This window comes from Phycodurus eques, chromosome 8 (assembly GCF_024500275.1).
Source record: "Phycodurus eques isolate BA_2022a chromosome 8, UOR_Pequ_1.1, whole genome shotgun sequence".
Taxonomy (NCBI): Eukaryota; Metazoa; Chordata; class Actinopteri; order Syngnathiformes; family Syngnathidae; genus Phycodurus; species Phycodurus eques.
In genome coordinates, this window is record NC_084532.1 from 3,811,443 (window position 1) to 3,883,531 (window position 72,089).

Sequence of the window (72,089 nt, forward strand, 5' to 3'; positions counted from 1 at the left end):
GGCAGGCCCAAAACACATAATATTTTGAGAGAGAGCGAAAGCAATGGATAGCAAAAATATTGTACAAATAGTATCAAAGATAGAGTAACAACTGTCATAAAAAAATTGCAAAAAAGCGGGACTGCCAAAGCACAACCGTGACGTAGCGCTGGATTACTGTACGGTATTCCGCGATGACAAGTTGCAGGGACTCATTGTTCCAGGGCTGGGACTATTTTTTTCCATAACATCTGCATCCCGTGACTCATAATCTCAAGTCTTAATATGATCTATTATATGTTTTCCCCTTCAGTGTGGGAGATCAACCAACACATCCACAAAGAAATCCTTTGGTGGTTGCTTCATTCAGAGTGTGAGATGGGCAAGTGTTGTGACAGGACAACTCATGGATACTTGATCATGACAATGTACCTGCTCACAATGCCTTGAGCATCTGACAGTTCCTAGCCACGAAGAACATCTCTGTGCTACAGCAACCTTCCTACTCACCTCACTTTCCTCAAGTCAAGCGGGTCATCAACAAAACCCATTTTGAAGATATGAACTATATCAAGATTGCTGTGACGACACGGCTGCGGAGGATCCTGGAAGAATCCTTCCAGGTGTGCATGAGGGCACGGCAGAGAGGGCAGGGTGTTCGTTAAATTAATTTTATGTTCAGAAACTGTATAAAATGTTACAAAAATAGGTATCCTTTATTACGCAGTGGCAGTAATGAAATAATAAGAATAATGTAAAAAAAAAAAAAAAAAAAAAAAAACCTTCAGGCTCAGTAAAAGAATTTGACATAATGCACTGTGTCTGCTTTATTGCAGCTGGCCATGCAGGCCGTTTCTGTTGAGCCCAGCAAATTAAAAATAGAAGAGAAATTATTTTCGGGCCACTGTGGCTGTACTGTGTGCAGTGCTACAGTAGCACACTTAGCATGAGCTTTAAAATAGCTTAACACACATAAAGTAAGAGGAGGCCAAGGATCAGAGGCTGAGAGGGACTCTGTGAGAGAGGCATTCCTAAACGGAAGCCGGCATTTGGATTTACAAATACCATTCTGTGTGACTGCAATTCCAGGAATGTGATCTTGCCGACGGCAGCTAGCGGCGGCTGCTGTGAAAAGTGAGCCGCCAGGTGCCATTGAGCGACTCAACAGAAAATGTAAGAGGAAGTTCAAGCAGAGGTCCAGCAAACGGACAAAATGGTGGCAGCTGAGGGAGTAGAAAGTGGACATGAGGCCAAGCAGCTTTTATTGCTGCCATCTGATTCTCCCTCAAGCCTTTTGCTGCAATAGTCTCTACTACTTCTATCCTCCCTGAAAGTCTCAGAAGCCCAAAAAAGGGAAGAGGTGTCCTCCTCGAAAGCATCTCTCTAATCAGTCGCTTTTCCATACTTTGCTTCCTTGTTACAAAGTGTGTTGAATTTCTATTCTTTCTCATCCTTTTTACTTTTTGACGGCCCTTCTTTGTGTGCAGGCTGTGGGAAAGTTTCCTGAAATGGTGAGGTCATCCACCACAGACACCCGCCCCCCGACATATTCTCACACCATCACATCTCCCCCAACCCAACATCACATGCTGTTCCCCTTTTTCCTGACCTGGCTGGACTGACGTATCCCCCACGTCTCTGCCCTATTTCCAGTTCCACAGCAATCCGCATGGAGGATGTTGAATAGACCCCAATTCAAAGCCTGTATCGGATTATCTCTCCCCTAAAAATCTAAAAAGTAAATAAAAAGATAAGAGACAGTCACCTATGTGCTACCAGGAGGCCAATTTTTCCACACAAAGATGATTATTTTTCTACATCTAGTTTACATCATTGAAGCTCTTCGGTTAGTTTTGCTTATTCTATCCATAAACTAAGTTTGTGACATACACGTGCCATAAAATGTTGCAATGTATTGAATCGAGTCATCCACGTTTCACTCCATTGCTGTTAGAAAAGGTGGCGAATTACTGCCATCTAATGGCCACCAAGCTGTACAGCACATAGGAAAGGGTCAGCCCAATGAAGACGGGAACACAACGTGGTTTATTTTTGCCAAGTTTTAAGGTTTTTTTTTTTTGTAGTTTTTTTTTGTTTGTTTAAGGAGTGCATGCGGAAAGTTCGAATGGCTGACTAACGTCACTGCCATCAAAGTAAAGTTAGGATAGAGTCAAAATAAACTAAACAGAACGTTTTTGGACATTGGGCTTCTATCGCTTTTTCCTCTATTTATTTGTTTGTGCACTGTACAATCCAGTAGCTGGCGTCGACTAATTTAAACTAGAGGCCCTCGGCACACAAACCAAACAGGGAAAGTGGAGGTTATTAGATTTCCTTTATGTCATAATGTTACAAGCCAGAAAGCAAATGCTATTTTGTTGGCTTACAGTGTTGAAACGTGTGTATGGTAGGAAAGCATTTCGACAATTTCTACAATGTAATGCATTTCACTAAAAACTGTGCTATGACAACTGTACAAAAATAATAATAACAATAATAACAAATAAAGATTGTATTTTTAATCAGCTACAGAGTACATCAGATTACATTAAAAACACGTAGCATAATAGCACGAATCCTGAGGTACATTATTTGTCATAATGTACAGCATATGTTTATGTACAAAAATACAGTTTGTGACATATAAAGCAGAGGAAAACTATTTTAATACATTTAGATAAATAGTTTTAGAAGAGTAAACACAAAGGAAAAACATGTCTGACACACAAGGTTAAAAAAAATCAGTCTTTACAGTTGCTCTCTTTTCTGCATTAAATAAGCCTTTTAAATCTTAAAACACATCTTTTTACCAATCAAATAATAAGCATGTTTTTCATCTAATTATGTTGTTCGTTACTGTTGCTCGCTGAAACTGTCAACAAGAAAAGTAACGCACTGTAAATTGTGTCCACCATAGATCTTCAGTGCTAAATTGTCCCCATAATATCCGACAAGCCTTTGCCAGCAGCGCCACGGTTTCACGATGAGCGATGATGAGTTCGCAGCATACACAATAGCGTTGGCTCCCTCTAACGGCAACATCCTGCAGCACACTCAGTATTAGCATATGAAGGATATGCTGGAGTGTTTTGAGTTCTGCTCTGAAATTCTTGTTAGCTGCTCGTGTTATTGTTCCGGTTTTGACTTGTGCATCCCACCATCACAATGTGCGACGTGGGAATCTGTCCGTTTCATTGGCTTTTACACGTTTGCGATGCTTGTTCCTCACTTCTTGTGTGACCCGATCATAACCTTTGCGACAAAGTTGACGATAGCGCTCGCTGGCTGCTCCGGGTCGTGTTCAGCGAACAGATGGCAAATATTTTCTGTCTCACTCTGCGATTTCCGTGCGACGAACCCAAATATCCTGGAAGAAAGACAAAAGGCGTACAGTGCAATATGAGAATGGATTCTTTGAATCAGTTGAAATGAATGACTCTGACACGTTGAGGAAGTCGTACTGTATGTCCAAACATGTGACAGGGACATCATATACAGCAGTCGCTTTTGATGGCAAAATATGAGTAGAATTTTCCTCCGGGTTCCTGGAATCTGATTTGTGATGTCATGATCACACATGGTAAAGGGGAAAATACTGCTTCCTGAAGAAAATACTTACTTTGCAGTCGAACCACTGCCTCTCGTCCATCTGTGTGGAACGAAATGTTTATTAGGCACAGCCATTCCCAAATAGCAAGGACAAATTCAAATGCATACAAGATCTTAGATCTAAGGATGTTACCGGAGACAAATTCCTTGTGTGTTTTTTGGACATGCTTGGCAAAGAAAGATGATTCTGATTCTGAGCCAATTACAAATCTACGCAGTCATAGGCAAAAGCACTGGGAGTGACTCAACTTTTGCGTTTCATTTTTGGGATTCATACAATATGGCTTCGACATTATGGAATGAACAATTGGAAGCAATCAAACGTATATGAACCGAGAACATGGCTACAGAATTCATTCAGAATCAAATTGATGCAAATTCAAATATATTATTATTAATATTTGAAAATGTTGAAACAGCAAAGTAAATAAAACATAATACTTGACTCACCACCAAAATCTATAGCTAATTATTCGCTGAGTTAATTCTGTATTCATTTTTATACTGTTGGATTCCCCCCATAGATACTCGTGTTTGTAACTCTTGAGACCAGTCTTGGTCTCGAGACCACATTTTGAAGGTCTCGTCTCGGAAACGGGATTTTCTGTCAAGGACGGTCGAGACCAGCACTGATCAGCTATTCTTCAACTTCATTGAGGGTGGGGACAACGTCAAACTTTAGTCGGTATCTCCAAAGAAAATAACCAGGTAAGCTAACTTTAACTGTTAGTAACACCAGCAAATCGAATTTTGTCTTTCGTCAATGAATATTAAAGGAAAAACGGTTTAATTCCACCTTATTTTGGCATTATTATGACGCCCCACCGTGCATGTTTTGGTCACACAATGCTGCAATCTTTTAAGTTTCTTAAACGTGACCAAGCTCCTCTTTAAATCTTCATTTTTAAATGCATCGAAGTATTTTTTCCCCAAGAATTTAGTAAAGAATTTTTTGGGGGGAGACTTGCATGTTATTCTTTGAAAAAGTTGCAGAGAGTTGTGTTTTTGACTGTCAAAAGTATCTAAAAGAACATTTGCAAAGAGAATGCTCTGTAACTACTCAACCTTGTCGTGGTTTTTAAATTAGATTTTTATGGTCCTGTCACGATCTCGTTTTATCTCGGTCTTGGTATTGTCTTGGTCTCGGTGAGTTCTGGTCTCGGGCAAGTCTCGGTCTCGGATAGTGTGGTCTCCAGCACTCACACTAATAAATACTACGTTACCTATTGCCATACTGACTCCGATCTAGGAACTACACTTAAATGTTGAATGATATTGCTAAATATCAGTCATCAGAGTAACACAGATGACTTGATAATTAGTCATGTGTTTGACAAAATATGACTACATTCTTTCTTATTTGTCAAGACCATACCTCACCGAGAATGGTGAGCATGTTATGGCTTGTTGTACTGTAAATGCCACATTACTCACCTCCTTCCTTGTGGGTCCAAGGAACAGAAAATGACTGTATTGACTGCATAGTGTCTTCTGAAAAAAAGCCTGGAGAGACAACACATACATTGATTTTTTTTTTAGGTTAAAGGTGATAGTAAGAATTCTGAGCCAACCGCATGTTGGATTAGTAGGAATACTCACTTCCTCTGGTTGTCAGTGAGTGTGATGCCCTGCGCCGACACCTTAAAGTGGACAACAGTCGAGGCCGATGGAGGATCCATGCTGAGTGTCACCGTGGTAGCTTTCTGCACTGCCTGGTGTCCCGTTAAAGACTCCAATTCCACAGAGCCAAGGTACCACACATTACATGCTACCAAAAAGTAAAAGAACATCAAATAAATAAAAAGATAGAAGCTGGCGATCATGCCTGAGAGGTTTTTCGAATATTTTGTAAGATCAGGGTACGGCAATTACATCGAGTGCCACGCCAATAGGCTAACCTAGGCTGTGTACCATCATTTTATTTTGTATTTATTTTATCCAACCCCACCCTGGACTGGTCACCAGCCAATTGTAGTGTACTTATAGAGAAACAACTATTCACACTCACAACCACACCTACGGGCAATTTAGAGTCCTCAATTAACCTACCGTGCATGTTTTGGGGATGTGGGAGGAAACCGGAGTACCCGGCGAAAACCCACGCAGGCACGGGGAGAACATGCAAACTCCACATAGGCGGGGCCGGGATTAGAACCCCGGTCCTCAGAACTGTGACGTAGATGTGCTAACTAGTCGTCCACCGTGCCCCCTCAAACAACATTATAAACATAAATACAATTAAATAGCCACACATAATGACTGTATAATAAACACAAGAAAAACATATATGCAGTGTTTTTAATTTTGTTTCTTAAATTTTTTTTTTGCTGCAAGTGTGAAGTGTGTGCTAAAAAACAATTAACTCATATAGGTCCTAAGGACAAATCTCCATCTTCTCTAACATGGACACCAGTTGTCACTTTTGGACATACTGCTCTTTCTCGTGCTTGCTATACTGCTCACACAACAGTACACAAAAATAACCCTTGCATTACTCCCTATGGCAGTGTTTCCTTTATTAAGCCAAGGCACCCATTTTACATCACAGAAATCCCATGGGGCACCACCAAACAAAAATGTCCCAAAAAGTAAGAAAATGATGATCTTGCCTCAATTTTAATTTACTTCGTGTGAAATTTGGGCCTGTTTAATTGAATACAAAGCTGGTTTTCCCGCAGAAAGCCATGACTTATTCTGCTGTATAGGTTGTTTGTACCTTCTTCTATCTAGTGGAAGAGCATTTACTTGTTCTGCCTGTCACTATGCGTCACTGGCATAGATAGATGACCAAAGATATTTCCGAATGAATGTGGACAAATTAAAGTGAAATTGGATCATTTCTAGCGGCGCTCTCGATGATCTCAGCACACAAGATCAAAGTACCCTGGTTGAGAATCACTGCTTACTGTATAATGCAGTCAAAACGGAGAGTGTCAATCAAAACTGACCGGCCAGAATATTTGAAACAGATCTTGTACTAGCTCTTAAGTATCAGCTAAACCACGAAACTCGTTAAACCACAATTACAGTCGGTGAGAATCTAAGTAAAACACGTTTAGTTTGGGAATTTATTTTATTTATTTATTTATTTATTTTTTTGGTACCTGCTCCTTGCTTTAGAAGTTCAGCTGCTGAGTTTGTTGCTGTCTTTGCAGGAGAGTCACTCATATCCTCAAACGGGTCTGGCGGGCACAGAAAGACACAAGTCGTCAATGACTAAGAAATAAACGAGTTACGCTCTCTCGCAGATCAATGATGAATGACACTCGGCACAGTTAAAACTTCGGTATTGGTCTTAAATAATGCACATTTGGTGGCAAATGGCCGTGTATGAACATGCTCTATTTAGCTCACTGGGGTTATTGATCATCCAGATAAAGTTGTTCATTGATTCTTCTATGACCGATTTCACATTCCGTTCATGTTCATCCTACCTCTGTTAGGCAGAATGAGTTTGCAGGGCAGAGCCAGAGGTGTGATGGAGTGCTGACACACCAGAGCAGTGAGGCTCCCTGGCAGAAAAATCCAACATAAATCTATGATGAACATTCGACAACAGAACAAGCAGAAAGACCAACAGAAGAAATGTTTCAATAAGTCAAAAATTTAAAAAAATTGTTGTTTTTTTTAAAGTAGAGCCGCGCCTCATAGCAGAAACCAGTAGGGGGAACCAGTAAGCCACATTAAACTCCTGACATAGAAACCTAAATAGAGTCCGGCAGTGTAAAGTTTGGAACAGTGCTCACTCACCATCAGAGTAAAATTTTGAGGTTAAATTCAATTGAAATTTCATCATTCCTTGTGATTTAAGCGACCCACCCCATATGTCCAAAAAAGTCATTATGTGTAAGGTGCCAAAATTGACAATTAAAATTTGGATTTCTTATTGTCTAATTTATCGTACTATTTTGTACGTATCAGTTCAGTACAATCACTGCAAGTGTAGTGGTTCAGTCCACTGACTTCTCTGCAGCTGACGAGGGTTTAGTTCTCCCTCAGTGACAACGTGAGTGTGAATGGTTTTCTGTCTCCGTACTGAATGGGCCCTATGACTGACTGGTGACCAGTCTGGGGAGTGGTCTGCCCTTTGTCCAAAGCTGGGATGCCTACAAGCTCCCCGTGACTCTGAACAGGATAAGTGCTATAGAAACTGCATAGATGATGGGAAGCAAATGTATGTATTAATAATCAGTGAGTTTTAATTGGCGTTCCAATGATATTCAAAAGACACAGTATGTGATTTCAGGTCATTATTTTTCCGCATGATGAAGGCTTCTCTCATCAGTTTGGTGGCATCTTTCTTTAAATGACCAGACAAAATGTTTCTGTGCACTTCTGAGTTCATTTCGCTGGCTGCCATCAACGTGTTAGATCGATGAAGATTAAAACTAAGTGTTAACATAGAGTACATTTAAATATTCAATGTAAAAGGACAAACCAGGGCAACAAAATACACTTGACAGTCACGTGTTCCAGTACTTTTGCTCACATGAACAATGGGTGGATTCAAACAAAAGTTGTGGATCAGATGCAGATGTAAATAATCGACAGAGAAATAAAAGTTGAAATGTTGCTCTCATATACATCTTTTGTCACTGATGGTGTAGTGGTGCATGTGTGCGTATGAGTGTGTGTGCGTGCGTGTTGCTATAACCTCACACCACAAACCTGAGGTAGGGTCCACTGCATTGGTTCAAATACCGCACACACACAAAAAAAATGTTTTTATTGGCGCTAACTCTTTTAATGTTTCATTGTATACCTTTTGGGACCATTTGGGATTTCTTAGTTATAGTCGCCAGTCAATGTCTGATAACAGCTGGGGGTTTCTCACCAAAGAATGGCTCATCGGGGCAGCCTTTAAGACGGACTCCTTTCTGTGTACACTCGATCAGGAAATGTCTCACCAGCTCATTGGACGGAACTCCGACTGTAAAGACAAAAAAAAAAAAAAAAGTTCCTATTACATATTTACATTCATTCACAGATAAGGCCTTGACAAATACCGTTTCAAGCATCTTCCAGAATCCAGACAATCAGCAACTTTAAGTGAAACCCAATTCAACTTTCATCAAACTTACAAGACTTTGCATTTATTATGCACATACTGTACATCACGATCCCCCTTGATTAATACTGTTACAGATAGTACATTAACCAAGGCAACTGTGTATACTCAGAAGACCAAATCCAGAAAAATTGACGACTATATAGCATTGTTTTCATTTTGAACCTACCTTTTTTACTCTGATGCAGCACAGATGGAGGGGGAGTGGCCACTTTCATAGCCAGTCCATAAGCCCCGCGAAATGAATGGCTGTCTCTGACAATAAAAGAGCCTGGTTCTTTATCCTTTAACACTGAAATAGCTAGCAGGAGGTCAACCGAACAGGGCCAGAAAGATAAAGCAGTGGTTAGAATGGTAAGGTCCATGCTGCACATGGTAGAACACTTTGTATCAGGACCTACTATCGGTTCGGATGTGACTGTGAAAAGACCAATATTTACCTTGATCTCTGGAAATGTCAGGCTTGTACCAGAACTTGGAAGTGTCCTGAACAAACTTCACAGTGTCCTGCTTACTGCCAAACTCTAAAACAAAATAGAAGTGAAACAAAAGGGTCACTAAACCCAAACAACAAAAGGAGATGCTGTTTCATGTGGTGGCAGTCAGCATGGCAACAATATACTTTTGCTCTGTTCTTTCTGGAAAAAAACACACTTGCAATATTCTCATCAGTCACTAATGATGCAATTCAACCAATCTTATCATTTACAAAAATCCATAAATTGACATCATTATGGATGGTGTCTAGTCTGTAGGTGTGGAGACAATGTTAGGTTTCAGCATGTTTGTTGTTGTTGTTGGAAGAAATAATCACTTGTGTATTATAGCTGAAATATAAAACGCATCCATGAAAACATACTGCCAAAGTAGGCACCCTAGATTGTATATGTACCTGCTCCAGGTGATGTGCTCCCACTTAAATCTTTGAAAGGGTCAGGGGTCAGTGATGAGAAAGAAAGGCTGAGACTGCTTTCGCTGTGAGGACTGGAAAACCCACTCAAACAAGGCAAGCAGGAGCCAAGGTCCCCACCTTCACCCGCTCTCCTCTTTTCAGGCAACAGTGGCGGGAGGTCACCATCTCCACCAAGGTTCAGGTCCCTGAGGTCCCCCATTGCCTCCAGCAGGCTGTGCTCTAGGTTGCCATTTACCGTCAATAAGGAGGGCAAGTCTGTGCTATCTGTCTCCATGTGGATCCCTGGAGGCACACCAGGAGGCCCCCAAGGTGAACTGTGGGCATCATTAGGAGTGCTGCGCTTGATAGGAGTTGAGGGCTGTGAGGAGTTCAAAGTTGGCTGCTGCCACACAGGAGGCGGCGTGCAGCTGCACAGGAGATAGAGGAACGACTGGAATTAGAGGAAACCTTTAAAACAACCAGTACAGTTACAATCAGCACTTTAGCCTTTGAGCATTACTGTACAAGTTCAGCTCAAACCCCTGATCCAATTATCAATGCTTTAAGACTAATGTCTTTGATGTTTTGGGGATACAAATATGTTTCTTGGTAGGCAGGATTTTCATACTATTTACATATTAACGTACACAAAATCATAATAATAACCTAAATCTACAAAACTTTCAAGAGTGGTGGGACGGACTAAGAAAGATGGTGTGGACCCAGGATTTGAAGATTACAGGATTTTAATGACAATGCAGGCTTTTAAAAGAGATTGTGCTTGTCAACAGTATAAGGATATATTGGTTTAGCCTTGGTGAAGAGCTGTGCTGTACTGCACAAATGCACAAAGAGGAGAGATTCGCTCCTATGTATATACTACCCATCCATCCATTTTCCATAGCGCTTATCTTCTCTAGGGTCCTGGCCACACAAGCCAGGCCGGATTTGAACCTGTGTCCTCAGAACTGTGAGTGCTAACCAGTCGTCCACAATGCCGCCTTGTATGTATTATTTGTTTGATTAAGAAGAAAAAAACTATATATATATATATATATATATATATATATATACACGTGTGTCTGATATGTGCATACCTGTCTCTGTGTGGGAGGGGGCTGCTTGATGACACAGAACACATGGAACCAAATACCCGAGGACAGGAAGCAGTGCTCACAGACACGTCTGATCTGAACAGCTCTCCATCAATAGAGCTACCAGTATGGTTTGCACTATCGAGGAAACCCCGGGACTCTAGAAAAAAACAGAAAGATAGCCAGGGTCTTTTTTTGGGGGGGGGGGGGGGATCTGATACTGAAGTACTAACTGGATGTAACTACAATACTGTAGAATTGCAGAGGATGTGTCACTGTTGTGTGAACTAAAGCTACTTCATAATCCGACTTTATTAACAGCAGCAGATATCGTACGGTTATATTATTCCACTGCAACTAATCAATTCAGCACCTACATAAAATATCTAAAACTAAAACAGAAGTTCAATAGTAAAAAATAAATAAAAATACACATATTCTGGGTTACATTACATATACTGTACTTTCTATGACATAATACAAGCGATGCAGAAAAGTGCCATTTAGGCTCAAAACATCCCAACATCTTGACATTCAAACAATGTGTGTCATGCAGAAGACATGAACGCATGCCTCCTCAGGCCACAAGCAAGCCTGAAGTACCATGAGTCACTGCAGAGAGAGTCAAAGGGCTCCTTGTTCAGACACACTCAACCCCCCCCCCCCGCCCCAAACCACCACACCCACCAATCGTCCCCCGCCACTCTTTTTAGTCAAGGAATCTGAGATGGAGGAATTTGGTTTTGAGACCAGCCTTGTCTCAACTAACTTGAGAGCGACCAGCGACAATACATCGCCTTGAGTCGATTGGGCCTTTAATGGATTCCTCTCAAAGAGGAATCCATTAAAGGAGATTTCAAAGGTGCATCTTGTAAACCCGTCGCCGACTGTTTTCGGCGATTTTGGTCGCGACATTCTTTGGCGGAGTGTAACGGCGCTTGTTGGATGCACTTTCAACCAGCAGATTGTTTACAACAGCCCCGTTTTTATTGAGCGGAGAACATCAGCGCTATTAGACTATGTTCACACAAGTCACATTTTCTTGCACAATGTGACATGTTACTGATTTTTTTTTCATGTCAATGTGAACAGTATCCGATGCGAGTGCAGTATGGACATGCAAGCCATGTCATGTTCTTGTTTGTCCCTGATGGTACTGCTGGTTTCTGCATTTCCCCAGTCCTCATTATGACCATTGGTGGGCGGAGCCTATGGCACCACACCTGCTGCCCATTGTCATCAGCTGAGTACTTAGGATCTGAGGAAGCTGCAGGAAGGAGTTGGGTGAATGCTCACTACTCATTGCTTGCCATCACTGCGTTGATGTTCCTCGTTCAAGTATTTCTAGTCAGTAGTAGTTTTTGTGCCGGTGCACTTGCCGTTTTGTTCGACCCTTTGTTGAACGCAAGTGCATCTTTTTTCCTTTTGTGTTTTTTTGGGGGGTTTTATGGCTAGTATAGGGTAAATTCCGGAGTTTTGATTGTGGTTTGTAGTATTTAGTACTGTGGTTACACCACCACTTTGTGTTTATACTGTAGTTATTCTCGTGTACAAAGTCGTGTTGACCTTATGTCCTCTTCTATTTTTGTTTTATGAAGATGCAAACTAATAAATATAAGAAAATACTGGCTTCGGTTGCACAAACTTCTTGAAATTGCCACAAATGCGTCCTGACGAGACCTATGTGTGGGGCCATATTTATTTTCGTAAACACGGCGCCTTCAGTTTGTGTGCATATGCAATGTGACATCTTGTTTTGTGTGCATGTGTGTGACGTCAAGGACTCATTCTGTCCATGGTAGAAGTCTCATTTGTTCTTGTAATATGAACCACTACGTGTAAAGACCAACAATTCGAATTGGGCATCATGCCCTGCAGTGTGAATGTAGCTTTAGACTTTCGTTGCTTGTCTGCGATGCTAAAACTGCTCGGAGCTACAAACCGCAAGGAGATTGAACAAGCTAGTCAAAAACTGCACAGCCACCTTTCCTAAATGCTTCCATACCTCCACAGGAATGTCATCAGGACCAACTGGCTTTCCATTTTTCATCCTCTTCAGTGTCTTTCTGACTTGCCCCTTACCAACCATTGCTACTTCCTGGTCCACAACAATCACCTCTTCTACTCTTCGTTCTCTCTCATTTTCCTCATTCATCAATTCTCAAAGCATCCGTTCCATCTATCCAACACACTACTTAGACCAGTCAACACATTTCCATATGTATCCTTAATAATCCTATCCTGCTGCACATCCTTGTCATCTCTATCACTTTGCCTGGCCAACCTGTACAGATCCTTTTGTCACTAGTCATTATACACATCGTTTGGCCTGAACCGCCTGTACCTTACGTCACATCTTGCTGTATTTTTCTCTCATTTCCTCAGTGTGTTACTTCTTCTTAGCAAAACCTGTATGCGACCCTGCACTTCCTGGTTCCACCACCAAGTCTGCTTCTGCCCTTTCCTACCAGAAGACACACCGAGTACTCAGCTTGCCTGTCTCTTGGATCACCTTCACTGCAAAAACTCAAAATCTTACAAAGAATATCTGTCTTATTTCTCATCACAACTAATTCAAATAAGAGGCCTCACATAAAAAGTAACTTGTTTTTTGACCATTTTCAATTGTTTCAAGCAAACAAAATTGCCAGTGGAGTAAAAAAAAAAAAAAAAAAGACTCTACTGGCATTTTTTTCGACTTATTTCAAGTCACAATTAGTTTGAATGTAGTGAAGATTGTCCTTAAAAATACTTGTATAGGTGACAAATCTTATTTTAAGTGTAATCAGGTGAGTTTTGAGACTTTTGACTAGAAATAAAACAAATAGTCATGGCAAGAGTAGGTGTGGGAGTAGTGGTCCAGTCTTCCAGAAACTCCTCCTCCCCACCGAGAGCCTGTCTCACCTCTTCTGTAAAAGCCTCACAACAATCTTCCTTTCTTCCAGCTTCCAGTTCATGGTTTTCTGCTCTGATTTTCTCTTCTTCATCTTCCTCACGACCAGAGTCATCTAACATACCACCATCTTATGATGTCGAGTTACACTCTCCCCAACCATTACCTTAGTCACCAATCTCATTCAGGTGACATCGTCTACCTGTGTGCTTCTACTTCCACTCTTGTAGGTCACTCCTTACCCCTTCTGCAAGAAAGTGTTCACTACAGGCATCCTTTTGGCAAAGTCGACCGTCATTTGTCCCTCTCTGTTCTTTTCCTCAATGCAAGAACATGCCCTTCACTTCGTTTTCACCCATGTTGTCTCACCAACATGTGAATTAAAAGCTGCCCAAATCCCTATTCCCGCATCACTATTCACTATTGCCTGGGATACTCTTAACTACATCATTTACCCTACAGGTATCAAACTCAAGGCCCGGGGGCCAGATCCGGCCAGCCACATCATTTTATGTGGCCCGCGAAAGCAAATAATTTGCGTCAACTTCCATGATTCTTGCTCAAATTTGTACCAAAATTTGGTTTCGTCATATGTAATAAATAATAAATTTGAGACATTACAAGCATTGTTTTGTTACCAAACCACTTTTTACAGTCGCTTGAAGAATAGTTGAGAAAACGATTATCCTTGACTAATGATTTCAAAACTAGTTATCCATTAATTTGTTGTGTGAATGTAATATTATGATGAGGCAATGAACCATGTATATGGTTTCACAGTCATAACAGCCCTCTGAGGAAAATCCTACCGACAATCTGGCCCGAGACAAAAATGTTTGACCCCCATGATTTACCGCTTCCAGGATGTTTCTCTTCTATGTAGTTCGCATCCAACTCACGAATAACATCAAACATAACACCCCACTTGATTTCAAGCTTCAGCCTCATCACTCAATCTGATACTTTTTCAGCCCCAGGACATTCATAAACTCTTCCTTTAGGATAACCCCAACTCCATTTCTCTTTCCATCTTCACCATGGTAAAACAATTTGAACGCTGCTCCTAAGCTTCTAGTCCTACTGCATTTCCAACTGGTCTCCGGGACACACAGTGTATCTACGTACCTTTCTCATAATCATCATGTCAATAAACTCCCTAGCTTATCCTGTGATAGTCCCAAAATTCAATGTCCCTACTTTCAGTTTTAGGCTACGCACTTTCCTTTTGTCTTTCTGACTAGGCCCATGCTTTCCTCCTCTCTTTCGTATTCGACCCAGAGTAGCTGAATTTTTACCAGTGCCCTGTAGGTTAATGGCGCTGATGGCGGTCGTTGTTGTAACCCAGGTCGATGCCCTTCCTGATATAACCCTCTGCAGAGCTACAGGCCTGGGACCAGCCTACGGTTTGGATTGTTTTGTGCCCCCATCAATTAATTTCTGATCTTGCTTATTAGTATTCTGAATGCACCTTGTAAGTGTTGGAATGACTGTGTGTTTTTCAAAACACAGACATGTTTTTTATGCCAAGTTTGCTTGTCTTTTGTTTTCTGTTCTCTTGCCCAACTCTGAGTGAACAAAAAGCCTGTTTAGTTTGGGTCGAGCTCCACTAACCCACTTCCAGATGGCACATACCAATGTGTTCATGCCAACCTCCTTTAGTCAACAGCCACAGTACAACCTCCCCCTAACCCCAAATATACAGTACACACAGACATACGGTACCATCTGAAAAAAAGGAGAAACAATCAGATAGCTCAGACTTAAAAACTGTCAAGCAAAATCTACATATATAAAACAAAAACAGAAAAATATTTGCCCTCATATTGCTGTAGTTGCTGACCCCATCAGCTTTTGCTGAAGCAGGTGAGCATGAGAAAAGTGTGAAAAACATCACATGTTCAGTGCTGCTTAAGGCTTTCTGTTTGATCTGACGAAGAAGCATGTTCATTTCTGCTCCTGCAAAACAGCATGACAGCTGGCAGTGGTGAACCCACATAAACCCACGCACATACAGTACAGTATAAGCACACAATATGCCAAGAATTCATTTCGGATTGCAATTGGCAAAGTCCTATACTGTAATCGGATGATGTGATCAGTTGCAATTTCTCACACAGGGATATGGAATAAATGCCACAACAACATTATAGCTTGGACATTAACTAATTCAGTGTATACAAGAGGAATACCTTGTATCATAGCATTATATCAATTCACATTTTAGTGATGAAGGTAGCTACTTGCAGCAAAAACAGACTTCATATGACGTTTAAATAAAGTGAACACTGTGTGACAAACAACATCAGCATGGTAAACTGTGTATGTATGATTTACTATTTCCTCATGTTGCACATTGTAAGTACTAGTATCATGTGGATGATACACAACAACACTTGAAACAGTGTTGAAATATTTCAATACAGTAAATCCATTTTGCATACTGCTTTCCAACTAACTTTGAGAGAGAGACGGGCTCCACCCTGGACTGTTCACCAGCCAATCAAAGGAAACACACAAGTACACACTAACATGAAATTTAGTCTCCAATGATCCTAATATCTAGAGTACACAGAGAAAACCCACATAAACAACTGAAAAACATGCAAATGCCAAAAAGGAAAGATTCAACCAAGAAAGATACAAGCCAAGAAGCACTATTTATCCAAAATGGGACCAAAACATTACAGAATCCCACAACATACGTACAAACAACTTTAAACATTAATAAATATGCTATACACCTATTGAAATGAAACATTGAAAATAAAAGCTGCTTGAAGCTTTTTGGGCAAATTCCTTCTCCTAGGAGTTCGCACTGCAACAGAGTGCGATCAGTTTTTGGATGACCCAAATTCAGTAAAAGTCAATCAAGCTCAGTGCCTGCTGTGCCTTCCCTCCTGCTCCTATTCAAAACTGCCAAGTGATCCAACAGAGCACACTAGTAGGCATGTGTAAATCAGATTCCATTGTCCTCCCTTGGTGTTTGGACAGCCAGCTTTGTTGGCATGCCTGCGTGGCAGACAGGAGGCCAAGTTACAGGCAGCTGAGGAGAGAGTAAGGAATCATACCCATATGAGAGATGGGAAACATGGTGATGGGACACCAGCGGCCAGAAAAAAATATTTGTCAATAAAAATGGTACCATCACAAACATCTGAATTAGTGTCTTGCTGACAGATTTGTTTTGTTTGTTTTGTTTGAAAACATTCAGAGACAATAAATAACTCATGCTTATACTGATGACGTAGTAGAATGCCTTCAAGTTAAATCCATGAAAAGAGTCAATAAATTCCATGGAAAAAGGTTGCAGACGTTTGACCATGTTTTTCAGCAGATTAAAAATTCCTGAGTCTTTGCCCATCTGGTTAGGTAATCATGGAGGATGGGGCCTTACAATTTTAGTTTGCAGGCACTTCTTTATTCCATCTGGTTGAAGAAAGGAAAGTATGATAATAATAAAATACAATTGAAAGCTTTAATATATGTAGTTTTAATGCCGCAAAATAAATTTAAATCAAAGACGGTAAACGTGACTGTTCTTGAACACAGTTTGGATTCTATAACAACTGATATACAGGAAGTCCTCGATTTACGAATGAGTTCTGTTCCTACGCTAGCGACGTAACACGAATTTCCGCGCAAGTCGGATTTCACCGTTAAAGTCGAAATATACATTGAAATACGGGTATTGTCCCACGTGATTGTGACAGTCAGCTCAGTGTGTGTGGGCGTGTGCGTCAAGTGTGGTGACGGCGACTGGGGAAGAGTAGACGTTGACGTTGAATGTGCAGAGGAGCTAATAAAGCCATTAAAGCAGCAAATCGGTGCTTCGTGCCTCTATTGTTGCCGCCACCCAGCTCAGCTGTGCAACGAGAGAAGGGAGTAGACCCCTGCGTCTCCCGACCACGTTCAGGTGACCGTAGCAGGAAAGGTTAACACTTCGTATAAAGAAACTAAAATACATTAAAATTAAAAAAAACAAGATGCTGTAGTTACCATTACTGCTGAGAGTGTGAAAAAAAGGAGGGCGAAAAAGGCAAAGATACTCCCGGCGCACAAACAGACAAGCACTATGCACGAGCTAAGCAGAAACACTATGGTATTGGGGACAAAATGGCGGACGAGGCACTGGCGTCGTAAAGTCGAAACGTCGTAGGTCGAATACGTTGTAACTCGAGGACCTCCTGTATACGTAAGGTAGGTGTCCAATAGTAAAAACTACAATTAAAACTCTTACTGGATGAATTAATAATACAGTATACTTCTTTCTCACTTAGTTTGATGTGATTGTTTTAAAATGTCTAATACTCTTCCAATGTCATTGCAAGAAATCACTCGACAACAACCATTCATAATTCAGCATAAAACCTAGTTACTGGATCTATAAGATGCAAAAGAGGTGAAGATAAAGAAATGCTCATATTCTTTTTCCAAGTCAAATCCACTTGTTGCAAGGCAGAGTTCCTTGGGCTAAATTGTATAACTGCCGATGAAATGATTGGCACATCTGCGCCATAACCGTTAGGCTATTCAAATGCCAAGCTAGGGTCTGATGATGTGCCAACTGAAAGAGGACTTCATCTTACTTACTTTGCTCTTTATATTTTTATGTTGCACACCACAGACATTATCTTGATCCTTGCTCAAGGGCACCTCAACAGTACTCAGGAAGCAGAGTAGCATCACTTCAACATCCAGTATGCTATTTTTTTTGTTTGTTTGTTTGTTTGTTTGGCCGCGTCGGGTCTTGTTTTCAATGGTGGAATGAATTTACAACATATATATTCGATCCGTTTTTTTTCATTCATTCATTCATCTTCCGTTCCGCTTATCCTCACTAGGGTCGCGGGCATGCTGGAGCCTACCCCAGCTATATCGGGCGAGAGGCGGGGTACACCCGAACTGGACGCCAGCCAATCGCAGGGCACATACAAACAAACAACCATGCACACTCACATTCACACCTTTTTAGAATATTCAATCAACCCACCATGCATGTTTTTGGGATGTGGGAGGAAACTGGAGTACTCGGAGAAACCCCACACAGACACGGGGAGAACATGCAAACTCCACACAGGCAGGGCTGGGATTCAAACCCCGGTCCTCAGAACTGTGAAGCGGATGTGCTCACTCGTCGTCAACCGTGCCGTCCGATCCATTTTTTTCCCCTATTTAATACATTTTTGATTGTTCTCTAATCCACACAGGGTCAGAATTATGCATACAGGATCAAATACATACATTTACCTAAATCTTTTAATGTGGTCAAGGTTCTAGAATGTCTTAACTTTACAAGGCCAAGCCCTATTAACTTCTTGTTACTGATCATGACTGATTGCATCTGCTAGTTTCTCCAACAAACAATTTGCACACAACAATTTGGATCAACAACCAATACTCAGAACAATGGGAAGTCAGTAAGGATCTAAAAGGGATAATTCTAGATTTGTTCCAGCCAAGTCTCTTGGCGCCATTTCTAAACAACACCAGGTTTCAAGGTCAGTAATTCAAAGTTACTTCATTATTAAAAAATATGATAATCATACCCATGATGACTGCATGGAAAAGTCTAACTCCAATTGGATACAGTTTCCTTTCTAGAGCAGTAACAGTCATGAGTATTGCTCAATTGAGATGCTCTGAAAGATGTCACCATAAAACTCCTGTTGTCTTGCAATCTTAGTGCAAAATGAAGTTGTCAGTTGTTTACTGTATGTCCTCAAATAGTTATATAATTTAATTTAGGGGCGGCACGGTGGCCTCGTCTGTTTGGAGTTTCTATGTTCTCCCCGTGCTTGCGTGGATTTTCTCCCGGTAGTCCGGTTTCCTCCCACATCCCAAAAACATGCATGGTAGGTTAATTGAAGACTCTAAATTGAATGTGAGTGCGAATGGTTGTTTGTTTATATGTGGCCTGCGATTGCCTGGCGACCAGTTCAGGGTGTACCCCGCCTCTCGCCTAAAGATAGCTGGGATAGGCTCCAGCACGCCCGCGACCCTCGTGAGGATAAGCGGTACAGAAAATGGATGGATGGATGGAATTTAATGCATCTTTATGACAAATTAATAGCAGTGAACGTTTTAGGCTGAAAGATGTGGCCGAACACAACTGAACTGGACAATCCCGAACAAATTACAGACTCACACCCATATACCTGGGAACTGAATTTTCTCCATCCATCAGAACTTCAATTCCTGTGGAGGTAATGGCCAGGTAATTGCCTCCCTTATTTTAACACCAATTTATCACCCAAAATAGCCTTGAAAAGGATGAGATCATGAACATAGTACTGAAACAAACCACATCACCATGCCAGAGTAGTTCAAGCTAAGCATGAACAAGATGTCAAGCGGCGATATTCTGTAGAATAGTAAATGCGAGCAACTGCATAAAGCACGCGCAATTTTCAATCTAAAAACAAGGGGAACTGCATAAAATAAATCCTAAATCTGTCCTCTACTTGAGCAGTCTTGGAAGAATGAAGACAATTTTTGTGTGAATGTAAAAACTCTTTTAAAATTACACTCATTCACAGAGAGATACTCTATAATGTTGTGCAAAGAAGAGAATATAAGAGAGAATGAAAATGCCTCTTGAGAGAGAAAGGAATAATAAGAGGATAGGGAATGGAATCGCTGACATACCGTACGTATGAGCACATACATACCAAGCGACGCGGTCATGACACTATGCAGGTTTCCTGTTTGCCCCCAAATCCCTGCCTCTTTGTGTATCTCTCTGTGTTGTACAGTCTGGCTTCCAGTGTGAATGAAACACTCCCTCCAACCACACTTTCTTCTCCTTCTGTTCACTTCAGTACACTAAGAAGAAACTGGACCCCGTCTCACTCAACAATTTCTCAGGGGCTGGATCGTTGCGCCGCCATGGCCAATTCCTTCGTCCCACAGATGGAAAAATAAGATCTCTGTTCCTACTTGTTGGGACACCGCTCGACTTCTGTGTTTCCATGGAGGACGGGACACAACGAAGGGGAGGGAGAACTGAGAGTTACAGACGAAAATCCACCTCCCCTCCACCCTCTTCCTCTGACTGACCACTGAGCATTGTTCATTCTCGGACACTGAGCATTTTCCCCCAATCAGAATGAATTACGGGTGGGGTGGGGGGTTCAAAGGTTACTACATGTGGCCTTTTATGGGCAACAGAGAGAAAAGGGGGTGATTTGGGGATGGTGGGGGCGGTGGGTCATCTGGGGGCTTCTACGGCTTCTCTGTTAGGGCATGTGTGTCCACCCCAACACAGAGACAATGGCATGAAGACACAAACTGATCATGTCTTCTGCCATGTGTCAAATCTTAGCACATCATACTTTTCTCCCCAAAGCACCTGACAGAATTGTGTTGCATTCACTTTTGTTTCAGTGAACATGATGCCGTGTGTTTTATACTGCTGACCAAAAATACTGTGATTCAAGACTGTGCTCAAGTTTTAACCATTCTCATTATATCAATAATGATCTGTAAATTTGTTCAGAATTGACAACAGCACTCCGAGCCGTCACTTATTTCATTGTCAATTTAACAATTCAAACATCTGAAGAAGTGAAAGCAGTCAAAGCCAACTCCCTTTACTTTCTTTTCTCCTGACCTTTAACCTCTGAGGTTCAGACAGTCAAGTGTTTGTCTGAGCATACTATCTGCCCAAGTTTAAGCTCAAAAGCTTTAGTTTATGCTGTTGACATTCCTTTGGCTGAACCCTATTTCCGTTGGCAGAGTTCTTCTCTGTTTTTTTTTAATTGACATGAGTACATAAGGGAAATTACTGTAAACAACTCAATCCTTGTTGATTCTGCTGTAATTTCATTAGTGTCTCTCTATCCAGCATTATGTTGGTGCAATCAGCCCTCTAGTAGTTATAGCATTAGAACAGTACAAGGGTAGAATTGGAATACAGTCCTGTGGCAAAAGTCTGAAAGCCACTTTTACATATGTACAACTTTCAATGGAAAGTAGGCCCATATTCCTTCAGACTGACCACGAAGAACATCTATTTTAATTTATGTTCCAATTACAATTCCAAAGGTTACATGTCAAAAGGTACGGAGGATTTTATAGTGCCGATCTTAATTTTTAAACGCTTTGAATAGAAATGAAACACTTAAATTTGCGACATACAAAAAAAATACCGACAAATATTGAAACAATGTAATTGTTCTTGTAATGATACATTGGAACTCTGCTGCAGGGTTAAACCCAGTAATTACTTCTCACATTGCCATTGCCTCAGTTCCCTTTTTAATTACAGTCATCACTGTAAACATGAAAATAATTGCAATCAGGAATCTAACTGTCCCGAAGGGTCAAATTCTTTCCCAGACAGTCAACTGGCTTTAAAGTGGTAAACAGGAAGTCATTGTCTATTTAAATAAAGGGTCTTTTTTCCCCCTGTCAAACAGCTCAGCCATTTGAAAAAAGGTACAGACAAAGTCATACTTTTATTGTTGCCTCTATCCTCTTCTTCACATGTATACAATAAACACAGGCAACCTTTCAAGGAAAAAATACCATCACAAATATCACCCTTGTTATGTTATGAAGAAACAGATGTCCAAAGGTGACACGTTCATCTTGAGCACAACCGTTTCCCAGCCCTGAGCTACAGTGTGACTGACTCATGACCAGTCCAGGGTGAGCCCCGCCTCTCACACGTCAGCTGGGAAAGGTTTACCACTGTGTTACATTACCTTTTCTTTGCACAACCTTCAATAAACATTTGGGAACTGAGGACACTAATTGTTGAAGCTTTGTCGGTGGAATTCTTTCCCACTCTTGTTTGATGTACAGCTTCAGCTGTTCAACTCTTTTACTACGAAGCCACGCTGTTGTAACACGTACAGAATGTGGTTTGGCATTGTCTTGCTGAAATAAGCAGGGGCGTCCATGAAAAAGACGTTGCTTGGATGACAGCATATGTTTTTCCAAAACTTGTATGTACCTTCAGCAATAATGGTGCCTTCACAGATTTGTAAGTCACCCATGCCATTGGCACTAACACAGCCCCATACCATCACAGATGCTGGCTTTTGAACTTTGCGTCCACAACAGTCCGGATGGTTCTTTTCCTCTTTGGCCCAGAGGGCACGACGTCCACAATTTCCAAAAACAATTTGAAATGTGGACTCGTCGGACCACAGAACACTTCTCCACTTTGCATCAGTCCGTCTTAGATGAGCTCGGGCCCAGAGAAGCTGGCGGCGTTTCTGGGTGTTGTTGATAAATGGCTTTTGCTTTGCGTAGTAGAGTTTCAAGTTGCACTTACGGATGTAGCGCCGAACTGTATTTACTGACATTGGTTTTCTGAAGTGTTCCTTAGCCCATGTGGTGATATCCTTTACACATTGATGTCAGTTTTTGATGCAGTGCCGACTGAGGATCGAAGGTCACGGGCATTCAATGTTGGTTTTCGGCCTTGCCGCTTACATGCAGTGATTTCCCCAGATTTTCTGAACCTTTTGATGATAATATGGACCGTAGAGGATTAAATCCCTAAATTCCCTGCAATTGTACGTTGAGGAACATTGTCCTTAAAATGTTCGACTATTTTTTCACGCACTTGTTCACAAAGAGGGGAACCTCGCCCCATCTTTGCTTGTGAATGACTGAGCAATTCAGGTAAGCTCCTTTTATACCCAATCATAGCACCCACCTGTTCCCAATTAGCCTGTTCACCTGGGGGATGTTCCAAACAGGTGTTTGATGATCATTCCTCAACTTTCTCAGTCTTTTTTGCCACGTGTCCCAGCTTTTTTGGAACGTGCTGCAACCATAAAATTCTAAGTTGATGATTATTTGCTAAAAACAATAAAGTTTATCTGTTTGAACATTAAATATCTTGTCTTTGTAGTGTATTTGTTTAAATATAGGTTGAACATGATTTGCATATCATTGTACTCTGTTTTTATTGATGTTTAACACAACGTTCCAACTTCATTGGAATTGGGGTTGTATTAAAATTACCTCCCAAAGAATCAAATTTGGGCCTGATTTTCTAAAGGTTTGTGCATGCAAAAACTTTACACTTTACACTTTTTTTCCTTACACCTATGTGTAATACGCTCTATTGACTTTTGATGCATTTTTATTTCGAAAAAAAAAAAGCGTATTATACACAAGAAATTGGAGTAATGCAGCCCTATGGGCATCTGACTTAAAACTTTGCCAAACAAATATGTGCGTTCATCCAAAGAATTCCATACCGGATCGGTCGCGACCCGGGTTAACAACATCCGCCACCGGCGCCGTCAACCTGCAGGGCTCCGGTGGAAATTCAGCTACTGTGTGTCGAAGTCGAAGAAGAAGAAGAGGTGGATAGTGGGTTCTTCGGTACAAACAGAAGAGGAAAACACAAAGCCTAGAACTGAATGTGGGGACTTTGAATGCTGGGACTATGACAGGAAAATTTCGGGAGTTGGTTGACATGATGATTAGGAGAAAGGTTGATATAGTGTGTGTCCAGGAGACCAGGTGGAAAGGCAGTAAGGCTAGAAGTTTAGGGGCAGAGTTTAAATTATTTTACCATGGTGTAGGTGGGAAGAGAAATGGAGTTGCGGTTATTTTAAAAGACGAGCTGGCTAAGCATGTCTTGGAGGTGAAAAGAATATCAGATCGAGTGACGAGGTTGAAACTTGAAATTGAGGGTGTTATGTATAATGTGGTTAGCGGCTATGCCCCACAGGTAGCATGTGACCTAGAGGTGAAAGAGAAATTCTGGACGGAGCTAGACGAAGTAGTTCTGAGCATCTCAGACAGAGAGAGAGAGTCGTGATTGGTAATGGACATGTTGGTGAAGGAAATAGGGGTGATGAAGAAGTGATGGGTAAGTACAGCATCCAGGAAAGGAACTTGGAGGGACAGATGGTGGTAGACTTTGCAAAAAGGATGCAAATGGCTGTAGTAAACACTTTTTTCCAGAAGAGGCAGGAACATAGGGTGACCTACAAGAGCGGAGGTAGAAGCACGCAGGTGGATTACATGTTGTGCAGACGATGTAATCTGAAGGAGGTTACCGACTGTAAGGTCGTGGTAGGGGAGAGTGTGGCTAGACAGCATAGGATGGTGGTGTGCAAGATGACTCTGGTGGTGGGGAGGAAGATTAGGAAGACAAAGGCAGAGAAGAGAACCATGTGGTGGAAGCTGAGACAGGACGAGTGTTGTGCAATTTTTCGGGAAGAGGTGAGACAGGCTCTCGGTGGACAGGAGACTGGACCACTGCAGCCAAGGTGATCAGAGACGCAGGCAGGAGAGTACTTGGTGTATCTTCTGGCAGGAAAGGAGAGGAGACTTGGTGTTGGAACCTCACAGTACAGGAAATCATACAAGGAAAATGGTTAGCTAAGAAGAAGTGGGACACTGAGAGGACAGAGGAGAGCCGAAAGGAATACATTGAGATGCGACATAGGGCAAAGGTAGACCTGGCAAAGGCCAAACAAGAGGCATATGATGACATGTATGGCAGGTTGGACACTAAGGAAGGAGAAAATGATCTATACAGGTTGGTCAGACAGAGGGATAGAGATGAGAAGGATGTGCAGCAGGTTAGGGTGATTTAGGATAGAGATGGAAATATGTTGACTGGTGCCAGTAGTGTGCTAGATAGATGGAAAGAATACTTCGAGGAGTTGATGAATGAGGAAAATGAAAGAGAAGGGAGAGTAGAAGAGGCAAGTGTGGTGGACCAGGAACTGGCAATGATTAGTAAGGGGGAAGTTAGAAAGGCATTAAAGAGGATGAAAAATGGAAAGGCAGTTGGTCAAAATGACATTCCTGTGGATGTATGGTAGCATCTAGGAGAGGTGGCTGTGGAGTTTTTGACCAGCTTGTTCAGTAGAATTCTAGCGTGTGAGAAGATGCCTGAGGAATGGAGGAAAAGTGTGCTGGTGCCTAGTTTTAAGAACAAGGGTGATGTGCTGTGGGAACTATATAGGAGTAAAGTTGATGAGCCACACAATGAAGTTATGGGAAAGAGAAGTGGAGGCTAGCCTCAGAACAGAAGTGAGTATTTCCGAGCAACAGTATGGTTTCATGCCTAGAAAGAGTACCACAGATGCATTATTTGCCTTGAGAATGTTGATGGAAAAGTACAGAGAATGTCAGAAGGAGGTAAATTGTGTCTTTTTAGAGCTAGAGAAAGCCTATGACAGAGTACCCAGAGAGGAACTGTGGTACTGCATGCGGAGGTCTGGAGTGGCAGAGAAGTATGTTAGAATAATACAGGGCAATATAATGTACGAGGGCAGCAGAACAGTGGTGAGGTGTGCTGTAGGTGTGACAGACGAAATTAAGGTGGAGGTAGGACTGCATCAGGGATCAGCCCTTAGCCCCTTCCCGTTTGCAGTGGTGATGGATAGGCTGACAGATGAGGTTAGACTGGAATCCCCGTGGACCATGATGTTGGACATTGTGATCTGCAGTGAAAGCAGGGAGCAGGTGGAGGAACATTTAGAAAGATGGAGGCATACACTGGAAAGCAGAGGAATGAAGATTAGCCGAAGTAAGACAGAATATATGTGCATGAATGAGAGGGGTGGTGGGGGAAGAGTGAGGCTACAAGAAGAAGAGAAAGCAAGGGTTGAGGACTTTAAATACTTGGGGTCAACCGTCCAGAGCAATGGTGAGTGTGGTCAGGAAGTGAAGAAACCGGTCCAAGCAGGTTGGAACGGGTGGAGGAAGGTGTCAGGTGTGCTATGTGACAGAAGAGTCTCTGCTCGGATGAAGGGCAAAATCTATAAAACAGTGGTGAGGCCAGCCATGATGTACGAATTAGAGACAGTGGCACTGAAGAGACAACAGGAAGCAGAGTTGGAGGTGGCGGAAATGAAGATGTTGAGGTTTGCCCTCGGAGTGACCAGGTTGGATAAAATTAGAAATGAGCTCATCAGAGGGACAGCCAAGGTTCGATGATTTGGAGACAAAGTTCAAGAGAGCAGACTTCGATGGTTTCAACACATCCAGAGGAGAAATAGTGAGTATATTGGTCGAAGGATGATGAGGATGGAGCTCTGACACAAGAGAGCTAGAGGAAAACCAAAGAGAATGTTGATGGATGTCGTGAGGGAAGACATGAGGGCAGTTGGTGTTTGAGAGGAGGATGCAGGAGAGGCTTACATGGAAAAGGATGACGTGCTGTGGCGACCCCTAAGAAAAGAAGAAGATACACAAGAAAATGGAGTATATGCAAATTATTTTAGGACGTAAGATTAATCAAACCTGAGATGTATTGCGTTGGCAGATTTTGCGTGCAAACCAGCACTCTTAGCATTGCCATCTTAGCGCAGGCAAAAGGAGAAGCGGCAGGGAGACATTTTCCACTCGTGTAAACATTTTTTAAATGTAAAACGAAACAAAAACAAAAAATATCGTGACATATTGTCTATTCAGCGATGCGAATTTCGACCTTCTGAATGATCTAAGGGTTGACTTGGTACCAGTCACAAGAAGGAGTCATGCCATATTACCATGACAAAACTCCTTATTTCAACTCTTCATTTCCATGTGTCTCTGTTTGTCTTGCATACGGTATTACACTGGCCACTAGTTTAGCAGAGAGGAATTCAAAAGTGCCTTTTAAAATGTTTTTCTATTTTGTTATTTTCAGTTGAAGCTTTAATTTTTTTTAATATTTAAGGTTTCTTCTGGGGAGTACTCAAAAATGGTTCTAAAATAAAGCACTGTGAGACTAGCAGTATGCCTATTCAGTCAAATGCAAAACTGAGTACAAACCATACCCAATTCAATATTGTTATTAATACTCTCAAGTTCATTTCTGACATAACTGAAAATTCCCACTCAACCCCTCCGGATGTCCCTGCAACAAAAGACCTGATCCCCCATCCCTTCTAGAACAGGATGTGCGTGGACATCCTGTCAGCGGTGGCCTTCCTTTATCACCCCAAACTATTATTAGACATCCAGCATCAGCTGTTCTGCCTGTGGCATGCTTTCGTCAAAATATCACGAAGATTTAGATTTATAACACACTGTTCACACGGAACTCAACCAAATTTGAAAAGGGCAGCCCTGTCTCATGCAAGTGAGCTAGGGAGGGGATCCAATACAGTAACTATCCACTAATGGAAACAACACTTAATCTCAATGCTGCCAAATTACACGTGTGTTCCTCTATGCGGTGCATGTAGCATCGCCAAAAACAGATGCCCACAACCCCATGTTGAAAACTTCACTGAATAATTACGTGTCGCTTACCAGCGTAGGCTAGCAATATTTTGTGCTTTCAACGCTATATATAGCCTTAAATGGCTTGTGACTTTAACATAATGGTAGTATTTACACACCCATTCTCGCCCATTCTAGCTGCCAAGTCATGAGCAAAAAAACATGAGTGGAGGCAGTATTGTGTGAATTAGGCAAACTATGTCTAAATTTGGCCAAATTCAAAACGGTTTTCTCACAGACATATTTTCATAAATAAGCAACTCACAAAAGATGTATACGGTGTCAATTCACACTGAAACTTTACTATTTGTATACAAACAATTAAAGTAATTTTTCCATAATATTTTGCTTTTAACAAATCTCCAAATATGCTTCTGATTATTTTATATAGAAATAAATAAAGTAAGACAACTGTAACATTTTAAACCACAGGAAGGAGACTTTTTTTCTGCTGTCAACTCATGATTTACCAAAAACAAAGTCATGCCATCATTGTCCACCAATAGCAGCAACGTCCTTGCCAGGTGTGTGTGAGCATGTGTGTGTCGAGGTGTGTGTGTGTATACGTGCATGCGTGCGTGCATACGTGCGTGCTTGCGTGCGAGTGTGTTATGTCAAGACAACATTCCAGCCACCTCTTGAACCCTGTTTGGCAGCCATCAGCATATATGTTTGAGTTCAAACTTCTTCCTTACCAGTCAAGCAGAAAATCTAGTCTTCAGTATATGCTTGACTGCTGCATATGTGAATGGTCACAAACTCCTGAGAAAGGTTACCTTGTCTCCAGCTGTGTTGGGCCCACTGATCACCAGACCTGATATGTGAAAACTCTGAAAAGTGTTCCACTGGGAACACAAAAAGGACACCGATAAGATTCCACAAAACAGCAACACCTACCCACAGTAAGATGTCTCCATGTTAACATTATTTCTTACCGTAAGGCGTTGTAGGAGACACTGGAAAGGCTGGAGTTGGTGGGACAGATTCCAAGCTATCACTTTGGTCGCTGTAGTCTGCACAATTTTGCTTACAATTGTGCTTACAAAGATACAACAAGGAAGAAGGAATGAGACAGGGCAGGATCAATATTATTTCCAAAGTCTTATGAGGTGATAAATCCACACACACCAGCAGATATCAGTCTTGTGATGTGTATGTGTGTGAGTGTGTGTGTGTGTGTGGATAGAGACTGTGTTTTTGTGTAAACACGCAGGCTATTCTTGCCAGCCAGCTTCAAGAAGAAACAGAAGAGCAGAAAGCTCAACTCAAAGGAAATGAGAGACAAAAAGAAAATGCAGTACTAAGCAAGTTTTGGCACCATAATATTTGTTGTTTTAATTCCATAATGATCATATAAACAGTAACTAGTTGTGTGATTTAAGAAATATGAATTAGAACATACATAGAAAATTGCTAACTCAAAAACAAATTGGATCGCACCCATTTTCTTTTCTAAATTGCATCCCTAAATTTTCATCATTCTTAAGCCCACCAAACACTAATATTGCACCTTATCACTTTTTTACCAGGGAAAGCTTAGAATGTGGCCACTATGCTGTGTGTTATGAGTTAAACATCATAAATGTCATTGAAGGTCACCATAATCATGACGCTAACAGATGCAGCACACTTTCAGTTAGCACACCAAAAAGGCTTGCTTTATCAAGAAACTGGTTATCAACATAGTCATCACGACTAACATGCATCTGAAAATACATTTGTGTGTGTGGGATACTGGAGGCTTCCATTTAGTGAAACGAGCTGCTTAACTGTTTACCTGTGATGAGAAATGGGAAGGAGTGCTGACCAGGTAGTCCCTCAACCATTGAGGTCCTTCCCCTCCTGATACAAGACCATGAAGACCTGTGTTGAGTGTCCAAAGACGAGTGTGGTCAGTCACATCACTGATCTGCTTCTTCCGCTTCCAGCCTGTACACGAGTTAAAGAGACAAAGCAAAAGGTGAAGCTATGGAAAACAGCATTGTGAGAGGCAAAAATAATAATATTTAGCCAGTTTTGTGTTTTTATGTGAAATAAAATTTCCACTAATATGTCAGTTATTCTAAAACCCCAGTACATTAAATATCATGAACTGCTGTTATAACCCAATGTGGCATTGAAAATGTACTCTAAGGTGATGCTTGCTACAGATGCTGATGTTTGGTTTGCTTGCCTTCAAAAAAACATCCCTATCAGTGTGTTTATCAGCTTGCGATGTTGCTTTCATCAAGATGGACTCTATGACTAAAGAAGGCATCACTATGAATAGATGGTCGAACATTGGTTGAGACAAAAAAGCATTCTTGGGAGTAGACATGTGATCAGCCTTAGTGCACACATACAGTATACTGTATATATTTGTATTTGTGCAACATTCTTACACTAGTTTGTTGGTTAACACATGGAAATATTTGCTGAAATAAATATTTAATTAATGTTGGTCGTTACCTTCGTCAATCACTTATATTCTCTCTCTCTCTCTCTCTCTCTCTCTCTCTCTCTCTCTCTCTCTCTCTCTCTCTCTCTCTCTCTCTATATATATATATATATATATATATATATATATATATATATATGGGCATATATATATATATATACATATGGGCATATATATATATATATATATATATATATATATATATATGTATATATGCCTAACGCATTGTCATCGCTTAAGGGCTTAACTGTAAGTAAAACTACGGGACTACATTTGGGCGATCTGCCAACACGCATTGGGCCAGCTCGGCAAATTAGGGCCTATTACCTTCTTCATGGTAGTACAACAAAAAGCATGGCCTTCATTCCCCGGAGGTCAAAGAGCCTCTGCCTCTGGCAGTGGGCAGACAACCTTGGTGGCAGAGGGTGTTAAGAATCACCGGGTTAATTATGGCTGCTTACAGACAACAGACTTGGCTATGCTAGACCAGAATACGGTTACTCCTACAAACATTTTAGGTGAAACCAAAAGACAATCTTTCAAAGTTGCAAGAAAGAAGCTAAAAAGACATAACGCACGAAATCTTATTTTTGGGACGCTCAACGTGCGAATGCTAAAGGATGATTCTCGACTAGAAGCGCTACAACATGACCTAGAAGCCATCAAATGGGATATAGTTTTTATAATACGTCGGAAAGATGAACCCATATTGACTCTCGATTATGGCCATCTATTTTATTACAGGGGACCAGAAAGCCGACGCAATGATGGAGTTGGTTTCATTATTAATAACCGTATCGCCAATTATGCTACCTGCATCAAAGTATTTCCGACAGAAATGGTCTCGGAGGCTAAGCATGGTCGGTCCTGGTTAGTACTTGGATGGGAGACTAACTAGGAATACCAGGCGCTGTGGTTGAGCAGTAGGCTAATCATCTGCTCCCGTAAAAATAAACTACCGATTACAGAAACCGCAATTGTGGCCTTGTGTGCCTCATGGCACTGAGAGCTCTAGCTATCTATCTTATAGTAAATCGAAGCACAAATTTTGAATAGTCATGAGTGACTTTAACGCCAGGATTGGCTTTAACTTTGGCGAGAAATCAATTGGATTCTACGGAATAGGATCAAGAGACGAAAGAGGAGAATGCTTAATAGAATTTACTGAACAAGAAGGCTTATACTTAATGAATTCGTTCTTTAACAAGAAATTGAACAGAAACTGGACATGGAAAAGCATCATAGACGACTTCCTGTCCAACGACAAAGGGGTACCGTAATTTCTTGTGTACAATGTGCACCCATGTATAATACGCACCCCCAAAGTTGACCTGAACATTTCTGGAAAACCCTTCTACCTATGTATAATGCATTTTTACAATGCATGATTTTGCTTCTACCCATATGATCAAAACATTAAGTATCATCTGTATTTTGTTAGTTTTTCTTCAAATAATTATTCTGAAATTAAGCACTTTATTGGAACACGTAATACTTTATTTTTATTTACTTGCTCTTATTTTAAAATTCACAGCCCTACTTTTATTTAGTGAATGAGAAAACATACAGTTGTGCTCATATGTTTTATTACCCAGGCAGAATTTGTAAGATGGGTACAATTCTTTTAAGAAAACATGAAGGGCTCGGCGAAACACATTTAATTTTATTTTAATGGGATTCAAATTAAACTGTCAATCATTTCAGAGAAGCATTTGCATTGAACAAAATATAACCATAAAGAAATCGATGATGGTTGTTGTCGTATTAAAAAAACAACAACAACAACATTTTACAAATACTGCCAGAGTATGTAAACTTATGGGCACAGCTGTACATATATGCAGTCATACGTACCCCTGTCATATTGGAATGAAAGTGTAGGCTTTACCTTTTTCATAACCTCTAGGTAGCGGTGGCATATTAGAATGAAAGTGAACCCTTTACTCATAACCTCTAGGTGGCGGTGGCATTTTGGAATGAAAGTGTACAGCATTTTCATAACCTCTAGATGGCCACATAAATTTAAAAAAATCTGAACTTTTTTCCCCATTTTCCCCTATAACTATGTATAATGCGCACTATTGACTTTTGACAATTTGGGGGGGGGGGGGGGGGGGGGGCGCACATTATGCACGAGAAATTATGGTATTCACGGATTGCACCGCCCTAAACAAATTTGTCATTGGAAGTGACCACAGATTGGTTTGGGTCAAATCAACTGCCAACTTGAATGAAATAAACTTCTAAAGCGCAAGCTTACCAATCTAAACTTCTCAAATATGTTTGGCTAATTGCTTTAAAGCTTTTATAATCCTGGAAGACACAGATTTGTCAACACACAACGACGAAATTGTAAACCACATTGTTCAAACTCCAGTAGCACCATCAACGAGAAAGACGATAACTTCCAGAATATCTAAAACTCCTTTCGACTTAATGAAAAAGCAATGAGAAATGAAGAAAAGGGGCAGCATTATCAACATAATTGAATATGGTGAATAGTGCAAGACGATTCGGAAAAAGATACGAGAAGAACTGAGAATTTACAACGTTCGTGTTGTTCAGATTACGCTTGAAGCTGGATATGGAATAAAAAACGTTAAACACACATTAATTCGCCACAAGAAAATATTTTTTTATTTGAAAATGGCAGATGGAACGATATGTCACAGCAGCCAAGAAATCGTACGAGTTAAAGAATTTTATACAAACCTATACAATGACCCTCAACGAATGATTACTGGAAAGCTAGAAGCAGACCCAGTTCCATGTATCCCGAATGAAGAGGTTGAAAGTGCTATTAGTTCACTTAATGCTGGAAAAGCTTGTGGTCGAGATAAAATTTCTGTTGAAATACTTAAAGCAGGAGGCAACGAACTTAATAAGATCCTTGTAAAACTATTTCAACTGCTTGGACTTGCAAAAAGTAACGACGACATGGAAAGACGCAGAAATCATTTTGCTACATAAAGCAGGCGATAAAATGGGCCTATAAGAAATTATCGCCCAATAAACCTGCTCGCAACGATTTAGAAAGTCTTTACAAAGATATTGGACAAACGAATTGGTAATCAAACTCAGTGAAGCACAGCGGGTTTTTGTAGCGGTTTTAATACTATGGACCACATACAGACAGTTCATCAAATAATCGAACGACACAAGTACAAAATCCCTCTCTGTGTAGACAATGAAAAAGCATTTGACTCAGTCACCACCACTTCAATACTGCAGGCGCTGGTAAATCAAGGGATAGAGCCGACCTGTATCAACATTCTACAATCAATATACAACGATTCTTCAGGTTCAATACAAATTGATGATGAAAGAGTGCAAATAAGTCTAGTAAAAGGCGTCAGGCAAGGTGACACACTGTCTCCGAAGCTATTTACAGCTTGCCTTGAAGAAATATTTAAAAAGCTCAATTGGGAAAAAGAATGACTAAAACTTAACGGCGCTTATTTGAGCCATGTTCGTTTTGTAGACGACATCATTTTATTCTTCTACAACGTACAACGACAGCATCGTATTCAGGAATTAGACTTGGAAAGCCATCACCAGTAAGGTGCGTCAGGGTAGGCAAGTGAGGCAGAGCCGCCCTGCCCCCTGGTGGTCTTTCCTTGCCACTGCAACAAACATCAAAACCTTATGATTACATTAAATTGTTCCATTTTACAACCCCAATTCCAATGAAGTTGTGACGTTGTGTTAAACTTAAATATAAACAGAATACATCCATCCATTTTCCAAGCCGCTTATCCTCACAAGGGACGGGGGCGTGCCAGAGCCTATCCCAGCTCTCTTCGGGCAGGAGGCGGGGTACACCCGGAACTGGTTGCCAGCCAATCGCAGGGCACACATAAACAAACAACCATTTGCACTCACATTCACACCTACGAACAATTTAGAGTCTTCAATTAACCTGCATGCATGTTTTTGGGATGTGGGAGGAAACCGGAGTGCCCGGAGAAAACCCACGCAGGCACAGGGAGAACATGCAAACTCCACACAGGGGAGGGCGGGGATTGAACTCCGGTCTTCAGAACCGTGAGGCAGACGCTCTAACCAGTTGACCACCGTGCTGGCAAACAGAATACAATGATTTGCAAATCATGTTCGACCTATATTTAATTGAATACACTACAAAGACAAGATATTTAATGTTCAAATTGATAAACTTTATTGTTTTTAGCAAATAATCATTAACTTAGAATTGTATGGCTGCAACACGTTCCAAAACAGCTGGGACAGGGTCATGTTTACCACTGTGTTACGTCACCTTTTCTTTTAACAACATTCAATAAACGTTTGGGAACTGAGGACACTAATTGTTGAAGCTTTTTAGGTGGAATTCTTTCCCATTCTTGCTTGATGTACAGCTTCAGCTGTTCAACTCTTTTACTACGAAGCCACACTGTTGTAACACGTACAGAATGTGGTTTGGCATTGTCTTGCTGAAATAAGCAGGGGCGTCCATAAAAAGACGTTGCTTGGATGGCAGCATGTGTTTTTCCAAAACCTGTATGTACCTTTCAGCATTAATGGTGCCTTCACAGATTTGTAAGTCACCCATGCCATTGGCACTAACACAGTCCCATACCGTCACAGATGCTGACTTTTGAACTTTGCATCCACAACAGTCCGGATAGTACTTTTCCTCTTTGGCCCAGAGGGCACGACGTCCACAATTTCCAAAAACAATTTGAAATGTGGACTCGTCGGACCACAGAACACTTCTCCACTTTATATCAGTCCGTCTTAGATGAGCTCGAGCCCAAAGAAGCCGGCGGCGTTTCTGGGTGTTGTTGATAAATGGCTTTTGGTTTGCACAGTAGAGTTTCAAGTTGCACTTACGGATGTAGCGCCGAACTGTATTTACTGACATTGGTTTCCTGAAGTGTTCCTGAGCCCATGTAGGTGATAACCTTTACACATTGAAGTCGGTTTTTGATGCAGTGCCACCTGAGGGATCGAAGGTCATGGGCATTCAATGTTGGTTTTCGGCCTTGCCCCTTACATGCAGTGATTTCTCCAGATTCTCTGAACCTTTTGATGATATTATGGACCGTAGATGATGGAATCCCTAAATTCCTTGCAATTGTACGTTGAGGAACATTGTCCTTAAACTGTTGGACTATTTTCTCACGCACTTCACAAAGAGATGAACCTCGCCCCATCTTTACTTGTGAATGACTGAGCAATTCAGGGAAGCTCCTTTTCTACCCAATCAAACAGGTGTTTGATGAGCATTCCTCAACTTTCTCAGTCTTTTTTGCCACTTGTCCCAGCTTTTTTGGAACGTGTTGCAGCCATAAAATTCTAAGTTAATGATTATGTGCTTATTTTTTGCGTTTTTATTATTTTTATTTGAACATTAGTTTTTCTTTGTAGTGTATTCAACTAAATATAGGTCGAACATGATTTGCAAATCAGGCGGCGCGGTGGTCGACTGGTTAGAGTGTCAACCTCACAGTTCTGAGGACCTGGGTTCAATCCCTGGCCCCGCCTGTGTGGAGTTAGCATGTTCTCCCCGTGCCTGCGTGGGCTTTCCCCGGTTACTCCGGTTTCCTCCCACATACCAAAAACATGCATTAATTGGAGACTCTAAATTGCCCGTAGGTGTGACTGTGAGTGTGAATGGTTGTTTGTTTGTATGTGTTCTGCGATTGGCTGGCAACCAGTTCAGGGTGTACCCCGCCTCCTGCCCGATGACAGCTGGGATAGGCTCCAGCACGCCCGCGACCCTAGTGAGGAGAAGCGGCTCAGAAAATGGATGGATGGATGGATGATTTGCAAATCATTGTAATCTGTTTTTATTTATGTTTAACACAATGTCCCAACTCCATTGGAATTGGGGTTGTAATTGTTTCAGTAAATGCAGCGTGGCAGCATTGCAGCTCTCGTCAGAATAAAGTAGTAGTACGTTATTCTTTGATTTGTTATGATTCGAATCTGAAAATTCTTTTGTTTTTGGGCAGACTCGAATATCGATTTCAGTCACCACTGATTTGTGCATAGCTCTAGGGCACACAGAAGCTGCCACGTATTTTGAAGAATCATATGTGGCATTAACAGGAAAGAAAATGAGAAAAAAACAAATTGGGTCCCATCATTCTCTTCAAAGAACTGGCTCTAAGAACCAGCTCATTCGCAACCAACACATTACTACAGTGTATACACTTAGATTTTTTTGAGTGGAGTTTGCATGTTCTTCCTATGCATGCATGGAGTAGGTTTTACTGGGTTAGGTTACACCTCAAGCTGTTTTGGCTGTTGGAAAATGGACGAGAAAAATGTTGCTCCACAACAATCCTGTTACCGCTCAGAGACAAAGGCTTCAAGAATCTTTGTCTTGTTTGTGTCAGTCTTCATTTATTCTAATGAGAATTCCTTTTCCTCTGCATGCCGACATGTAATTGATTCCTAATGTAACAGCAAAAAGTGGTCCTCCAGTGTGAAGAATGCAACTCTAAGAGACGAAGAGGAAGGCCTCATTTAAACACAGTGGTAAACATGTTGAATGCTTCCAAAGCATTCCTAATCACTTGCAAATACCTGTAACAAAATATCTGTCTAAAATATATAATACAGAGACGTCCATGCACAGTCATTGTCATCTATGCAATAAAATACAAGCGTTTACTTCAACTAAGCCTTTGAGTATATATATCAACATCCCTCTGACAGACTCTCTGACCGAGGTACTGTACATCTAAAAACCTAATGAACGTTTTTACCCTCCACAAATTGAACAAATTTACAGTATGCACCAGAGGAAACACCCGCACAGTACACTGGGAGTGCCCGATCTCGTCCGATCTCGGAAGCTAAGCAGGGTCGGTCCTGGTTAGTACTTGGATGGGAGACCACTTAAGAATACCAGGTGCTGGGGTTGGGAAGTGGACCAATCACCTGCTCCTGTAAAAACCTACAGTTTACAGAAACCACAATTGTGGCCTATTTGTGCCTCATGACACTAACAGCTCTAACTAACTAACTAACCAGAGGAAAAATAAGTGGAAGAGTGATTGTCCCCCAACACATATGGTTGAAGGTTTGATCCTGAGCCCCTGTGACTATGTCCAAGTGTCCTTGAGTAAGATACTGAACCCCCAGTGGCTACTGATCCTGTGTCATCAGTAAGTGAATGAGGAGACAAGTGTTAAAGTGCTTTGAATACATTGAAGGTAGAAAATCGCTATAAAGTAGAACCTTGATTTAACAGATTGTCAGGACAGTACATGTGTCCAGTTGTCAGTTAAACTGGCTTTGATAAAGTCTGTTACTTCCAGAATTGGCTGCTGTTGTTTACTGGTGCTGTGGTGCAATATAGGCAGAGACTGCGACACAAGTATTTCCGTGTCACAGATATACAATATGACTAGATCCAGCAAACAGGCCATCATGAATGCGGTGACATTCCATCAAATGCATTGGCATATGACAGCCATGTTGAATTGATGTGGCAGCCATGATGGCTGGAGTTCTATCTATTGTCGCATAGAGCTCTGCGCAGAGATAGAGCAGCATGGCGGCAGTGTTTAAGAGGAATATGACACACAGGTCTCTGGGACCTGCTATTTTTGGTACAGTGACAGTTTTTTGTCAAGCTGTTCGTCGATGGCAACGGATTTGGAAATAGGAGGCACTCCTCCACTCGCCGATGACTCCGACAACCAATGTTGTACCCGAACGAGTTCAATGAACGGAAATTAATGAACTTGTTCATATTTTGGGCGAATGTGAACTGAATTTACAGTAGTTCATTTCTGCCTGATGCACGTGATTGAGAATGCCTCTCATTCTGGCGTCTGTGAACGGTTTTCGAACTGAAGTTAATTTTCATTCGAGAGTGCCAGGTTTTGTTAGGAACTTCCAGGATAAAACACGTCTGAATGCACTACATACGAGACTTCATATGTCAGGGTAAAACGCCGTATTTGGCAACCGATTAAGTGTGGCTGCTATTCATGTTTACATGCGCAAGGTGCTTTCAGGGTCACTCCGTAAATGCAAAAGAAAGTGCTCTTTCTTCCATCCATCCATCAATTTTCTGAGCCGCTTCTCCTCACGAGGGTCGCGGGCGTGCTGGACCCTATCCCAGCTATCATTGGGCACGAGGAGGGGTATACCCTTAATTGGTTGCCAGCCAATCGCAGAACACATACAAACAAACAACCATTCGCACTCACAGTCACACCTACGCTCAATTTAGAGTTGTCAATTAACCTACCATGCATGTTTTTGGGACGTGGGAGGAAACCGGAGTGCCCGGAGAAAACTCACGCAAGCACGGGGAGAACATACAAACTCCACACAGGCGGGGCCTGTGTGGGGGATTTGAACCCCGGTCCTCACAACTGTGAGGCAGACGCTCTAACCAGTCGGCCACCAATTATTTTGTTTTGAAATATTAGACTAGATAAGATCAAATATTTTGTTAATATAGTTAGCCAGAGGCCAAAGCCAAAGTTATCATTGTCCTTTCACCATCGTTCTTGTCATACTGTATTGCATGTTTTTGTTTGCACATTAAGGACAAAAGTTAGGGATGTCCCGATCCAACTTTTTCCCTTAAGATCCGATACCAATATTCCAGCCTTGAATTTTGGCCAATACCGATATCGGTCCTATATTAGCAATAATCATACATGCTTTACTTATTTTTTTTAGTATGGAATGTTAGAAAAGGCTTGATGAAGTGATATCACTCAAACAGAGAACAATAACCAGCAACAGTAAGTATGATAAAACCTGACCCATTTATTATTAACCAATAGGTTACATAAAGTTACTTTAAAAATTAAGTATGTGCTACAATTGAATAAAATAAATCCATCCATCCATTATCTATACCGCTTATCCTCACTAGGGTCACGGCTGCTGGAGCCTATCCCAGCGATCTTTGGCGGGAGGCGGGGTACACCATGAACCAGCTGCCATCCAATCGCAGGGCACATGGAAACAAACAACTATTTGCACTCACATTCACACCTGTGGACAATATAGTCTTCTGAATAAAATAAATACAAAATTATATTAGGAAATCCTGAAAAATAACTTCAATAAAACCAGTAACAAAAATATATATTTAAATTGGAACATAATCACTGCTTAACTTAAAAATACAGTATGCATATTCTACATGTGACTAGATTAAATAAAAAATAAATTTACAATAGTGTCTGCTAGGACACAAAGGTATTTGAATGTGGTTAGATGAGCAAGCATCTGAAAGTGATTGGATGACCTCCACGTCAACAATAAAAAATCTGAAGTTGTTCAACTCCTATTTGGTACCCTTCTTGGCTATAGGTGTTAGTGAGTATTGAGTAAAGGTCAATGCAGGGTACTAACTGGGTGACCCACCCATATATCTAAATGTGATAGACTTACTATATAAGCTAATCTAATGTACTCTACATAGAGTGAAAAGTAAGAAATGTCTTACCAGTCAGATGGGTATTTCTTTTATCTTTGAGGCCACTGCTTTTGAAGGTGGTGGATCGTGACAGGGGGGCACAGCCAGTAGAAACAGGAACAAAGGTGGGGTCCAAATCCAGAACCAGTTGGTTCAACTGCTCTATTGAGTCATCTATTTCTATAGATAATGAAGCTAACTCTGCTTCTTGGCAAGATGATGCATTTGTGAAATGTATTGACTGCATCGTGTCTAAAATATCGGAGTTTTGTGAAACACTGCAAGGATTAGCCTCTTCCAGTCCACCTCTCTGCGCCTCTAGCCTATTGCAGTGTCCTCTGGTTGGTGTATAAGGAGCCACCGATGGTGATGGCTTCTCATTCCATTTACCTGAGCTGTATTCTCCATTGGATACCAAGTTATTTTTGGCTTCTGTTTGCTGTTGAATCCAACCGTTAGTAAAGTCAGCATGGGACAGTATCGAGCCTTCAGGCAGATTCTCAGTTGAAAGGGTGCAACTATTACTGCTACATGGCGTGTCTGAAAAAGGAGCTGCTACATCATCCTCATCTTCCAATATATCAGTCTCCCTTTCGCTAGATGAACATTCTCCAGTCATAGTTTGTCCCAAGAAAGACTCATCTTTAGACACCCCCTCCTTTGTTCTTTCACGTGTAGCCAGCTCAGTCATGACCACTGGTAGAGGCTGAGAAATATTGTCAGCTTGTTTAGCTGTGTCTTGTGCTGCTACTCCACCTTTAGAACGAAACACAAAGGCCTAAATGAATGCTGGCAGATGGCATTTGGTCACTGGAGCAAGAGAAGGGAAGATTCTTCGTCATCACTCCTTTTCCTCACGCTGACAAACGAGTGTCATTCTGGGGCATGAGCTGTAGGTGTTTAGCTGTGAAGACACAATAATTTCTTTCATTGCAGTGTTCAAAGAGGTGATCAGAAGTGAATCCAGTCCAATGATGTTATAGTGCTCGTTTTAGGGAATACAGTGTTCCCCTGCTAAACCGCGGGTCATTATTTGGAGGATTGAGTGGGTAAGACAGTGAGAACAGGAAGAGAAAGGAATACTTTAAAAAGTGTGTTTTAATAAGTTTAGATGTATTGAAAGCGTGTGGGATTGTTAAAATTTAATTAATTTCTATCATCTCTATATCACAAATATTTACCTATTCCGGGCATATTTGGAATGTATCCAATGCGATAAATGCGGGTTCACCCTAAATACATGCATGAGTGAATGAATGAATGGATAAATAAATACTAATAAATACATTCCAATGATGTTTTAGACCTTCATAATTTAAATTAGCATCTTTGGCATATGCCTGAAATCTGTAAGGTTCATGCATTATTACACCCAAGAAAGATGGTTTTTTTTGGCATGTGTTTCATTTGATTTGATTTGTTTGTTTGTGAGCAGGATCATGCAAAATCTACTTATAAATTATTTACACTAAAGATTATTTAAGAGTAAGTGTGGAGCAAGGAAGAATTTATGATATTTTGGTGCAGATCCAGGAAGACATTTTTGGCATGAGTAATGTGAAAATCTTTTTTATTTTCTCTTTTTTATCTGTTTTATACAAATAAACTGTGATCACGACATAAAAAAAATCACAGTGGCTGCTAAAAACGAAACTGAAGTCAATATAAATAAAAAGTACACAATTGCACCATTGACCTACTTGGCTCATTTGGTCAACCCTCATATGTATTGCTTTTGTACCCTCGACACTCGATTTTTAAATCCTACCTCTACTTTTGGTCCCTGGGAAAGATATACTACAGTATAAGGTTCTGATTTTTTTTCGAGTTCAGTATCAGCTATAAAGATACAGACTCTACTGTAAAAATGTAAGCATCGCACTTGAGGAAAAAAAAGAGCATGCTTTGCAGTTAATTTTATATTGTTTATTTATGCCTTGCATCACTGTTGTTAATGATTAATTATGAAAAGCAAACATAAGCAAAGAAATGTTGAATCATTGCCATCTCCCTTGACACACTACAAGTAGATAAGGGGTGTAAGGTGGCACGCACATGCATGTGTGTGTCACGCAAATAACATGTCTGTCACAGAAATCTGCCTGAGGTCAGACCAAACTGATTGTTGATTATTCACACGAACAGAAACCACAGTCAGTCAGTTACACTCACGCTGACTGTGATACTTTAACAGACCCGCTCAACACAATACGCTTTTTGATTGAAATACGCTAGAAAGGAAAATACCAATCATGTTGTTTTCTGATGAATGTTTTTGCGCTTAGAGTTTGTAAGAGTGTGCCATGTACTTCTTGCAGCAATGCATACAGTGCATACCAGGACTACATGAGCACGGCCTCTTAAGTCCAAAGAGCCAATAAATTCCAGACATGCATGGTAAGCTCTCACAGCTGGTCTAATAGGGCTATCACTCTTCGATGTGCCCATATACAGATATAACACAGTACATTCAAAAGTTGATTTTGAACATCTGTTACAGGATAAAATGTTATATTACAAATACAATAACAGACACACCACATAGGAAATTGTCATCAACACTATGAAAAGCAGCCTACTGTACCTGCAATCAGGAGAAAACGTTCACTATTCCCTCTGCAGACAGATCAGAACAATACAGTTACTGCTTGATCTTTTCCTCACAGTTCAAGAAACAGGAACAGAGGATGACAAGCGGGAAGGAAAACGATGCAAGGACAAGAAAGAAAGTTGAGATTGCAAGGGAGAGTACCTGCTCTGTCCTCCTCCTCTATCGTCCTTTCTGACTCGCAGGCAGTCAACACAGGAAAACAAGCATAGAACTTACTCTTAAGGTGCCAACAGACCACCCCCAGTCCCTCCTGTCCGTCTCTGCCCCACCCATGTCCCGACTACGCTTCTTCCTTGCCTCCTCCGTCCCAATTAATCTCCGCCTTCACCGGCACCACCGTTTTGAAAAGGGCCTCCTTAGATAGCTGAGTCCCTTCCTCTGCTTCCCTTTTCCTCCCCCTGCATCCTGCCCAAGTTGACACAGATAGAGAGTAAGAGTAAGTATGCACTTGTGCTTCTTTGTCTCTGGGGTAGAGTGAGGTTAAAGGGTGATCATCTATCTAGGACTAAAACACCATCACATACTGAATTAAACAGGTAAACAAGCTCATGCTGCACACGAGTCAAAAGAACAAAAGAACATCAGCATGAGAAAAAAGCATGTGCAAAGGCCTTGAGCTGCTCAAATATGGAGAAGGGAATGTAAACATGGGGGCGGGTTCTGAAGGGGTTTGTGTACAAGAGGGGGAGGGGAAAGGAGGGGAAATTGCAACCTGCAACTTGAACCTGAAATGCACAAGAGGAGTTAGAAATTGGGAGACAGCAGGCAGATAAAGGGAGAAGAAGCCAAGCAAAGAGTGTACAACATAGATGGGGTGATGAGGGAAGGTGGGCTAGGAATGGGCGGAGAGGATAAAGTAGAACCACCTGTAGTTGAAAACAACATTCTTGAAAGTGGCTCTGTTGCTCTTTGCCACACTCATTATGCTCATGTGTATTTGTGTGTGCAGTTAACATAGTGGAAATATGCATTTGCATTCCTGTGCGCATTTCCGTGTATTTGATTACATTCCCCTTTCCTGCAATGCTCTTCAATGGTTGAAACCTAAATTGCATAGCAGGTCGGAGCAGATATAGTAATAGCATAAAACAGATGGAACTGCAAGCTGCAACTGGCAGTTAAAGTTGCAACTGGCAGTTAAAGCTTTTCTTTGTCTGAATAATGATTCTAACTAAATGGAAACTCCAGATAAACAGATCAGGGTTGTAACTCTGCCTGCTGTCTAGATTGTCATTATAACCACTGTCAGGAATGTCAAAAAGACTTTGTAATCGCAAGAGTTGCAATCTGTCGCACTGCTGACAACACAATTACAGTACCCACAAGAAAAAAATTAAATAAAATCGCCCTTAAAAAAACTAAATTATTTTAACAATAATAAAATATTTACATTGTTTAGTAATTTAACATCAATAATTAAAATATTCCCTTAGGAATTAATACGTATCAACAAAACTGTCACTGAACATAACATAAATAAAAGGCACTTTGTCCCTGAAAATGTAAACAGAATCCTCCATACCATATACCGGTACTCCAGGTGCATGCCAAGTAGGTTGCCTAGTTTTAGTAAACATTTTTGGGCAAGGAAAATACCCTGTTACAACATGAGGCTTTCAGCATGCCCTGTTCCATGTTGCAATATCAACCCTACACTGAAAATCTTTTCTGACTTACTGTGAAGTCCCACCCTAGGTGGGTTAAAAGTGATACACAGAAGTTCTGACCCACATTGCTAGTCTAAAATCTGACAGCAGTAGGCTCAGAGAAGGTCCTGAAAGGCTTTGTTTGCTTGCAGTAATATAGGAAAGAATGCAATGAGACAGACACAGTAATATCACAAATCAGGTGGGTCAATGAATCGTGAGTGTAAGCTGACTGTAATGGCAGAAAATTAACTAACCTAATGAAAAACGAACAAAAAATGGTGATCAAAACACAATGGCAAAGAAAATGCTGAAGATGTCAGCTATATATAACGAATATGTCACTTACTTTCTCTTCCATTGAGTTTCAAAACATTTTTAGGAACAATTATTCACAATGCCAAGTTAAACTTTAATATCATATTTAATTAATCAGAAAGCACATTTCCAACCAGACGCTGCCTCGAACCGCCTGTCGATCTCCTGTTCCATTCTTCCCTCACTTGTGAACAAGACCCCAAGATACTTGAACTCCTCCACTTGGGGCAGGATCTCATCCCCGACCCGGAGAGGGCACACCACCCTTTTCCGACTGAGGACCATGTTCTCAGATTCAGAGGTGCTGATTCTCATCCCAGCCGCTTCACACTCAGATCACGGCTTGATGAAGCCAACAGAACCATATCATCTGCAAAATCCAGAGATCCAATATTGAGGCCACCGAACCGGACCCCCTCTACGGCGTGGCTGCAACTTGAAATTCTGTCCATAGAATTTATGAACAGAATCGGAGACAAAGGGCAGTCTTGGCGGAGTCCAACCCTCACCGGAAACGAGTCCAACTTACTGCCGACAATGCAGACCAAACTCTGACATCAGTCGTACAGGGACAGAACAGCCCATATCAGGGAGTTCAGTACCCCATACTCCCGAAGCCACCCCCACAGGACTACCCGAGGGTCACTTCTCCAAGTCCACAAAACATATGTAGACTGGTTGGACAAACTCCCATGCACCCTCGAGGATCCTGCCGAGGGTGTAGAGCTGTTCCAATGTTCCACGGCCAGGAAGAAAACCACACTGCTCCTCCTGAATCGGAGATTTGACTTCCTGACGGACCCTCCTCTCCAGCACCCCTGAATACACCTCACCAGGGAGGCTGAGGAGTGTGATCCCCCTCTAGTTGGAACACACTCTCTGGTCCCCCGTCTCAAAAAGGGGGACCACCACCCCAGTCTGCCAATCCAGAGGCACTGTCCCCGATGTCGATGCAATGTTGCAAAGGCGTGTCAACCAGGACAGCCCCACAACATCCAGAGCCTTTAGGAACTCCGGGCAAAGCTCATCCACCCCCGGGGCCTTGTGACCGAGGAGCTTTTTAACCACCTTGGTGACCTCAACCCCAGAGATAGGAGAGCCCACCTAAGAGAATCCAGACTCTGCTTCCTCATGGGAAGGTGTGTCGGTGGAATTGAGGAACTCTTCGAAGTATTCTCCCCACCGACTCAAAACGTCCCGAGTCGAGGTCAGCAGTGCAGCATCCCCAATATACACAGTGCTGATGGTGCACTGCTTCCCCCTCCTGAGATGCTGGATGGTGAACCAGAATTTTCTCGAAGCCGTCTGGAAGTCTTTCTCCATGGCCTCACTGAACTCCTCCCATGCTCGAGTTTTTGCTTCAGCGACCACCAAAGCTGCATTCCGCTTGGCCAGCTGGTACCCATCAGCTGCCTCAGGAGTCCCATAGGCCAAAATGGTCCGTCAGGACTCCTTCAGCTTGACGGCATCCCTTACTGTTGGTGTACACCAACGGGTTCAGGGATTGCCGCCACGACAGGCACCGACCACCTTACAGCCACAGCTCCAGTCGGCCGCCTCAGCAATGGAGGCGCGGAACATGGTCCACTCGGACTCGATGTCCCCCGCCTCCCCCGGAACATGAACAAAGTTCTGTCGGAGGTGGGAGTTGAAACTCCTTCTGACAGGGGATTCTGACAGGCGTTCCCAGCAGACCCTCACAATATGTTTGGGCCTGCCACATCGGACAGGCATCTTCTCCCACCATCGGAGCCAATCTCACCACCAGGTGCTGATCAGTTGACAGCTCCGCCCCTCTCTTCACCCGAGTGTCCAAGACATGCGGCTGCAAGTCCGATGACACGACCACAAAGTCGATCATCAAACTGCGACCTAGGGTGTCCTGGTGCCAAGTGCACGTGTGGACACCCTTATGCTTGAACGTGGTGTGCGTTATAGACAATCCGTGATGCGCACAGAAGTCCAGTAACAGAACACCACTCGGGTTCTGATCGGAGGTCCGTTCCTCCCAATCACGCCCTTCTAGGTCTCACTGTCATTGCCCACGTGAGCAATGAAGTCCCCCAGCAGAACGATGGAGTGCCCAGTGGGAGCGCTCTCCAGCACCCCCTCTAAGGACTCCAAAAAGGGTGGGTACTCTGAACTGCTGTTTGGTGCATAGGCACAAACAACAGTCAGGACCCGTCCCCCCAACCGAAGGCGGAGGGAGGCTACACTCTCGTCCACCGGAGTGAACCCCAACGTACAGGCGCCGAGCAACTCCAGAGTGGAAGAGAGACCAACCCCTCTCAAGAGGACTGGTAGCAGAGCCCAAGCCATGTGTGGAGGCGAGCCCGACTATATCTAGTTGGAACTTCTTGACCTCACACACCAGCTCGGGCTCCTTCCCTGCCAGAGAGGTGACATTCCACGTCCCTAGAGCCAGCTTCTGTAGCCGGGGATCGGATTGCCAAGGACACTGCTTTCGGCCACCACTCAGCTCACATGGCACCTGACCCCTATGGCCCCTCCCACAGGTGGTGAGCCCATGGGAAGGGGGACCCACGTTATACTTTTGGGCTGTGCCTGGCTGGACCCCATGGCTCGCCTTTGAGCACCACCTTCAGGGCTGGCTCCAGAGGGGGGCCCCGGTGACCCGCGTCCAGGCAACGGAAACCTCAAACCATTAATATTTTCCATCATAGAAGTCTTTTAGCCATGCTTTATCTGGTCCCTCACCTAGGACCTGTTTGCCATGGGTGACCCTACCAGGGGCATGAAGCCCCAGACGGCATAGCTCCTAGGATCACTGGGACACACAAATCCCTCCACCACGATAAGATGACGGCTGCCAGGAGGGGTCCTTCATACCTTCTCTGCACTTTTCGATCAACATCCTCAAGGCAAATAATGCATCTGTGGTACTTTTTTTATGTATGAAACCATACTGTTGCTCACAAATACTTCTGTCCTGAGTCTAGCCTCCACTACTCTTTCCCATAACTTCATTCATCAACTTTATTCCTCTATCGTTCCCACAGCTCTGCACATCACCCTTGTTCTTAAAAATGGGCACCAACACACTTTTCCTCCATTTCTCAGGCATCTTCTCACTGGCTAGAATTATTTTTTTAACAACCTGTTTCAAAAACTCCACAGCCACCTCTCCTAGATGATTCCAGACCTCCACAGGAATGTCATCAGGGCCAACTGCCTTTCCATTTTCATCCTCTTTCATGCCTTTCTAACTTCCCCCTTACTAATCATTGCCACTTCCTGGTCCACTCTTCTACTCTTCCTTCTCTCGCATTTTCCTTATTCATCAACTCCTCAAAGGCACCAGTTAACACAGTTCCATCTCTATCCTCAATTACCCTAACCTGCTGCACATCCTTGCCATCTTTAGCCCTCTGTCTGACCAACCTGTATAGATCATTTCTCCTTCTTCATGATTACAGCATATAAAACTGGAAATTACAGGGTTCTTTTTTGTTTTTGTTTTTTGTTTTGGGGGGGGGGGTCTTCAGTATGATGGAGACTATATGAAGCCAACAGTGTAAAGAATAGTACAATAAACTCTCTCTGTACCATATGTAACATAAACATGAAAAAATAACCATGCAATTGCAAAATGATGGACAAGTAGATAACATGCACACAGGAAACAAAGTCAAATTTGTTACCCTTAATGTTCTATGCTGGCTACCTGAGCATCTGAGCCTGATGATACCAAAACTGTAATTTAAAAAAAAAAAAAAAAAAAGGAAAAGAAAACTTGAGAGAAATACAAGCGGGGTGTGTGTTAAACTCCCATTACTTCCTGTCGAGAGGCCGCCAACCTAAAATATTGTAGCACAACAGTGTCCCCACCTGGGGATTTGTTGAACTTACTTGGTTTACCTTGTACTGTACTTCATTATGTTACTATTACAACTCATAGGTGTGGATTCCAAAGAGGATACAGACGCCTCAACATCTCATTGGTTTTTAATGGATGGAATTATAATGGATGTGAAATGGTTGCTGTGGATTAAAGTTATATTGAATTTATATTGAATAAAGTTTCAACATAATGGAGGTTGTTTTTAGATGTTGCTACAGTCCCATGAAAAAGTTTGCCCCTTTCTCATTTTTTTTTTTTTTTTTTAATGCAGCGTTTCCACAGTTTAATGTTTAATATCATCTAACAAATTTAAATATCAGACAATTGGATAACCCAAGTAAACATAAAATGCAGTTTATAATGTTAATGGCCCCTAAGTCTAATAACTGGTTGGACTACCCTCAGCAGCAGCAACTGAAATCAAGCGTTTTCTATAACATGTAATGAGTCTTTTGCATCTTTGTGGAGATATTTTGGCCCACTCTTCCGAGGCAGAATACTTTTATATAGCAAAAGTGAAGGGTTTTTCAAGCGTGAACTGTCTTTTTAAGGTCATGCCACAGCATGATTCAAGTCCGGTCTTTGACTAGGCCACGACAAAACCTTTTTTCTTCTTCTTTTTTAAGCCATTCAGAAGTTGCCTTGCTGGTGTGTTTTGGATCATTGCCCTGCTGCCAAACCGAAGTGTGCTCCAACTTGAACCAACCAACTGATGGTCGAACATTGTCCTTCGGGATTTTCTGCGAAAGAGCACAATTCATGGTTCCATCAATCACGGCAAGTTGTTCAGGTCCTGAAGAAGCAACCATCACACTACTACCAACATGTTTGACTGTTGGTATGATGTTCCTTTTCTGAAATGCTGTGTTACATTTGCACCAGATGTAACGAGACACGCACCTTCCACAAAGTTCAACTTTCATCTCGTCAGTCCATAGAATATGCTCCCAGAAGTCTTGGGAATCATTCAGATTATTATTATTATTTTCAATAATAAGACAAGACCTCCTGTTCTTTTTGGTGTTCGCCTTGGAACTCTGCCATGCATGCCATTGCTGTCCAGTCTCTTCCTTATTGTTGAGCCATGAACACTGACCTGAACTCTGGAAAGCGATGCCTGCAGTTCTTTAGATGTTGTCTTGGGTTCCTTTGTGACCTACTGGATGAGTCATTGCTGTACTCTTGGGGTAATTTTTGTAGGCCGGCCCCTCCTGGGAAGGTTCGCCATTGTTCCATGTTTTTTTTCCCATTTGAGGATAATGACTCTGACCATGCTTCACTGAAATCCTAAAGCGTTAGAACCCTTTCCAGACTGATAGATGCAATGGCAGTTGTTGATATGGGCAATATGCCGCCGCCGCCGCCACCCATTTCTAGAATGAGTTCAGATGACATCTGAAGTGCCTCTTGACAGACCTGGGAAACAGGGGAGGGACTCACATTTTACCTAAGTAGAATTTGAGGCACATGTCTCCATTTTTGTGGTTTCTTTTATATTTTTTTGTATACTATTAGAAGTTCCCTGTCTTGTGCTGTTTACTTTTAGGGTGCACCTACCTCAACTGCCACTGAGACAACCTTCTTCGTTTGGATTTTTAAATGACTATTCCAGTATGTAATATTAATAATCCTAACACTGATTCATTCAATGTCAATCCTGAGTTTACATGCATGAGAGTAAATGCAGGATATGGTAGCAAATGTCATCACGTTTTAGAGAGTGGAGCATTTTAACTCAGGCTCTGAGGCTCAGCATATATTCAAACGCAAATGATTTCAATGTAACTTACATTAGTCAGCATACAGCATTTCTTCCTTGACCAGAGGATGGATAATGATGTGTCAGAGAGGAATGATGCTGCTTCAGAAGACAGTCCCACTTACTCATTAACACAAAACCACTGAGGAGAGCATTGTGGCCACGTTCTTGTGTGAAACTTGTTAAACATCATGCATTTGCTTTCACTTCAAGGACGGGGCCAGTTACATATACATTTCCGATGGTGCAATATTGCAGTAAGATCTACAAATGCTATGCCCACATCAACAGATATCTGTAATAACATACTTTTCTGTTGTTTTGAGGTTGGGGGTTATGGAGCAGCTTGTGGGGTATGGGCTGCTTGGTATGACGTCACAGTGTGAATTCCATCCATCCATTTTCGATACTGCTTGTACTCATGAGAGTAAAGGGTGAGCTCGAGCACATCCCAGCTGAATTCAGGTGAGAGGCAGGGTCCACCCTGGCTTGGCCATCAGCCAATCGCAGCTAAACTATTACAGTACATATTTTGAATTTGTTTTGGTTTTTTTTTTTTTAGTTGGTCTATTGTTCTGTTTTATATTCAAGTGCTGCAGAAAAGGGATGGCTATTCAGGATGAATTCCGCATTGACATAATTATTAGTTCAGTGACTTCTTAGTTACCCTTACTTACTTGTGAGTAGAAGCACTTGTTTATTTGAATGGTTTATACAATCCCTATTACATTAACAATGGAAGAAGCACACTCCTTAGTGCTGTTTTTGCCTCATAGAGTAATTTACAGCAAATATTAAGAACATTTTTTCCGTTTCCGTTTTTTCGGCTTGTCATTCTTGTTGTTTTCATGCATGCAGTAAATTGAAATCACCACAAAGAGGAAGCATTATATAATTAATTCCCTGTGGTTTGGATGTATTCAATTATTTTTTTTGATCAGTTCTAATCACTTTATTAGACTACAACAAATAAATTGTCCAGGGATATACTGTACGTGTAGTCATCTTCACCCCTCCTCATGGTACAAACTCATTTGTCCTCTGAAAGCTTTTGCCATCTAAATGCCAAATTTAATTACCCTTCTTCAGATGCACTAAATCTCAGTGGAAACATGTCAACATCCGAATGGAAATTATTCTTTATTTTGTAAGAATTGTTTGAAAAACACTTCAATATATTACTTTGTAATGGATTAAAATTTTGAATAAGTTTCAAAATAAACTCAATGGGACTCACACACCTGCCCGCTATAATAAAGTAATAAATCATATCCTAAATTTTAAACTTGTAAGTAATGCAGTACAGTAATACAGTAATTTGCAACACTGTCTTGGTACTGAATTATGATGTTAATATAATGAACATTAAAAAAAATTAAATCCTTTTTTTTTTTTTTTTTTTTTTTTTTTACTGAAAATTGCTCAGTTTACGTATTTTATTAACTTTGAGTTCCTATCACATATTCTCATGGCATTACACTGTAGTAGGCCTATCTCTACCATGTGGCTCAGTGTCACTTGGTAGCGTCATTTCAAAGACATCATAAAATAACACAAGCCGGGAAAAGCAGAAGGTCGCAACAAGTTCGTGTGACGCATGAATGAATGCAGAAATAGTTTTAGGTCACAAAGGAAATACATAAAGTGACTTCCCCTTACCTGTGAACTCAATTGATCCATAAATATATTACTACACATTCCAATCTATATATTTTTAATAAGCATTATTATTCCTATTTATAAATCCTGAAAACAAGTCAATTAAAACCGTCCATGTGGGAGATAATCGAGGGGCGGTGCTGTCCTCATTTCCTTGTAGTTTTTACCATGAAAAGTGTAAATTTCCGAGCATTAGTTAGACCCCGAATGCACCATTATTCATCATATTCAATGAGACCCGCCCAGCTTTGCCGTCCGTCACTCATCCGTCTGTACAACGGGACTCGCCTTCTCCCGCTGTCTTCTACGGCGACAAACTCGAACCGCGTTTTAACATCTCAACTAGCTGGTTAGCTCTTGCCGTTGAGCTAACAACAATGGGATGATGTGGCGAAACAACTCTTTGGACGAACGACGAAGCAACTTCGCGTGCTAGGCTAACCGGAGCCCATTCGTTTTCGACTCGTCCAAGCTAAAGGCTCCACGCTAACGAAGGCTAGCCTTCACCTGCAGGCTGTTCTCGGTACGGGGATGGAACGTGTGAAGGAAGACGAGTGTCGAGCTCTTTTAACCTCGCAAACGCCACAATGGACGCCAGAGTCTAATCATAACGGCGTCCACGTGAAATCGAGCGGATTTACATCACTGTCTACTGGAAAACGAGCATCCATTGGCGAAGATGAGGGTGGAGGCTCAGAGGCAAAACTCTTAGGGAAGGGAATCGCGGCCACCTCCCTTCTCCAGATTGCCATCAGGAATGGGATCTACCAGAACCAAGTTGCTATCGGCGGTGCGGCCAAAAATATCAACATGTCCTCGGTGAAGACTGGTAACATTTACACCATTTCATCCGTCAACAACAGCACCTCGACCAACTCCTTGTTGAGTAAGAGACGCCAGCGGCACAAGAGGAATCTGTCGCTGGGGTGCCCGCCGACGAGCTGCTCTCCCGGCGTGTCTCCCGCGGAGGCGGCCGGTTCCGCTCCTTCCGCTTCTCCACTGAGCACCCTGAGTCTGGATAGGAAAACCTTCCTCAGGCAGAAACAGTCAAAGCAGCTTCTGGCCTCCGATAAGGGCTGGGTGACATCGGACCTTAAAAGGGGCTGCATTCACGTCCACGACTGGCTCACGCCCTCCTACCCACGGCCGGTGCTATGCACAGTGGATACTACAGCTACAGAGGTGGTCAGTAAATTGCATGCAAGTAAAGCTGAGTCTGTCTTGAGAGTAAATTGTGAAAATACTGCTAATGTAAGTTTTTGTAAGGGTATTAATGGACAGATTGATGGTACACATCATGATGGATCAGATCCCAAAGAAAATGAGGCTCTGCAGTCTAACAGTCGGACAAAGCAGTGTTATTTCGATACAAGCCTCTTTTTGGGTGATAAAACTACAAGTAACTCTTCATCAGAGGTTTGCCTGACTGACATTGGCATGGATTTAAACTTGAGCGCTACCACCGACTGTTCTGGAGTGTACTCTGGATCAGATATGGAGAATAGTAATTGTGAGGAGTTAAGTCTAGGAGGACCCAAAAGCACACTGCAGCAGGACTCACTTAGTGAAGGCACAGGTTTGGGTACAGACTCATCAGCTTTGAGCCCCAACTGTGACAGTGCCACAGAGGGACCGGACCCATTTGAGAGCTCTTCTGATGAGGTCGAGCTCACCTCCTCTCCAACGCATTCTGCCAGCAACTCTCCTGCAGACCTGCCCTCAACTACATACCTCACAAATGCTCCACAGCAATTGATAAGCACGCTAGAAGATGCCAGCGGGGCTGCAGCTGGCGATTGCAAATATTCACCTCAAGTAGTGAAACATTCCTCCAAATGCTCCAGCAGTCCTCAGGCCCGACCCCTGAGTAACCAAGCATCAGTGCAGCCTGACCCGGAGATCCTGGCAGGGAGCAGAGCTTGGCCAGAGCCGATCAATACTAGCCCGACTCCGGCTCTCTTTGTCCAGCTGCACGGTGGAATTGTGCGACGTCTACGAGATGACGAGAGGCCTCTGCAAATATTAAATGAGTACCTCACGAACCTTGGCTTTGAAGACCCATGGAGGGTGCAGGAGGAGGGAATGAATCCAGGCATTGGCAGCCTAATTCGCTTCTACTTTGGTGAGTAATTAGGGGAAAAAAAATCATTACTGGATTTGAATTTGAGTTCTATATGCACTGTATGTCTTAAATTAACAATTATTTTGATAGGTTTCATTTTCCTTACCTCATATCGTGTACAGTAGATGTCAGAGCTGCTATCTGCTCAGTACAGCGGTCGGTTATTGTGTGCTTTTTTGTTGTGCGTACATATTGTGTGCCTTGAAGTCTGTTATTGTGTTTGTTCAGTGTGGTCTATAACTCAGTGTTGTGCTTTTCTCTCTGTACATGATGCATCTGGAGACATCAGGTGTACTCTACCCTATAAATGACAGATTTATAACATTTTGGTTTCAGTCCTCCTTGTTTTTCTAACTTGTCATTGATAATGGCCCTGTTTAGCTCCCAAGTAAAGATGTTTGGAAACCGTCATGATCTCTTTTGGGATTAGCACAATTGAATACGGTTTTTGACCTCATTTTTACACTTTCCACAAAGTAATAACCTCATGATGTGATAATGGAGTACCGTGCATACGCTTTCCCTAACATTGTTTTTGACTGTACTTTACAATATCCAAAGTTTTTCAAATTTGCACAGTATCAACATTGGGGGCTGTCATATTGTGCACTGTATATTTGTCCATCCGTGCCACTAAACCAAAACTTAAAAAGGAAGGTAAGTTGAATGTGTGCCCATCTTGTTTTTTCTTTTCATGACTGACATGGATCACACTTTTTTATTTTTTTGTAGTTGGCATAAAGCTGAAATGAATTTACAGTGGATATAAAAAAATCTACACGCCCTATCTTGCTCTTTTTTTCATATCACAAATATGAAAGACACGGACGGAGTGGTAGCACGCAGGACAAGGGTCGTGAACCCGGCTGTACAACTGAAGTGTGGTGGGACTGGCTATGTAAATTATAAATGCCTATAGGACCAGAGTGTGAGTGAGGGGATACCCAAGAAGTTCGCATAGTCATAAGTTATTTCTCACAATGAGTGAGTGGCCCCACACCTAGTGAATAAGTTCCAGGGGAATGTGTCTGCGGGCACATACAAGTGAATTTACACCGTTTTGCATGCACAATGACCATCAGAAGTGTCCTGTAATCGATGTGCTTCAGGGAAGCATGGCGATGGAAGCATCATGCTTTTGGTGCTGTTTTTCTTGAGCCGGAACTGTGGCCTTTAACAAGGTGGAAGCAATTATGAACAGCGAAATAGCAGTCAGCGTTAGCATAAAACCCTAAGGCTTGTGCTCAAAAGCTTAAAAGAAGTGTCAGTAAAACCCTATTAGAACATCTGAAATTTATTTAGGGTTAATTAGAGGCATTTTAAATGGTGACAGGTGTGTGCTGACTCTGGTGTAACACAAGTTCATTGTGATTGGAAATTCTGAAAACAGCCACATCCCAGTTATGGTGTGCAGACTTGTGCAGCCTTCTCAGTTATTTTACTTCCCCATTTGAAAAGATTAAATATATATATATTAAATTGAGTTGTACGAGTTGTCACAGTGGTGAAAAAAGTTTTGAAATTTTTTTGGTCTATTTTTTTTATATAAAAAAATCTGGCATTTGAGCAGGTGTGTGTGGACTTTTTGCACTCTATTCATCATCTGAACTTCCTCATTCATATGGACCTCTCAAAATGTTTAATGTAGAGTGCTGCAGGGGCCCTCAAGATACTTAAGACAGACACAGCTGTCAAAAAAGCAGTGAGAGCCTGGTGTGAAAGTGAAAGTTAAAAGGCAGTGGGAGCAAAACCGAGTTCGGTTGTACTTTGTTGAAGTATTTAACAAGGTACTCGTGTTATTTTTTGATCAATCCTCATCCACAAATCCATCAACGTCCTCATCGTCTGTATCCAAAATGAACAGCTGGTCAAGTTCTCAATCAAACACGACGGGTTCCCTCTCGTCATTGTCTTGAGTCAGTCTCGTTGGCGTGCGGCTCCTCAGAAATGATTCCGGCTTTTCCGAAAGCTCGAACAACAGTGCAAGCAGACACGTTAGCCCAAGTATCCACAATCCATTCACAAATTGTGGCGTAACTCGCCCAGCACTGCCTTGTAGTCTTAGTAAAGCTGTGTTCGCCATCTGTCATCCATGGCTCCCACGCTGCTCACAACTTCACTTTGAACGCCCTGTTTACACCGATGCCCAGTTGTTGGAATTCCTTCGTCAAGCCTCCCGGAATGATGGCAAGCTCCAAGTTATTGCACTCAGTCGAATGGTGACGGTAGAGACGGTCCCGGCTGTTCTTTGCTCATTAATCCATTGCTCGAGTTGGTCTTCCAACTTGGGCCACCTCGCCTTGTTTCCGCAGAAACTCAGCTTGGTCTTCTGGACTTGGCGAAGCTCGTTTTCCTGCTTCCTCCACTTGCGAACCATGGATTCGTTGATCTCAAATTCTCTCGCGGCTGCTCGATTCCCATGTTCCTCCACGTAACTAATAGCTTACAGTTTAAACTGTGCTTCGTAAGCGTGTCTCTTCATATGTGCCATTTTCGGGGGTCCTCAGCCAAACCGATGCACATACCGGAACTATATACCCACTGGGGGCGTGTCTTTAGCGTCCTCTGTCACGCGCACCCTTCCCCCTTTACGTCCGCATGCTGTCCTTAGTCACGTCCTCCTTTCTCTATATAAGCAGCGTGTCGACAAGAAATCCTCCTATTCAGTCAAGCGGAGCGCTCATTAAAGTCACACAACAACATTTACAGATTTTGGAACTCTGCGCACACATAAGGCGCGCCGCATTATAAGGGGCACTGTCCATTTTGGAGAAAATGTAATACATTTAAGTGCGCCTTATGGACGTGAAAATATGGTACATATGCATATGGTGGGGTCAGGGAAGGGGGAGTGAGCAGTCAGGGAGCGGGGGGGGGGGGTGCCATAAAGAAGGGAAAAGGAAATACCATAGAGAAAGATAAGTAAAAAGAAAACAAGGGAAATGTCCCATGTCAGTGAGAAGAGGGTGCAATACGATGTGCGCAATTCCTCCCCCCCCCCCCCCCCCCCTAAACAAATTACTGCACCGTTTTTCTTCACTAAATACCAAATATTAGAGCAAACTTGAAAGTAATACTCATCTATTAGAAGAGCCAAGGGGTGACTTTGGAATCGCAAAAAAGTTGACAGTCTACGCATAGTATGTCCACAACCAGTGAGGCACATTCTCCTTGTTGGCGGTAATTCTTCATTAGAGGGTACATCGCTCATTGATTTCGTGTGGAAACTGGTCATTCATCCCAAACTGTATACCCTTCAGCTCCCATCCTTTTGACTTGACAAAGACTGCTGGAAATGTTCGAATTTGGCGATGATAGGACGGGGATGACTCCCTACTCGCGGTCCTCCTAGTCTATGTACTTGGTGGAAGGTGATGTTAGTGAGTGTGAGTCTTTCCTTCAGGATTGTCAGCGCTGTCGACATGAAATGTTTTACTCGAGCCCCTGTATTGTCAGGTGTACTCTCGGAAATGCTGGAAAATATTACGTTATCCCGCATGCTTCTTGACTGTAAATCCAGCATTGCTTCTTTGAGTTTTTAATTTTTTTTCTCTTTTTTTCTTCTTTCTTTCTTGAGAACTTCTACCTGCGTTGTTATCGCTTTCATGGCTGACTGAAGTTCGGCATTGTCTTCTGTTAGCTCACTGACTTGTTGGTGCGTGAACGCCAATATGGTTTTGAGCTACTTAATCTCCCGGTGTACTAGATCAAGAAGTGATAACTTCTTGTCAATGGAGGAGAGGACTTGAACATGGTCGGGAGAGCAGAGTTCTAAATCTTCAGTGCTAGTGGATGAGTTAGCCTTCCTGTCTTTTCAGCAGATTGCTGCAGTCGTCATGGTGGGATCCGCTAGGTTGTATGACGAAGCGATCAAAAGAGCCGTCGATGAAATCTTCGAGTGGCTCCACAATGTTATCTTGGTGTCAGCAAGGATTGGAAAAATAATAATCCGCCCCGTAATAAGAGGGGGAAAAAAAGTGGATGAGGAGGAAAATTAGTCTCGGGGGTTACTAATCCGATTTTGCAGCGTAGCCGCCAAAATTTCGTCTGTATCTCATGGTGTCAGAGCATGTATCGGTCCTATGCATCACCATTACTAAATTACACACAAAAAGTGACTGCCAACAATTTTTCCTGTTATGGTCTCTTCAATGTTTCCTTACATGCTCGTCATGACATTCATATTTAAGAGCGATTACTTCTCTCGCTGAAGCGTAATCTTGTGTATTTTTGTTAAGTGGAATAGGACAGTTAAATTACTCCACTCAGACTTACAGTGGGTACGGAATGTATTCAGACCCCTTAAATTTTTCACTGCAGCCATTTGCCAAAATCATTTGTTAATTTTTTTCCACTCATTAATGTACACACAGCACATCATTTTGACAAAAAAACAGAATTGTTGAAATTTTTGCAGATTTATATAAAAAAAAAACATAAATATCAAACAGCCATAAGTATTTCGACCCTTTGCTGTGACATTCATATTTTTAACTCTGGTGCTGTCCATTTCTTCTTATCATCCTTGAGATGGTTCTACACCGTAATTGGAGTCCAGCTGTGTTTGATAATACTGATTCGACTTGATGAGGAAAGCCACACACGTGTCTACATAAGACCTGATAGCGCACAGTGCATGTCAGCAAATGAGAATCATGAGGTCAAAGGAACTGCCTGAAGAGCTCAGAGACAGAATTGTGACAATACATAGATCAGGCCAAGGTTACAAAAAATATTCTGCTGCACTTAAGGTTCCTAAGAGCACAGTGGCCTCCATAATCCTTAAATTGAAAATGTTTGGGATGACCAGAAACTTTGCTAGAGCAGGCCGTCCAGCCAAACTGAACAATTGGGGGAGAAGAGCCTTGGTGAGAGAGGTAAAGTAGAACTCAAAGATCACTGTGGCTGAGCTCCAGAGATGCAGTCGGGACATGGGAGAAAGTTCTAGAAAGTCAATCATCACTGCAGCCTTCCACCAGTTGGGGCTTTATGGCAGAGTGGCCCGACGGAGGCCTCTCCTCAGTGCAAGACATGAAATCCTGCATGGAGTTTGCTAAAAAAAAAACAAACCTAAAGGACTCCAAGATGGTGAGAAATAAGATTATCTGGTCTGATGAGACCATGATAGAACTTTTAGGCCTTAATTCTAAGTGGTTTGTGTGGAGAAAACCAGGCACTGCTCATCACCTGTCCAATTGAAGGCGAGATGGCGCCTACCAGTGTTGTCGCCTCGGTTCTGCGCTCTCTAGTATTGTGTTTGTGTTTTTCGTTCGTCTTTGGAGACATTACACGACTCACTTACACAAGGGGAGACTTGCTAAAAATAAAGGAGACTACTCCGGGGAAAAAACTGAGCGGATTTGCGAAAGTTGGTGAAAGAAAGTCCGAATTACTCACCGGAGCGGCGTCCGCGGTTTTCGGCGCATGGAGGCGCAGGCGACGCCACAGAGGGAAGCGAGCCGGCATCCAGGTGAAACGCCGCAAGAGAGGATACAGATTGGCGTTCCCGTCAATCCACCTCGCGAATGTACGCTCCCTACCCAACAAAATGGACGAGCTTCATCTCCTGATAAAGACCAGTAAAGACTTTGGACGTTCCGCCGCCATGTGCTTTACAGAGACCTGGCTTTGTGAGGCTGTACCCGATGGCGCCGTCATGCTTCCAGGTTTCCATCTTCACCGAGCGGACCGTATCGCGGAGTTATCGGGGAAAACAAAAGGCGGCGGGATATGCTTCTATATCAACGAAAAATGATGTAGGGACGTCACAGAGCTCAGCACACACTGCAGCCCGCATTTGGAGACGCTGTTTTTGAACTGTAAGCCATTCTTCTCGCCGCGTGAGTTCGCATCATTCATCCTCGCTGGAGCGTACATCCCGTCTCAAGCTAACACGAACGCCGCACTGCTAACGCTTGCGGAACAAGTCAACGAAATTGGAAAAAAAAACACCCGGACTCACTCCTCATTATTCTCGGGGACTTTAACAAAGCTAAACTCAACCACGAACTCCCTAAATACAAGCAGCACATCGACTGTCCTACCAGGGAAAATAACATTCTGGACCACTGCTATACTACACTAAAAAACGCATACCGTGCTATACCTGGTGCAGCCCTGGGCTTGTCTGATCACTGCTTAATTCACTTAATACCGACATACAGGCAGGAACTTAAATGCTCGAAGCCTACAGTGAAAACAGTGAAAAAGTGGACCAATGAAGCAAAGATAGAACTTCAAAGCTGTTTAGACTGCACAGACTGCAGTGTCTTTGAAAATTCAGCTGGCAGCCTGGATGAATGTACGGACACTGTTACATCCTATATCAGTTTCTGTGAAGAGGTTTGTGTACCAACAAAGTCATTTCGCACTTTCAACAACAACAAGCTGTGGTTCACTGCCAAACTTAAGCAGCTTCGCCAAGATAAGGAGGACGCATATCAGAGCGGGGACAGGGCCGTGTATAATTGTGCTAGAAACCTGCTGACTAAATAAATTAACATTGCAAAGAGGAACTATGCAGCAAAGTTGGAAAAACAGTTTCGCGCTAACGACCCTAAATCAGTCTGGCGTGCATTCCAATCGTTGACTAATTACAAGCGACGATCCCCCAAGAGGAGAACAATAGCACACTAGCCAACGACTTGAATACATTCTACTGCAGATTTGCAAAGGACAGTTTCACACCACACACCCACCCGGCCGCACCCGCGACCACAACCACACCTCTGACTTCTGCGTTAACCATCCATGAACAGGATGTGAGACGCATCTTCAAACAACAGAAGATTAACAAAGCGGCAGGCCCGGACCATGTGTCCCCATCCTGCCTCAAAGACTGCGCGGACCAGCTCGCGCCAGTCTTCACTCAGATCTTCAATACATCTCTGGAACTGTGCGAAGTATCATCCTGTTTCAAACGCTCCACCATCATTCCAGTCCCCAAGAAACCTACAATCTCGGGTCTAAATGACTACAGGCCTGTCGCCTTGACATCTGTGGTCATAAAGTCCTTTGAACGTCTCGTGCTGGACCAGCTCAAGAGCGTCACAGGTCCCCTGCTGGACCCCCTGCAGTTTGCCTACCGAGCGAAGAGGTCTGCGGATGATGCAGTCAACATGGGACTGCACTTCATCCTTGAACACCTCGACAGTGCAGGGACCTACGCGAGGATCCTGTTCGTGGACTTCAGCTCAGCGTTCAACACCATCATCCCTGAACTCCTTTCAACCAAGCTTCTCCAGCTCAGCGTCTCACCTGCCATCTGCCAGTGGATTTACAGCTTCCTGACGGGCAGGACACAGTAGGTGAGGCTGGGAGAGACCACCTCATCCACACGCAGCATCAGCACTGGGGCGCCCCAAGGTTGTGTCCTCTCCGCTGCTCTTCTCTCTCTACACGAACGACTGCACCTCAGCGCACCCAACTGTCAAACTCCTCAAGTTTGCAGATGACAGCACTGTCCTCGGCCTCATCAAGGACGGTGACGAGTCTGCCTATCGACAGGAAGTGGAGCGGCTGGAGCTGTGGTGCAGCCGACACAACCTGGAGCTGAACACACTCAAGACTGTAAAGATGATCGTGGACTTCAGGAGGCATCCTTTGCCACAGCTGCCCCTCACGTTGTCCAGCTGCCTTGTGTCAACCGTCGAGACCTTCAAGTTCCTGGGAATTACAGTCTCTCAGGACCTGAAGTGGGTGACCAACATCAACTCCGTCCTCAAAAAGGCCCAGCAGAGGATGTACTTCCTGCGGCTTCTGAGAAATCTCGGCCTACACAGTGGTCATCGAATCATTCCTGTGTTCTTCCTTCACAGTCTGGGTTGGTGCTGCTACAAAAAAGGACAAACTCCGACTGCAACGGACAATCAAAACTGCTGACAGGATTGTCGGTACCCCCCTACACACCCTTGAGGACTTGCACGCTGCCAGAACTAAGACAAAAGCGTACAAAATCCTCTCGGACCCTCCGCATCCCGGTCACCAGCTCTTCCAGCTCCTTCCCTCTGGTGGGCGCTACCGATCAATGCAAACTAGAACTAGCAGACATTCCAACAGCTTCTTCCCTCTTGCGATCAACTTCTTAAACACCTAACCTACAATTCCATTACAACATGCTGGCAATTTTTTGACTTGAGTTCATTGTCACATTTCTGTGGGGCCAATTATATATTACTTGTGCACTAACTGTAGTAGTCTCGCCACGCTGCACTATTTGCATATCTGTTGTTGACCAATACTGGCCACTCGTGCCAGAGTAGAATCTGCTCCATTTGCACACTGACTGAGGAGTATCTGCAAGATTTGCACAATCAACATTGTCCCAGATTATCGCGCTACTCGTCACTTTAAACTGCATACACTCCTTGAAGTCTCGGCGTCCTTTTCACAATGGTCATTGCACCGGACTATTGCAATATTAGTCATTCAAACTGCTCTAAGTGCTAGAGGAGTCTGCATCTTTTGCACAATTGTCAAAAAGAAAATTTACCCGCATTACCAGATAACTATTAACCCCTTATTGCTCAGTGACTGTTTTTTGTCAATGTCTTTATGTCTCAAAAGTGTTCTCTGTCAATTGATTGTCTGTTGTCGCACGAGAGCGGCTCCAACTACCGGAGACAAATTCCTTGTGTATTTTTTGGACATACTTGGCAAATAAAGATGATTCTGATTCTGAATACAGTCCCAACAGTGAAGCATGGTGGTGGCAGCATCATGCTGTGGGGGAGTTTTTCAGCTGCAGGTACAGGACAATTGTTTGCAATTGAAGGACAGATGAATGTGGCCAAGTACAGGAATATACTGGACAAAAACCTTCTCCAGAGTGCTCAGGACCTCAGACTGGGCCGAAAGTTCACTTTCCAACAAGACAATCACCCTAAGCATACAGCTAAAATAAGGATGGAGTGGCTTCAGAACAACTCCGTGACTGTTCTTGAATAGCCCAGACAGAGCCCTGACTTAAACCCAATTGAGCATCTCTGGAGAAACCTGAAAATGGCTGTCCACCAATGTTTACCATCCAACCTGACTGAACTGGAGAGGATCTGCAAGGAGGAATGGCAGAGCATTCCCAAATCCAGGTGTGAAAGACTCATGGCTATATTAGCTCAAAAGGGTGCTCCGACTAAATACTGAGCAAAAGGTCTGAATACTTATGGCTGTGTGATATTTCAGTTTTTCTTTTTAAATAAATTGCAAAAATTTAATTTTTTTCCTGTCAATATGGGGTGCTGTGTGTACATTTAATGAGGAAGAAAAATGAACTTAAATGATTTTAGCAAATGGCTGCAATGTAACAAAGAGTGAACATTTTTAGGGGGTCTGAATACTTTCCCTACCCACTGTACCTTAACATTATGACATTATGATTTGTGGCTGGATTTGGACCTCAGATCTGTGAGGCGAATGTGCTAACCACCTCACAGTTCTGAAGACCCGGTTTCTAATCCGTCCTCCCTTAGTGGTACTGCAGTTTCCTCCCACAATCTAAAAATATGCATGGTAGGTGTTAAATATATTGTAGAAGTTATCATTTATTTGCTTAGCTTGCATTCGTATTATGGGCGATTTTGATAAAGGAAGATGTCTCTCCTTCAAGGAGATGACTCAGCAGGAATCATCAGAGAGAAGGACGTGGCCGGGACGTGTTGGTCCCATGTTTTCACCTTGAAACCCTACCCTTAGTGTGTTGTGTCTTGTAGCTTAGTACGTTATGTCTTGTTAACTTGGAAACCTCCCTATTTTCAAATAAATGCAGGAGCGACGGGAGAGATTGTTTAGAGCGTGTTGAGAGGCTGTAATCTGAACAATCTCCCATAAGCCCTCCTCATGACAAAAAGAAACCAGCGTCTTCATTCCTTTTTGTGTCTATTTTTTATAATGTTGGGTAGGGTAAATCCAACAATAGGTTAATTGCAGACTCTTAAATTTTCCGTATTTTCCGTAGGTGTGAATGTAAGTGTTTTTTATTTATTTTATTTTTTTTATGTGCCCTGTGGTTTGCTGGCGACCCGTTCAGGGGGAGACTCTGCCTCTCGCCTGAAGTCAGCTGAGATGGCGCCCGCACACCCATGACCCTAGTGAGGGTATGCGGTTAAGAGAATAGATGGATTTGTTAAAAGGGTTTGCGGCCTGCTTCTTATGTGATAAATCATGTGACGTAACTATCGCATGAAATTGGTCAGAATGGTCAAGCTGATAACGGTCTTGATTGTGCAGGGATGCCCAAACCCCTGTCCACACACGCATCAGGCCGAGTATCATTTGGTACTGGAATGAAAAGAAATAATGACGTGGTTAAAATTGTTATTTTATTTTCATTCTTGCAGGTATTATATTTTGAAAAACGACAACTATCGCCCCTGGCAGCCTTTTATGCATCAGTGAAACACGAAACAGTGATCCAAAAACAAATTTGACTGGAGCAATCCTTTGGAAGGGGAGAAAGCCATTTACGAGACACCAGAGTCACAGACTGCCAGCAAAAAGAAAGCAGTGTTCAAAAGAAAATATAAAAGTCTAACTTGAGTTACAGATTAATAGCATTACACACCCAGTCTGTATAATATGTGGTGACTGACTAGTTACTGAAGCTATCAAACCCTCAAAACTGCATCGCCACAATTTAGATAAACGTACGTTGTATTAAAGAAGCTGTGGATTTTATTGAAGAAAAAAACCAAAACGTGAACATTAAGGACAGAAACACTGTAGGGTCACAACTACGATAGCGTCTGTGCTAAAAGCACCATTTTCAGTGGCTGACCGCATTGCTAAAGCTAAGAAGCGAAAAACTGATCTGCCTGCTACAAAGAAACATTCAAGTGAACGTTTTGTCAAAGCTAGTATGAAAAAAGTAGCAAATGTTGCACTTTCGTTAGCACCATACAGTGCTGTGAAAAAGTATGGTCCCCCTTCTCAAATTATATTTTTGCATAGTTTCTCCACTTTGCTTAAGATCATCAAACAAATGTGAATGGATATCAGACAACTATAACCCAAGTGAACAAATTAAACTTTTTAAATGGTGATTTTATTTATTAAAAAAATATATTTCTCAGTTACCTGGCCTTGTGTAGGGGAAAAATGTAATTACCCCCCTCGTTACATCATGAATTATTTGTGGGTAATCACAATTTTTGGTTAATATTCACTGATGACAACAATGCCTGATTACCTCCATACCTGTTCGATCAAGAAATCACTTAAACAGAATGTGTCCCGACAAAATCAAGTCGGACAAAATATCTAAAAAAGCTGCAACAAAATGAGACGATCCAAAGAAATTCCAGAACAGTCAAGAAGTAAAGTAATTGGCATCTAGTCTGGAAAGGTTTACAAAAGGAGGATCAGGATTCCAGCAATCCTTAGGGGGAGCCATTATTCCCACATGGAGAAAACATGGAACAGTGGTGAACCTTCCAAAGAGTGGCCAGCCTACAAAGATTGCCCCAAGAAAACAGCAATGACTCATCCAGGAGGCCACAAAGGAACTCTGGACAACTTGTAAAGAACTGCAGGCCCCCCTTGCCTCAGTTAAGGTCAGTCATCGAGAATCAAGAACCGAATGGAACCGGGATTAACGATCCGGTTCTCCCGGAATCATTCAAACTAAAACATTTCGGTTCCCAGTTTCAATGCCTAGAAGTGGCGAAAACCAATGAAGAAATGTCAAAAACCAACGAAGAAGAAGAACACGCGTGCTTGTGCCCAACAGCGGCGGCAAACAAGAGTTTCTTAACTTTGTTAAAATGAATGACCGCCTCAGTGCAACACTTGGAATAAGATTATATTGTGCAAAGGAGGCTTTCACGATGTGTAGCGTCTGACACGCTCAGCCAACACCCCGCAGATCTTCAGTGAAGTCAACTCTCAGTCAATTGGGTGAGTGAAACAATAAAATACGTCTATGCCAACATTGAGACAGCTAACAAGGTAAACAGTAGGTTGTGCTTTTGCACTGATGGCTTTTAGCGTTTATTTTAGTCTTCAAACCAACGTAAGAGCCTATGACAGAAAAAAAAAAAAGACGGATGCGTCTGAATGTGGTAGTTTTTGAAGCTGTGACTCCCGCCTCATTCCACTCCTTCTGGATCTCTGCTAGATTCTTGAATCTTCTCTGTTTGATCATCCGCTGAAGCCCACGGTCATCTCTTTTGCTGGTGCATCATCTCCTACCACATTTTGTCCTTCCATTGATATGCTTGGACACAGCACTCTGTGAACAGCCAGCCTCCTTAGCTATGAACTTTTGTGGCTTACCCATCCTATTGAGGGTATCAATGATGGTCTTCTGGCCAGTTGTCAAGTCTGCAGTCTTCCCCATATTGAACCCAACTGAGACAATTGAACCAAACTGAAGCAATTTAATGACATCTGGGTCATCCTGTGCAGGTGTTTTGAATTCAGTAGATGATTAGTGTGTGACACTCAGTTTCAAACATTTATGGCCTGGAAAATTTGGGCTAAATTCTTCATAGTATTAAAAATTTTTTGAATTCCAGATTTTGTGGGTTTTATGAGCTGGAAGCCCAAATTATGTAAAAATAAACAAATATTGTTTAAATTGTGGGCCCTGAATCTATAATCTATGAAAGTTTAACTTTTTGAATGGAATTATGGAAATACATATACTTGATATTCTATTTTTTTTTTGGAAAGGGTCTGTATTGTTTGTTAAAAAAAGTAGTGCAATAATTTTTTCCCTAACATGAGGAATATTAATAATTAATAATGGCGATTACAATCTTGACAATCTTGATCAAAATTACCGTGATTATTCTTTTGGCCACCGGCACGAAGATAGCTGGGATAGGCTCCAGCAGCCCACGACCCTAGTGAGGATAAGAAAATGGATGGATGGATATTATTTTGGCCGTAATCGTGCAGCCCAAGGGCACAGCTATAGAAAAAGTTTAAATGTACATTGTGATGCGCCAAAATTTCGACCACTGAAATATTTCGGCTGAAAATGGCCCAAAAGTGTATTTTTGGTTTCGAGCCAAAAGACTTTCGGCACCGAAATAAAATGGCCAAAACAGGATGTTGTTATGATGCAAGCAAAAACTGTGGCCAGCGCGCGGTAGTTTACACTATATTGTAAAAGAGAGAAATTTAAAAAAAACTGCGTGTCCACATTGACCAGTCGCCCAACCTCGCTGCTTTCCTCTGTTAGGGTACGAAGGGGAATGCTTGTTGCACACTATTATGCGTTGTCCAGGCTAATGGCAGCTAATGCGGCTAAATACCATGCCAAGCCGCGGTGGCGAAAGTTCACTTCTTATCGGGAATAAGTCACTAATCATCACCTCGATAGCAATGAATATGCTACATTTCGGACAAGTGCTTCAAATGCGTCTGCCATTACAATAAAATGCTTTTCCAGTTTAGGGTCACGGGGAGCTGGAGCCTATCCCAGCTGACTTCAAAAAGTCAAAAAGGTGGGACTGGGAAAAACTGGCAGCACTCCTTTTCTCATGATGTAACAGTTACCACTTGTTCATGTTTTGGCTTTTCTTCATCCTCTTTTTTTTTTCATTTATGATCTGTTGACTTATTTCCAAAAAGCCTGCGAGTAGAGGGTGCCAATAGAGAGCTCTCTGACGCCCATGGTCAAAGTTGTCCTTGATATAGTGCAATATCAGCCATCTGTTGGAGGTGGGGCCCATCATCCAGCGCCGGTATTAAGGGGTCCCTTTCTGGGGGTTGTTGACAGCCACATGTTGTTTGTTGCACTGTTAAAGCAGTTTTGAATCACCTTTTGTTCCCATTCCAAGAGTGTCCCTCCTTGCTTGCCGTAGATTAAGTTGTGCGGGCATACCGCAGCGTGCTCGTTGGACTCCAATTACTTACAAATACATATTTGACAGATATGGCATGCCATTAAACAATTCCGTCTTCGGTGGGTACCGCTCCACGAGCACAGAGTTTCTCCAGCCCGCTACCCTACCTGTTGCTACTTGGACTCCGGGGAAAAAAAGTGGTTTCAGTGCATCCCGACTAATAAGCCTTTCTCTCTTTACAGGAAAGCCTCGGAGTGTGGGAGGTTCAGAGCGTGTGCAGCTTTCTGGGGTGTTCAACGTGCGGAAAGGGAAGCTTGTGCTGCCTGTGAACCGCTGGTCAAAACGCCAAGTCACTTTGAGTGGAACCTGCCTTATTGCGTCATCTGTGAAACACGCCCACACTGGCAAGATACACATACTCCCTCTTATTGGAGGCAAGGTATGTATTCAAGTCAAAGCATGCCTTGAATTGTTAAGTACAGTATATTATAGAAGGCACATCCCATTACTCATTTTCCAGCAGAAAATTGTATTGTCTGCATATATTATGTACGTTATTGAATTCAATGCCTAGTTTTATCTGCTGCTGTTTTTATCTGCGGCTCCCCAAAAAAATCACTTACCACTTTATTGTTCAAAAAAGTCATTATACAGTGCCGTGAAAAAGTATTGGCACCCTTCCCAAATTCCTATATTTTTGCGTAGTTTCCCCCTTTGTTTAAGATCATCATCCATCCATCTTCTCTACCACTTATCCGAATTAGGATTGCGGGCGTGCTAGAGCCTATCCCAGCTATCTTTGGGCGAGAGGCGGGGTACAACCTGAACTGGTCGCCAGCCAATCGCAGGGCACATATAAACAAACAACCATTCGCACTCGCATTCACACCTATGGGCAATTGAGAGTCTTCAATTAACCTACCATGCATGTTTTGGGGATGTGGGAGGAAACTAGGCTTTACACGATCAGGATTTTTGGGGCTGATCAGCAAGTTTAAAAAAAACAATCACTGATCCGATCACAAGATGGAGCAATGTGTCTATTTACATGACTTACTCATTTATTGTATATACTTGTGTACTGTATACTATATCCATCCATTCATCCATTTTCTGTAAAGCTTATCCTCACAGGGGTTGTGGGCGTGCTGGAGTCTGTCCCAGCTCAAATCAGTCTCCAGCATTTTAGACAAAAGTTAAAACACCAATGACCTCTGGGTGGCATTCAAGGATTGTCCTCTGACATAAGTTTAGGTCAAATCAACATTAAAACATGACAGAAATAATGGGTGCTAACTGACTGTAATTAAATTACTTAATTGCAATTAAATTACTTTAATAAATACTGTTAATGACATGCTTACTCTAACTTTCTCAACTGTCCCAGCTATATGGACTGGTGTTGTCCAGAGTTCGAGTCCGTTTGACTTTTTTATTTTTATCCCCCCCCAAAAGGTGCATCGCTTGAACGCGGCATGCTCCTCGGGTACATTCTTCAGGTGCTCGATCAAATTTGTTGTTAAAGCATTTAGATGACATTCTCCACGACGTATTTCAGTTGTGCACAGACTGCAAATAACTTACGTGTTGTTTGTCTGAGACACTGCAAAATAGTGCCACACCGACGACGTGTTTTTTCACCGTCAAGATAAAAAAAACTGTATTGGCCGTCAGATAGTTACAGTACTGCACAACAAGACGTGACAAGGCTAAAAATAGACTAGCTTATGGATTCATACGCGACAAAGACGTGGCGTTAAATGTCTTGTGCGAAGCCGATCGATGACGTCATTGATCGGCTCGGCGACTTATGACATGAAAGCCGATCAACATAAAATGCTAATTATCGGCCGGTACCACCGATCAGATCGGCCTAAAGTCTAGAGGAAACCAGAGTACCCTTAAAAAACCCACGCAGGCACGGGGAGAACATGCAAACTCCACACAGGCGAGGCCGCATTTGAACCCGGCTCCTCAGAACTGTGAGGTCGATGTGCTAACCAGTCGTCCACTGTGTCGCCTTTTACAAATGATGTACTGTAGTACAAGAGAACACATTCACTTCACTTTCCCGTGACCTCATTCATAGATATCATACGAGGAGATAAGTATATAACACTCTGGACTGCTCTGTGTGTTGTTTTAAGCGTTCAATTTACCGTAACATGGGTGCTAATATTATTAGTATGTCCAAACGGGTTCCTCTGCTGGTCACTTTTAATATTACAGTATACAGTGGGGCAGAAAAATATTTAGTCAGCCACCAATTGTCCAAGTTCTCCCACTTAAAAAGATGAGAGAGGCCTGTAATTTTCATCATCTCACCTATAACAATACACAATATGAGAAAAAAAATCCAGAAAACTGTATTGTCTCATTTTAAAATAATTTATTAGCAAATTATGGTGGAAAACAAGTATTTGGTCAATAACAAAAGTTCATCACAATACTTTATTATATACCCTTTGTTGGCAATGACAGAGGTCAAATGTTTTCTGTAAGTCTTCAAGGTTTTTCACACATTGTTGCTGATATTTTATCCCATTCCTCCATGCAGATCTCTTCTAGATCAGTGATGTTTTGGGGCTGTCACTGGGCAACACAGACTTTCAACTCCCTCCAAATATTTTCTATGGGGTTGAGATCTGGAGACTGGCTAGGCTACTCCAGGACATTGAAATGCTTCACGAAGCCACTCCTTCATTGCCCGAGCGGTGTGTTTGGGATCAATGTCATGCTGAAAGACCCAGCCACGTTTCATCTTCAATGTCCTTGCTGATAGAAGGAGGTTTTCACGCAAAATCTCACGATACATGGCCCCATTCATTCTTTCCTTTACACCGATCAGTCGTCCTGGTCCCTTTGCAGAAAAACAACCCCAAAGCATGATGTTTCCATCCCCATGCTTCACAGTAGGTATGGTGTTCTTTGGATGGAACTCCACATTCTTTCTCCTCCAAACACGACAAGTTGAGTTTTTACCAAAACGTTCTATTTTTTTTTCATCCGACCATATGACATTCTACCAATCCTCTTCTGGATCATCCAAATGCGCTCTAGCAAACTTCAGACGGGCCTGGACAAGTACTGCCATAAGCAGGGGGACCCATCTGGCACTGCAGGATTTGAGTCCCAGCGTAGTGTGTTACTGATGGCCTTTGCTACTTTGGTCCCAGCTCTCGGCAGGTCATTCACTAGGTTCCCTCGTGTAGTCCAGGGATTTTTTTTTCACCGTTCTTGTGATAATTTTGACCCCACAGGGTGAGATCTTGCGTGGAGCCCCAGATCGAGGGCGATTATCAATGGTCTTGTATGTCTTCCATTTTTTAATAATTGCTCCCACAGTTTATTTCTTCACACCAAGCTGCTTACCTATTGCAGATTCAGTCTTCCCAGCCTGGTGCAGGTCTACAATTTTGTTTCTGGCGTCCTTTGACAGCTCTTTGGTCTTGGCCATAGTGGAGTTTGGAGTGTGACTGTTTGAGGTTGTGGACAGGTGTCTTTTGTACAGATAACGAGTTCAAACCGGGGCCATGAATACAGGTAACAAGTGGAGGACAACAGAACCTCTTAAAGAAGAAGATACAGGTCTATGAGAGCCAGAAGTCTTGCTTGTTTGTAGGTGACCAAATACTTATTTTCCACCATAATTTGCTAATAAATTCTTTAAAAATCAGACAATGTGATTTTTCTGGATTTTTTTTCCTCATTCTGTCTCACAAAGGTGAGGTATATCTATGATGAAAATTACAAGCCTCTCTCATATTTCTAACTCATTCACTGCCAGCCGTTTCCTGAGCAGGGAACCCCTATATTGCCAGGCATGTTCGAGCAATTTCACTGATTTTCTAAGCCCCACAGAATATTATTTACTATGACGATGTAAACACCAAAACCACCAGTATTTAACAATTTACTCACGTTATTTTTTGATCAATCCTCATCCACAAATCCATCAAAGTCCTCATCATCTGTATCTGAAATGAACAGCTGGGCAAGTTCTCCAGCAAACATGCCAGGTTCCCTCTCGTCATTGTCTGTGTCAGTCTCGTTGCCGTGCTGCTCCTCAGAAATTATGCCAGGTTTTACGAAAGCTCAAACAACAGTGCAAGCAGACACGTTAGCGCAAGCATCCACAATCCATTCACAAATTGTGGAATAACTCGCCCGGCGCTGCCTCCTAGTCTTAGTAAAGCTGTGTTCGCCATCTGTCATCCATCGCTCCCACGCCGCTCGCAACTTCACTTTGAAAGCCCTGTTTACACCGATGTCCAGTGGTTGGAGTTCCTTCGTCAAGCCTCCCGGAATGATGGAAAGCTCCGAGTTATTGCCCTCAGTCGAATTGTGACTGGAGAGACGCTTCTCCCGGCTGTTCTTTGCTCATTAATCCATTGCTCGAGTTGGTCTTCCAACTCGCCTTGTTTCTGCGGAAACTCAGCATGTTCATGACAATAAAAGATGATTCTTCTTCTTCTTCTTCTTCTTCGTCTTCTTGACTTGGCGAAGCTCGTTTTCCTGCTTCCTCCACTTCCAAACCATGGATTCGTTGATCTTGAATTCTCTCACGGCTGTTCGATTCCCATGTTCCTCCACGTAACTGATAGCTTGCAGTTTAAACTGTGCTTCGTAAGCGTGTCTCTTCGTAGGTGCCATTTTCGGGGATCCTTAGCCAAACCGATGTTGTTTTGCACAATACACATCCCGGCAGTGTATACCTACTGGAGGCATTTCTTTAGCGTCCT

The 72,089-nt window shown here is 42.4% G+C and overlaps 2 protein-coding genes and 1 pseudogene across 4 annotated transcripts in view; 2 read left to right on the forward strand and 1 right to left on the reverse strand.

The window, feature by feature from the left end:
* Positions 1–2,295: 2,295 nt before the first annotated feature.
* On the reverse strand, positions 2,296–42,464 carry tns3.2 (tensin 3, tandem duplicate 2). 3 transcript variants are annotated; one of them, XM_061683190.1, is made up of 17 exons: positions 42,336–42,464; positions 42,168–42,199; positions 39,614–40,487; positions 29,506–29,657; positions 28,664–28,766; positions 28,505–28,573; positions 10,646–10,802; positions 9,549–9,976; positions 9,097–9,180; positions 8,826–8,957; positions 8,423–8,518; positions 7,023–7,124; positions 6,693–6,770; positions 5,188–5,356; positions 5,023–5,091; positions 3,599–3,628; positions 2,296–3,346 (listed from the first exon to the last, which is right to left on the reverse strand). In XM_061683190.1, exons 3-17 carry the CDS (start codon positions 40,272–40,274, stop codon positions 3,205–3,207), a joined length of 2,472 nt encoding a protein of 823 aa, XP_061539174.1. In that variant the 5' UTR covers positions 40,275–40,487; positions 42,168–42,199; positions 42,336–42,464; the 3' UTR covers positions 2,296–3,204. The 3 variants fall into 3 exon arrangements, with proteins under 3 accessions (XP_061539174.1, XP_061539175.1, XP_061539176.1); XM_061683191.1 differs by having other exon boundaries at positions 39,614–40,339; positions 42,336–42,463; XM_061683192.1 differs by having other exon boundaries at positions 7,023–7,100; positions 42,336–42,463.
* Positions 36,939–37,058, forward strand: LOC133406872 (5S ribosomal RNA; annotated as a pseudogene).
* A 9,214-nt stretch (positions 42,465–51,678) lies between the features above and the next one.
* The window catches only part of LOC133405893 (PH domain leucine-rich repeat-containing protein phosphatase 1-like), a 47,592-nt gene continuing 27,181 nt past the window's right edge, over positions 51,679–72,089 (forward strand). The window contains exons 1-2 of the mRNA XM_061682949.1: positions 51,679–53,560; positions 67,590–67,786. Coding sequence (XP_061538933.1) covers positions 51,970–53,560; positions 67,590–67,786 — 1,788 coding nt within the window. The 5' untranslated portion in view covers positions 51,679–51,969. The remainder of the gene's footprint in view (positions 53,561–67,589; positions 67,787–72,089) is intronic.

Excerpts from the sequence above, each read along its gene's own strand:
- tns3.2 (XM_061683190.1), bottom strand. The coding sequence starts at position 40,274 with ATGACTGAGCTGGCTACACGTGAAAGAACAAAGGAGGGGGTGTCTAAA. Across the intron at positions 10,803-28,504 it reads CCAACACAGCTGGAGACAAG|AGTCCCGGGGTTTCCTCGAT; the intron begins GTAACCTTTCTC and ends GTTTTTTTCTAG. Across the intron at positions 7,125-8,422 it reads CCCCGATGAGCCATTCTTTG|ATTTATGTTGGATTTTTCTG; the intron begins GTGAGAAACCCC and ends TGTTCATCATAG.